The sequence below is a fragment of the Cryptotermes secundus genome, unplaced genomic scaffold (assembly GCF_002891405.2).
Source record: "Cryptotermes secundus unplaced genomic scaffold, Csec_1.0 scaffold508, whole genome shotgun sequence".
Lineage (NCBI taxonomy): Eukaryota > Metazoa > Arthropoda > Insecta > Blattodea > Kalotermitidae > Cryptotermes > Cryptotermes secundus.
Genome location: NW_019733326.1, coordinates 1 through 58,630, shown reverse-complemented (window position 1 = coordinate 58,630; position 58,630 = coordinate 1). Strand labels below are relative to the sequence as shown.

Genomic DNA, 58,630 nt, shown 5'->3' with positions numbered 1-58,630 from the left:
CTGTTTAAAAGAAAATTATGGTGCATTTTTTGACTTTGTTGCCTTAAAGAGTGAACTTTTAGTAATGTTTTCGGACCCAGATATGGCAAAAGATAGTGTGTATGACTTACATCAATATATGTATGCTCTTCAGTTATCATGCGTTTTCCCGCAAATCTTCAAATTATGTGAGCCAGTATTATCAATACCAGTGACAAGTGCTGCGGATGAACGCTCATTTTCAGCTCTGAAGAGATTAAAAAAACTACTTAAGAAATTCGCAGAACCAGGATAGGTTGTCATCCCTGGCTTTGATGAACATTGAAAAATCCTTCCTAAACAAACTGCAGTCCAAACCCAGCTTTCTAGATGAAGTTACTGATCTGTTCGCCAAGAAAAACAGAAGAATCGAGCTGAATTATAAACAATAAAGCAAGCATTAATCATATTCCAGGTTCACAACCCTGTCATTTGATGGTTATAAAATTGTGTTGATAATTAGGTGTTATTTTAATATATTAACTTAAGTATACAATACATATTAAACTATTAGCTGTTTTCTTTTAAATAGAAGATAGAAACTATAGGGTATCTAGAAAAATTTTATATACACATACTATATAAAGTTGCTTCCCTGCTTTTGGTAGTCATGCTACGCCACTGCGTCTCATGCTTCAGATTCATAATTTAGCTTCGGTTTAATGTCTTCATAACAGCCTGTCAGTGTCTAGATTATACAGCGACCAATCATTACCGCAGATAAAAGCTGATTTGGGGTAAAGTGGCCATGCTACTGTGGAAGCACTAGCCCAGTCGCTACCTGCATGGACACTTTTAGTTGTAATCCATAGACTGGACAAAACACATCGTAAGATGAAGCACCGGCTAAACAATTAATGTCAAATCTATACATCTATACCATGGGCCTCCAAGCAGTTTACTACATGTATACAAGTCTAGAATACACCATTATGTCCGTGGAAATATAACAAAATTGCAACAACTGACTTCACGATATAGAATATCACATAAAAAATTTTAACCTTATTTTATTTTTATTTATATTTGTTAACCTTATTTTTGAAACCGCATCATTCTTTGATGTATATCCTGTACCAATTGTTTTTAGGATAATTTAAAATAATGTTTGAAAAGCAGAACATGCTTTCAGTATGATTTATGAGAGAATGAGGCGGTAAAGACTTTACTATGAGGAATAAAGTAACCAGTGTACAAATTTATTATAAAGGCAGTCCGTTGTAAAGTAATACGTGTTATTTCCCAATGCTAAGAAGTATGGTAATCCACCACGTAAGGAAGCACACTAATTTCACATTTATATTTTGTTCATTTAGGAGGGCGCTGAAGTGAATACCTAGCAACAGCTATACTTGTTGAGCAGGAAAGGCAAGTATGGGAATAAACAGTTGGATCTTCCTCAAGGATGGTGTCATGAGGATCGAACCCTTTTCCCTTTGAGTTGTATTGATTTTAGGCATTTCCCTATAATATGTACAACCTAATAACAATAATAATAATGATAATATTAACGGGTAGGCCACATCTGGCACCCTAGTCTTGACTGTAATGTATATAAGTACAAGAAAATGCTAAACTTTTAATAGCGGATTTCCTGACACACACGCATAACAGGTGTTTATTTTCAGGTATAGCACCAGCTGTATTTGCTGACTGAGGGAACAGGTACTTGACTTACATTAACAGAAGGGAGAAATGTTTTCTTTCTCTGAGTAATTAAGCTACTTCCGGTGTTGGGTGTATGCCTTGGGTTCTCCTATTATTTAGGTTAGGAGGGGATGAGGCCGCTTTCAGACAAGACACACGGTGGCTGGACACAGTGTCCAGTGACTGCAAATACATTAGCGCGAATACTAGTGTTCACACAAGCGTCTCAGTGTCCCATGTCTGAGACACTGGGGTGTGGCTGTCTTTCCCCTCCAGTGGCTGAGACACTCACTCGTGGTCCAGCCACTCGAAGTGCACCGAGTTGTATGCTAGCATTCAGACAAGACACACAGTGTCCAGCATCACTGATGAAAATGATGGACAAACATTTTGATACTGATAAATTTATCGAGTTAGTGCGAGCCAGACCTGTTATATGGGATATAAATAGTGATGATTATGCCAGCTTTTCAGAAGAACATAAAGAAAAAACAAGGGAATATAATTCATCATCTTTATTTATAATCTGAAATACAACACAAGTTCCACTGTGAAGTAAAATATCTGTTTGTTGAAAAAGGCAGAGACAATAATAATAATAATAATAATAATAATAATAATAATAATGTGAATGTATTTCCAACTCTAAGTTTTGCAGTTTCGTTTAAATTCTTCCACACTGCCATTCCAAATCGCCATTTCCTACAAAGTGGTTTGCAAATGATTCTCGTACTTGAAGTGCTTGCCACCCTCTGGCATCTGCATGTTCTGATGTATCAAAGAGTCCCCCATATGAGAGGGTGTCGTCAAAATTGTATCCATCTCTCATGCGTACAAAGTTGTACATGCTTTAACAATGTCCTCAGAAAATTCAAATGACAAATCTAATGGGCGGTGGAAAATTCTCCACTTATTTGATAGTATTCCAAATGCACACTCTATGTATCATCTATCAAGGTTTTTGCCTTCATACAGCCACATGACATGTTTAGATAAACCAAATGCCTCATCTGCTACAAAAACATAAGGGATGCTTGGGGATGTGGTTCCTTCTAGAGGGACAGATTGAGGAATATTAAGTGAGTTCAAGTTAATTTGTTCCCAAAATGAGCAATTTGCCTTCATACAGCCACATGACATGTTTAGATAAACCAAATGCCTCATCTGCTACAAAAACATAAGGGATGCTTGGGGATGTGGTTCCTTCTAGAGGGACAGATTGAGGAATATTAAGTGAGTTCGAGTTAATTTGTTCCCAAAATGAGCAATTTGTAAAAATACTTGAATCAGAACACTTTCCATACGAACCAATGTCAACGTAAGTGAAACAGTAATTAGTGTCACACACAGACGTGAGTGCAACAGAAAAACACAACAGTGAGATAACTCACTCAAAACGAAGACAGCACACACACACATACCCAGCAGGCCCAGCAGTATAACACACACAGTCACAGGAGCAAGACACAACACAAAGCACAATACACACACGATAGTGAAAGAGTGCTCCAACAGAAGAGGATAGGCGTGACCCACGTAGTGAGATACGACGTAGGGATGAAAAATCCTGAACAATTTTAATATTTTTAACATTTAACATTTATCAATATATATGATAAATATATATTTTAGTTATTTTAATATCAAGACGACAAGGCATGCAATGAACTAGTTTAGCGTAAATCAAATAAGCACCTGAAGATGGCACTTTTGTGCCGAAACATGTAGTGCGAGTGAGAGGAGGAGATAGATGAGTGTATGCACTGGATGACGGTTGAAATAAATCATGGACTTAAATCAGTGCAACAGGACGCTAAAATATAACATTATAGTGGTCATCATGAGTATGTTAGAATGCCTTTCGGATTAAAATCCGTCCCGGCTACACATCAAAGAATGAAGAACGCCGTGTTAAGGAATTCTATCGGAAACAAGTGTATGATCTATATGGACGATATTCTCGTGATGGGAGAAACATTTAAGGAACATTATGACAAGTTAAGAGAAGAATTCTCTAATTTAAAATAATGGAATATTAAGATTGAGCCCGACAAATGTGAATTTCTTGAAGTTGAACTTAACTATTTAGGTCATGTTATTACAGCAGAAGGAATTAAACCAGACCCTAAAAAGATTTCAAGTGTAATAAATTTTCCTGTTCCAAAGAACACAACAGACATTAAGTCATTTTTAGGCCTTTCGGGGTATTACAGGACATTTACTGACAAGTTTTCAGCCACTGCTAAACCATTAATTGAATTACTTAAGAATGACACCCCATGGTCTTGCCATGAGAAGGAACAAACAAGTTTTGATATATTAAAAGAAAAGTTAACTACTTCTCCTGTACTCCAATACCCAGATTTCACTAAACCATTTCTTCTTACAACTGGCGCGAGCGGTTATGCAATTGGTGCAATACTGAGTCAAGTCAAGGTAGGTCAAGATCTACCAGTGGCCTATGCAAGCCAAACTTTCAACGGTGCTGAATTAAATTACAGCACCATGGAAAAGGAATTACTAGCCATTGTATGGGCAGTAAAACATTTCCAACCTTATCTGATTGGTCGTAAGTTTCAAGTACTCACCGATCATAAGGGTCTGACCTGGATCTTTAGAGTGAAGGGCCCAAGTTCGAGGCTCTTGAGATGGCGTATGCTTTTAGAAGAATATGAATATGAGATTGTTTACAAAACAGGAAAACAGAATGTAAATGCGGATAGCCTCAGTCGTTATCCAGAAGTAAATTTATGTGATGTCCGAGAATCAGAAATGAGTGAAGAAAGAAAACAAAATATAACTCCCGAAATGCATGATTGTCCCATGGGTGGCCATCAAGGTGTGTCAAGGACCCTTGAAAGAATTAAATTATACCTTGAATGGAAAGGTATGGAATACATTAGAGATTATATAAAGAAATGTGTAACTTGTCAGCAAATGAAGTTAGGAAAGATAAAGACAGAACCTTTACAAGTAATGGATATGCAGGAATTCCCATGGAATAAGTTAGCCTTAGACATTGTAGATCCATTAGAAGTAACAAGTGAGAAAAACAAATACATACTGAGTTGCCAAGACAACCTAAGTAAGTATTTGATAGCTGCTCCTCTTCAAATCCAAACAGCTGAAGAAATTGCTGAGAAGCTAGTAAAATTAATTATTTTAGGGCAGTAGATCAGAAACACCTGGAAAGCTTTGAAATGTGGTGTTGGAGAAGGATGGAGATCAGTTGGACCGATTATGTGAGAAATGAAGAAGTGTTATTTAGAGTTAGTGCACAGAGAAATATCCTACATGAAATAAGAAAACGGAAGGCTAATTGGATTGGTCATATTTACGCAATAACTGCCTCCTAAAAGAAGTTATTGAAGGAAAGACAGAGGGGCGGATAGAAGTGCCCAGAAGACGAGGAAGACGTAAGAAGATGTTGGATTACCTTTGGGACAGAAGAGGATATTCTCATTTGAAGGAGAAAGCTCTAGATCGCATTAAGTGGAGGAACTGTTTTGGAAGAGACTGTGGACCTGTCGTCTGACAGATTACTGATGAATGAATATCATACCTTCACCGCGACCCTGCAAGTCGTAGGAGGCGACAAAAAGGGAAGTCTCAAATCTGAGACAGTAAAATATGGTCTCGAGTCCCAAGGGACTCAGACCCGAGAAAGACTGCACTGTCAAGGGCCAGCAGCATATACAAAAGGCAGACCCCACAAAAACAAGACCGTAAATGCCAAACAGTAATAAATATCTGGTCACAAGCCCCACATGGGGCTCGACACCAAGACTTACTGACTGACTGTCAGTCGCAATGTGACTTGGACTTGGACGTACGAAATATATTGTGATGCGTTGCCTTACGTCCATCGCTGCGACAACCGCTACAATCCGAACGGCGTCATCAGTAGCAAAACACGTTACACTGGTTTCAGAAGTGGGATGTCATTATATGAAGAGACAAGCACTTGTTGAACTGTTCTATAATATTTATTACATTTACACAGTAGATGCAGACGAACTTGAGTCTGAAGAATTGAAGAACAACAACAATAATAACGAACTCCTTGAACACTGAACTAGAATTGTAGAACTGTATGTGCAAACTTTCAAGTGTCTGTTCCTGCATCTGTCTAACATCTTTAACTTCTGATGCCTTGTGGCGCTGTCCACAGCCATGACAGTCAACAATCTTATCTTTTGATGGGAAGATGAGCACAGCATTGCACCCATCATCTGGGCAAGTCGCTACCAACACTGGTACCATCTTTGTGCCTGATACTGCAAACATTACTACCAGTATAGACTGAGAATAACAATTGCGATCAAACTCATTCCTACGTTTTACATCACCAAAACCTGCACTAGTTAACACGTTATCATCAGCAAGACTTATCTCATGTTCCTTAGAATCATGTGTTTTAAAATTTTGCAAAACAGTCTTATTTTTGGTCATACGGTGTGAAGCACCAGAGTCTATTACCCATTGTTACTATAGGTTTCCTAAAGGGCTCTTCCAGGGTTGGACTGCAACACTTGATTCACTGATGAATGTTAGAATTTCTTTGTTTTGCATCAGGAAGGCTAAATGTGTAGGCTACCTCTTTACCCTTTAAGTGACGGCCCTTTAAATTCCGGTAATGGCAGCGGGACGGATTTGATTTAAATACCCGCAATTTTAAAGCAATAAAAACTGTAATCATTTCCTAAAATTGCTGTGATTTCTACAATTTTTGTGATAAACGAACCAAATAAACGCTGTTTTTTTCTAGAAAGAATATAGAATCAGATATTGTAATTAACAGACATTATAAAATGTGTAAAAATTTTTAGACTGATTCCAAGTATAAAATTCCCAAATTTGTCATCTGTCTACAAGAATTCATACAGTTCTTGGAACTAAGAATGCTGTATGTAGATGGTTATGTAGACATGTTTAGTCTTGCATGTCTCGAAGCTTATACACATACTTTCTTTCGGTATGCAGAGATGTGGGCGTGTATATCTCCGTTTATAAGAACGTTGATTGTTTATACACAACAAGTTCTCTGTTCTGACCAGGCTCAGTTAGTTTATCACAACTCTCAAGGCCAAGCACAGCCAAGCAGTGTCATACAGCTTCAAAGTTTCGCAGCGAGAACAGTGATATTGTCAGCTCACCATGGCGTCGTCTCGTTTGGAAGATTCAGACATTTTTCAACTCATAAATGACTCTGAATCAGATTGTTTTACCGACAATTCTGAGAGTGGCGTTGAGGAAAGTGATTCAGAAATGGATTTCAACGAAGACCCATCATCTTCGTCGGCAACCTGGGGACCACCACACCAGCGTGGCAAGAGGAGTGTGAATAATTATTCAGGTGGAGCTGTGGGGTTAAATAACAATGAAGCTCCACACGTGAATAAGGATTCCACCCCTTTCTGCGTTTTCATGTTGTATTTCGCAGGGATTATCCGTCTGCTGGTGGAAGAGACGAACAGGTACTACCATCAGCACGTAAACAGCAGAACATGCTGGAGCATGCTGGAAGGGGCCCCCCCTCGCCCTCAACGGCCCAGGGGTCGAACCCCTGCCGTTTCATCGGGGTCATTTCGAATAGAGGAGGCCAAACAACAGCACCGGCCGACTTCCTCTACTTCGAAATTGAGGTGTCGAGTGTGCTCTTCATGTGGGAAACGAAGAACTGTCCAGATAAAGTGCGTGAAGTGTGATGTGGGACTCTGCATTTCCGGGTGTTTCCAAGATTTCCACACGAAGCCAACATTCCGTTAGACGATGCAGGTGGGAAGAGAGACAACTTATAAAGCTGGTGACCAAAAATCATGTAAGTAGAAAAAGAATTTATAACTTAAAATTAGATTTTAAAAAGCCGGCCGCATGCGTGGACTGCGCGACGACATATGGCGTCATTCGTCCCCTTGACTTTATTTTAATGACGCCATATGGCGTCGCTCAGCTCTTAAAGGTTAAGAATGAGGCTGCAACCACTGCAGGTCTGATTGATGATGCTGTCAAAGCTGTGGAAATAACCGCAGGTTCATCCGCAGAACATGCACAAAAAGCTGCTGATGAACACTTCAATACTAAGGATACCTGGAGCAAATTAGCAGCAGAACTAGATACTGTCAAAACCATCTAATCTTCATCTAAGTTTATCTACTTAAACAGGTTCTTTTGTGAAGGTTCAAAAGCGATGACAGCCTTGAAGGTATATGCACGTGCTGACAGAGTTGAAGAGGAGATTCTCTACTATATTTGCCCAGTTTGACACTGTGATGGGAGCCTATAGATCAGCTTCTGACAAGGGAGCATGTCCCATGGCTAGTTATTGTTCAGCCATAACATGATGCCTTGACTTGGCCGCTCAAACTTCCCAAGGGATTGAGAGTGAGTGCACTGTAAAGGTAATCAATGCCTTGTTTGCCCCTAGGACAATGGGAGGCTGGGGCATTCCACACATCTGCAGCTGGCTGACACAGGAGACTCCTGATGAACTGGTTGCCTACATAACTTTAATGTCAACCTTCTATGAGGTTGCAAGGGATTCCCTGGTGAAATCAAAGATTGTGTCAGTTCTTGATAGTACCCTCAATCAAAACCTTTCTGAATTTGACATTGCAGAGTTAATTAACTCTCCTAGGAATGTCTGTGCTCAAGGAGTGTCTAACCCTACAGGAGCCGTGCTTGCAAAGCTCAAAGAAGGGATGATCTCAAGATGTGATAGTGAGATATTTAGAGATGCACTTGTGACCTGTATGATGCCTGCTATCAAGGTTGGCCTTAGTAGGGTAGTAAGGTCGCTCATGGTAGATGCCAATGTTTTGGAATTACTTGGACAATGTCTTCCAGAAGTCTGCATTTCAGCCACAGTTGATCGGGCCTATAAAAATGAGCTAATTGCTCAGCTGTTTCCATTCAGAGTGAGACAGGCTGTCCAAGATAGCGAGAAATGGAGGCAGAACTGCCATAAATCATCTTGTTACCATGGAAGTAAAGCCCAGCCATGATGGGCCATCCCGCTCGACAGCTTTTGAAAAAGCAGAACAACTCCGGAATAAATTCTACGAATTGAATGAGGTCTCAATTGTGAATCATACCTTGCCTGACTAAAATACCTGTCCTGCCTGTCAAGTAACTACTAGCGCAGCCTTTGTGGTGGTCAAGATGCTTGCTCCTAGAAATAGTTGCCCAACTGAGGGAGCCAACTATAGGAACTTTTTGGACTGAATTAACCCACACTGGCGACACCGACAATACAACACAAATAATGGACATCGGTCAAATAGAAGACCTCCTGCAACAGTGCTTAACACAGATGGAGAATTTACAAGGTGAACTACGTACCAGACGAGGACAGGAAGACCAAATGGAAGAAAAACAACACGATGCCGGCATTACAAACAGCCCAGTACCAACAGAGACACCAAGAATTGCCATGTGGCTTCCGCCGTTTTGGGCCGAGAGACCAGCAGTTTGGTTCGCTGAAGCTGAAGCACAGTTCACTTTGGCTGGTATCAGTAGCGAGCAGACCAAGTTCTGCTACCTGATCTCGCAGTTGGACCAACATTACTCCTTGGAAGTAGAGGACATTATCACCTCTCCACCAAAACGTGTCACAATATGTAAATGTATATGTAAATACTGACAATGGACTTACTAATATGGACTATGACTGACAAATGACAGACCTGACCTCTCATCAGAGAGGGCACCACCAAATGGAGAGGACAGTAACTTTCATATAAGGAAAAAAAAAATATATATATATCCAGTCATGAGTCCCAGCCGGGGCTCGACACCAAGACAGACAGACTGACTGACCATCAGTCGCAATGTGACTTGGACTTGGAGAAGTTATTAGTTCGTTTAAACAAAAATTGCATTTCAGTCAAAATTATCCATATCACACTGGCATGTTGTCTGCCTCCTCAGTTTCCAATCCATATTCCTCTGGTACAAATTCTTATCAATCTGCCCCTACTCCAACTCCAACATTCACCCAGAACCATAATCCTCCTATAAATGATGTTATTTTTCAGATGTAAAAACGCAAATGCAGAAAATATTAATTGAGCAATTAATGCAAATGATGGGTTGTTATGTAACATTACTCTTCATATGTAAAAAATCAGGTAAATAAACAGATAAATTTAAAATGATAAAATTTCTGTTTTTCATTCTTATTTGTTCTCTTTCCTTAAAAATTTGTGATTTGTTCTTTGCTTGCTTCACTTCATCAACAATCATACAATGTGAAAAAGGCATTAGAGCTCATTCTGAAGTAATTGTAGAATTTCTTTTCGTCATTTAATAAGTAAGTCGATCGCTAGCTGCAGTACGATAAGGACGTCTTGTAAGTGCACCGCTACTGAGACACATACTGCCAGTGAAATACGACGTAAGCCTCAGCGCTATCAACAAACAGCAAGTACATAATCTACGTAATATACTTAATACATTTAATATAATTATTTATTATAATCCGCCTTAATAAACAAACAACAAATCGAAATAGAAATAAAGGCTAAAATAATAGAGTGCGGCCCAAGGCCAAGCTCCAAATCACATGTACAACACACAGTCAAATACGGACTCGTATGCAGAGCAAAACCCATCAACATCATACATGCATATATCATCACCCTCCTTGACACAACCAGTCACAAATCAACAACATCAAATACAGAGTACCGCAACATACTATAGTCAACAGACGAATACCACACAAATGTTCAATCCAAAGCAATTATCACATGAAGATTATCCACCACTGCCAGGCCACTCGCAAAATGAATGGCATACGATCACCTATAACAGAAAAAGAAACAGAAACAACGAAGAGCATGGAGAAAATCAACATCAAAATAAGAAACAGGTTTATTGGCTAGACAACCCAACAACAACTAATAATAGATATGAAGGACTCTCTGAGGAAGAAATGGAAACAACAGCAGATATCGCAAAAAAGGAGCCAAAACCACCACCCATATTTGTATCAGGCGTAAAAAACATAAAACCATTGATCCAACTGTTAGACGAACTAGCAAAAGATAACTACACTACAAAAACATTACGACATGATCAGGTGAAAATACAACCACTGAAGAGCGACGTGTATAGCACAATTCTCAAAGCTCTAATGGAAAAAAATACGGAATTTCATACATATAAACCTAAGAAAGACAAAACCTTTAGAGTAGTCTTGAAAAACATGCATCCAACAACTGACCTAAAAGAAATAAGCAACAGCTTAGCAGAAAAAGGACATATGGTCATAAACATCTGGAATGTAAAGCAAAGGAATACTAACGTCCAACTACCACTGTTCTTTGTTGACCTCAAGGCACAAGATAATAACAAAGAAATATACAAAGTAAAACTACTAATGAATACGTGCGTGCAATTCGAGGCACCACACATCAAACGAGAAATCCCGCAATGCATGAGGTGCCAGAAGTACGGGCACACAAGAAATTATTGTCATAACAACCCACGTTGTGTTAAATGTGCTAGGAACCATCTAACCAAAGACTGCCCTAGAAAAACAAGAGATGAAGAGGTCATATGCGTCAACTGCAAGGAACATCACCCAGCTAACTATCGAGGATGCATAATACACAAACAAATACAACAAAAAATTTACCCAACACTACGAGAGAGAAAAACGGATACAGACGTCACACAACCGGGCATATCATATGCACAGATCATGAAACCCAAGATCGTACACCCAGTCCAACATGAAGGTCAGACAAAATCAACTACACCACCACAACCAGCTAATGACCTAGCTGAATTAAAACAAATGATGAAAAATCTAATGGATCAAATGGGGACATTAATAAATCTAATAGCAACTCTGGTCAACAAATCCTCACAATAGCTGAAGTACTAAAAATAGGAATCTGGAACGCCAATGGATTGACTCAACACGTACAAGAAATCAAAATATTCCTACTACATAATAACATAGACATAATGCTAATCTCAGAAACACATTTTACAAACAAAAGTTACATAAAAATACCAAATTTTAACATATATCACACAAATCACCCTGATGGGACAGCACACGCAGGCACAGCAGTAATGATCAGAAACAATATCAAGCATTATGAGAAAGAAGGATACAAACAAGAAAATATACAAGCTACTAGCGTAGTCGTACAGGAACATTCAAGCGAAATAACAATCTCCTCGATCTACTGCCCGCCAAAGCATAATAACAAACACAAAGACTTTGAACATTTCTTTAAAACTTTGGGCAACAATTTCCTGGTGGGAGGAGACTTTAATTCAAAAAACGTACAATGGGGTTCCAGACTCACAAACTCAAAAGGAAGAGAATTACTTGCTACCATGAACAGCAACAACTTAAGCTACTTAACAACAGGACAACCCACATACTGGCCAACAGACAGCAGAAAGACTCCGGACATACTAGACTTTTGTGTTACCAAAGGACTTAACACAAAAAAATTCCTAGTGGAATCAAGCCTAGATCTCACGTCTGATCATACCCCAATCATAGTCACCATGTACGCCCAAATACTAGAAAAACCGAAAGAACCTTCCCTACATAGCAAGAATACGAACTGGAATTTGTTTCGGGAAACATTAGATAAAATAGTCACACTGGAGACCCCCCTAAAAACAGAAGCTGACATAGATGACGAAGTAGAAAGATTAACCAAGGCAATCCAACTAGCAGCATGGCAAGCCACACCAGATCGAAATGACAAGGGAATAAAAAAGAACAGCCCAATTATTGTTAAACAAAAAATCGCAGAAAAGAGAAGAGCACGAAAACGATGGCAGACTACCAGAACAGAATCTGACAAGAGCATCTACAATAAAAAAACCAAAGAATTAAGAAAATTACTACAAAAACTAAAAAATGAAGCCATCCAGGAGTACCTAAAGGGATTAACTGCGACAGAAACTACCGATTACTCACTCTATAAAGCAACGAGGAGACTGAAAAGACCTCAGGTGCCAGCACCACCAATAAAAACGGACGAAGGCAACTGGGCAAGAAGCAATCAAGAGAAGGCCGCAACATTCGCCAAACATCTCTCCAAGGTCTTCAAACCTTTCGACACTGAGACCACACAAGAAGAAGAATACGAAATCAACAACTTCCTAGATGCACCCTATCAGATGAATCTACCAATGCGAAACTTCAAATATAAAGAAGTGGAAACGGTCATCAAAAAAGAAATCAACCCCAAAAAAGCTCCTGGATTCGACCTAATCACGGGAAAGATATTGGAAGAATTACCAGAAAAATGCATCCAAAAAATTACACACATATTCAACGCAGTGTTAAGAGTAGAATACTACCCAATACAATGGAAAATATCACAAATAATTATGCTGCCAAAACCTGGGAAAAACACGAAAGAAGTAACATCATACAGACCAATAAGTCTGATACCAGTACTATCCAAGGTACTAGAAAAACTACTACTGAAAAGAATAAAACCAGTGATAGAAGATCAAAACATAATTCCCAAACACCAATTCGGATTTAGAAACAAGCACGCAACTACGGAACAAGTCCATAGACTAGTCAACCAAATAAACAGGGATCTCGAAACAAAACGTTACTGCACAGCGGTGTTCCTTGACATAGAACAGGCCTTTGACAAGGTCTGGCACGCAGGACTATGCTACAAAATGAAACAGAAACTTCCGCATCAAATGTACGCAATTCTGAGATCCTATCTTACACATAGATACTACTTTGTAAAGCAACAGGAGGCATTAACAAACCTATACCCAATATCATCTGGCGTACCCCAAGGTAGCGTTTTAGGACCAGTGCTATACTTGATCTACACATCAGATCTACCAACAACTAGAAAGACAACAACAGCGACGTTTGCAGATGACACAGCTATCCTGGCATCTCATACCAATCCTCTATCCGCATCCAGGAACTTACAAGACCACCTAAATAAAATTCAACACTGGCTGAAAAAGTGGCGTATGAAGGCAAATGAAAATAAGTCTACGAATGTAACGTTCACCATGAAACGCACTACCTGTCCTCCAGTAACGTTAAATCACTCTCAGATACCACAAGCAGAAGATGCCAAATACCTTGGTATACACCTGGATAAACGACTGACATGGAAAAAACACATTCACACCAAAAGAAAACAACTCGGAATAAAATTCCGACAGATGTATTGGATGCTGGGAAGGCAGTCGGAGCTATCGACAGAAAACAAGATCTTACTGTACAAAACCATGCTCAAACCGATATGGACGTACGGGATACCATTATGGGGATCAGCCAGTAACTCAAACATAGAAATTCTCCAACGATTTCAAAGCAAAGCATTACGAATAATAGTTAACGCACCGTGGTATGTGCCGAACACGGTACTACACAAGGACCTAGATGTACCAACAGTCCGAGAGGAAATAATAAAAAAAAACAGCACAAAGTATAAAATCAGACTCCAGGCCCATCCGAACGACTTGGCACAAAAACTGCTCGACGACGAAGGCGAAATCAGGAGGCTAAACAGATTTATACCATCAGATTTACACACCAGATTCGAATAATTCAACAATTAACTGCATATCACTAAGCAGTTAAAATAAGTATTGAGCATGTTCACTGGAACATGCTCACCACGACAAGTTCTCTTTCCTTTTCTATATGTAAATCACAAAATGTACTTAATATCCACACTTAATGGATAGATTGTATAATTATTGGAGTTAAAAAAAAAAAAAAATTAATAAGTCGGGAAATAGATGACTGAATGATCCTAACATAGGTCGTTTCATATTTATAGGATGTACCCAAAATCTACGTCGCTGAAGTCTTCATCTTCTCAACTTTTGAATTAATATTGCACTTAATATGACATCCATCTTCAAAGATACTTCCCAAAAGACTGTCGATGATTTGACTTATTCAGTGTGAAAGCTTTTGACTGGTTTGACTTGACTGATCTAGACGTGACAGGACTGGCTTGGTGTGAAACGGGCCTAATGGAGTCTATGATGGCAGAGGCGACCCATTTGAATTCAGTGGAGCAGCATATCACAGCTGCCATTAAGAGCACCACTGACTTCAAGTGGATTAAGTGTACTGGCTGTTCACTTCACTACCAATGAATAGTAGATAATACTGTGAGAGGTCTCACAAGAATTTACATTCCTTGGTAGTGTAAGTGAACAAACAGACTGATGCCTGAAGGAGCCAGAGGGCCACAGAGAGGAAGCTGAAGATACTGACATATCAGTGAGTCATTAGGAAAGTAGTTCTTCATCTTTGCCTTGTAACATCCTGCCCATACCAGCTCTGGAAATCGGAAGAGAGCAGTAATAGAATTACTGAATGAACATGTGTGCCAAACAGTCACATGAGCATCATTAGATGTTTCATAAGTTGGACAAAGTAACCCAGTGACCAGCAGTTGCAGTGCAGCAACAGAAACTACTGTGCATTCACAGGATAACATCGACATCCACAGTTGGATCATGTACACGTACGTACAAGAAAACTATTCTGAACTTGAGCTACATCTCTTCCCTGCTTTGCGAACATGTTTCCTTCATTGTAGGACTCGTGCTCAATAATTAAGGATAATGCTGACCGTGTACAAACAAAACGGTGTGCATGTTTCGGCTTGAAATCACGTCCGGGTACTGTACCAAATAACCTGCGGTGACTGTGACCTTGGTCAGGCGTGTGGTGGCGCTGTAAGCAGACCAATGACTCACAGGTGTGACTCTGCTGTCCAGTGTATGGTGGCGAGAAGTGTGTAGTTGTTTTCGGACGTGCTAATGGTGACTGTGTCAGAAATGGCTCAAAGAACACACTGGTGATGTAGTGAGGGGCAGGATAACAGGGCGACTAGAGGCTGGCGAAAAACAACAGGGCGTGTCACGGGAGCTCCATGTGCCACAAAGTGTCATCTCAACATTATGGCAACAATTCCACCAGAGAGGAAACGTGTTCCGGCGCTACAGCAGTGGATGTCCACAGTGAATAACACCACAAGAAGACAGGTATCTTCCTATAAGTGCCCGAAGACGCAGACGGAGTACTGCTGGGGGCCTTGCTTGGGACCTTGGCGCAACCACTGGAACAGTTGTTTCCAGACGACTCAATAGACCTGATTTATTTGGCCGGAGGCATGCATTTTGCAATCCACTGACTAATGCCCACAGAGGAGCCCGCAACGCCTGGTGTAGAGAACACAGTACATGGACAATGGAACAGTGGTCCCAGGTTTCCTTCACTGACGAGTCCAAGTACAGTCTCAACAGTGATTCTCGTCTTGTAGTGATCTGGTGTGAACCAGGAACCAGATACCTAACATCCTTGAAAGGAACCAGTATGGAAGTGGTGGTGTTATGGTATGGGGCGGCATTATCATGGGTTCACGTACACCCCTGCATGTCTTCAACAGAGGAACTGTAACAGGTCAGGTGTAGCGGGATGTCATTCTGCAAGACTACGTCCACCTTTTCAGGGGTGCAGTGGGTCCCACGTTCCTACTGAAGGATGACAATGCTTAATCATCACTATAATGCAGGTCAGCACCCATGGCTACCCACAGAGCCATATATGTGTGTGGAAGCATCCTAGCCTCAAACAGGTTACAAAGCTCACCGGCCACTTATCCAGAGTGCTCCACCTGGCAGTATTTCCTGATGGTGAAACAACTATAACTGCTGGTGGGGATGAGACTATTCGTTTCTGGGATGTTTTCAGCAAAGCTCGTTCACAGAAGGTGAGTGCTCAGTTTATTCTGTGGAAAAAATTATTTTCTAATGGATCACATTTTTAACATGACATTTATATTTATAGAAATTTTTAAAAATATTTATTGTGATTTTCAACTTCTGTTTTACGAGAATAGATCCGTCCTGAATGTGTACTCGGGCATCTGATCATGGATTTGCAGATGGGAAGTTGATGTGAAGCTCAAGTTCTCCGGCTCCTTCTATTTCTTGTGCTACAGTATCTTTTGTTTTCTGTGATCACATGTCAGTGGAAATAAAATATGAAATATGTCAAACTGAGGATGAAGTTGTCCACAATGAACTGACTGAAGTAGTTGCTGAATCATGTTTAACTGTGAAGTGTGCAAACTAAGGTTTTGTAAGATCACAGTTTTATGCATTTATTTATTTTTTCATGCCCCCCCCCCCATTCTTGCAAGATACCCTTTGTATCTGATGTAGATACAGTATTTACATTTGAGCATCCAGTGGTTTGTATGAATATTATGTGAAGTATAAATCCACTAGAAGTGTCAGAAAAAATTCACAAGAGATATCTTCCTGGGGTTTGAATTCCTCAGAGAAACACTAGTCAAAATCTTCTCATTAAAGTAAGAACAACTGACATGTTAATAAACAGGATACAAAAGAAATGTCAGCATTCAGTATTACCATTAGAATAACTGGATGATATCAGAGATCACCTTGAAGATTTGCCTCCTAAGCATCTTAGTTTGGTGGGAAAGCCAGACGGAAAGAGACCACTGGGAAAACCAAGGCGTAGGTGGGGGGGACAATATTAAAACTGATCTTAGAAGATAAGATGAGATGGTATTGATTGTACTGATCTGGCTCAGGATAGGGACCAGTGGAGGGCTCATGTGAACACCTTTGTGAACGTTTGGGTTCCATAAAATGCTGGGAGGTTCTTGAGTGGCTGCAGAATTGGCGGCTCCTCCGGACGGGCTCAGCTCCATGAGTAAGTAAGTATGGTTTAGGCTAACAATTTTTGGAAAATAAATATTATTTCTTTGCCAGTAAGATGCACCACAGACAGCAGAAGTGGGCCACTGAGGCATTCTAAAATTTTACCAAAAACTGAATATCACCATCTCTGAGGAAAAGCCAAAATTACAAGACAGAATAATTAGAGATCAGTCATGGGACCATCCAAGTGTTATACAGAAATGTTCTGTAGTAATATTCTGGTGGTTTAAAATGTTGTGTGACCTGTCTCTGCTGACACTGGAAATTCGCTTACTTTGGCAGTGGTATAGTAGTTACTTATTTTCCCCACAAGTATCTTTAAGCTCACTGGAGAGTGAGCTTTTCAGGGAACTTTCTGCTAACCCCTCATGTTTTAACGATGCAATGCAGTGACTGCCATTTAATAACTGTAATGTAATGTTCAGTCCCCATGGTCCCAGGCCCAATAGCTGAATGTTAAATTTCCTGTTTAGTATTCAAATTCATTGTCCCTTGAAACACTTTAAATGGGAGTTTATTGTGTGGCGCATAGCACAAAAGCAGGGAGACCCATTCAAGTCTGGAAAACCATTTTGTAAAAAATTATACAGTTTGTCCATAAAGTCTCTTTGGGGTTTTGAAAAATTGTGGCGGACAAACATATTGAGCTAGCCATATGCGGTTTGCAGCAGATCACAGTGAAAATCTTTTTGCCGCCAAAAGATCGCATAGGCGGCCATCTTTACATTTCTCAGTCAGTTCTTTGTGAAATGGCGACTATACAGGAACGTGCACGTTCTGTAGGATGGCTTTTTGACAGAAGATCAGTCACCCAGACTCAAAGAAATTACCGCACACAGTTCAATAAGCTAGCCCTGAGTGACAAAGCAATAAGAGACTGGGAACGTTTCCTAGAAACTGAGCATGTCCATGATTGCCAGAGAACTGGCAGACCAGGTGTAAGCGATGAACGTGTGGAAAGAATCCGTGAATCGTTTGTACGAAGCTGTACATTACAAATTACTTTACTAATCATAAACAAAAGCAAACTTTCCCAGCTTCAGAAAAAGATGTTATGTGCACACTGTACGAGTACTAAAGGGATGAAGGAATAAACAGGATTGTGTGCAAGTGCCCCTCTATAAAGTGGCCATTGAGTAATTTAAAAAAATTATAGCTTTCACAAACAAAATGCCAAGAAATCATAGGTACTTTCATGACTTTTGAGGTGGACCTGTACACTGTACAGGGACAGGAAAGGAGCTGGCTGCATGAAACAAGAAGAGCTTCTGTCATTTACATTACAAGCCGCAGCCACTACTTTGCTTCAAGATGCAACGACTAGAAACATTCTATCAGCATTTGCTATTACTGGAATCTGTCCATTCAATCGCAAAGCCACTGAAGATTCAGATTATGCCCCTTGTGACATGACAGAACAAACATAAAATTTCAGAGGGGCTGCTGCATTCCATTTCCTGCTATACAGTTCTCTAAAATAGTTGTGGGAATAATTCCATCCAAAAGCAAACCCACGGACATAACTGATGCGATTTCAAGAAACTTCAAGGGTGGAGCTAAAAGGAAATGAAGGTTATCCCCAAAGGCTTCTCTATGAAGACCCCCGTCAATAGTCTACGTTCATCCAGAACTATCAAAGGTGGCAGTAAAGCACTGCTTAGGAAAGTGACACATTTTCACTGGCAGAACATGGCATCTAACTTCAGAATCTCAAACTGAAGAAATTTCTCATGCCATTTGTATCTTCATCACTGTTGGAAGTTAATTTAGAGAAATCTTTAATAAGAAAAAGCGATTCATATTCGTAAGTTCTCAATTTTCAATAATCATCAGAACAGAGTCTTGCCTACCACAGCTTTGGCTTCTAAGAAATTTTTCCTCAACCTTTCCAAACATGATCTCACATACTCTGGGAGAGCAGTCCTTCTGAAAGGTTTGAATTTCTTGGTAACAAATCTACACTCCAACCTGGATACGGCATGTGCTGTGGAATTCATTGTATACAAGCTTCCACACTATGGGCATCGAATTCAGGTGGAGTTCAAACCCATGTTTGGAAGTCTTACAGGCCTAACATGACTAAAAAGGAGATGAAAGTCGTGAAATCTTCGAGGCTTGACAAAGATATTAGGATTCTTCAGGCAGACAGAGGCAACTGCATGGTGGTGTTGAATGAATGCAACTACAAGAAACTCTTGACACTCACACCAGTCATATACAGAGGGGCCCAACAAAAGTATACTCACTTTAAAGTACAAAATATTTGCTTGAATAATTTATCGGTAATCTAAATTTGATACACAAACACAGTGGTGACATATGTTGAACCAGAACAAGTGTTCAAAGCGCCCACAATTAGCGTGTAGACAGTTCTGAGTTCGGCAGACTAATGCAAGAGCAACTGTGGCCAAGGCATCCACTGGGATAGCAGCACAGGTCATCCAAACCAGGCCCTCAGTACAACAGCTTGTCTGTAGACAATATGTTCAGAGTAGCAATTCCACTACAGTAGTGGAGTAGAATCGAAACATGTAAGGTGAATAAAGACTGAAGTGTTGTAAACTTGTATGTCACACTGGACTGAAAATTATCCACTTTGTAATTAATAGTGTGACAGACCAGAATGAGACAAATCACACTACAGTAGATTATGACAGAGCCCTTCGGGGCCGTGTCACAAGGAAAAAAAAAATAGCGGCATAAGAAACCGTGTCTTAAGCCTAACAAAGCAAAATGGCCACTACAGACCACAGGCCCCTCATAGTCCTACCATTTAATGCTAATGACACTGGGAGACAACACTTACATATACAAGCACATGTGGCCCTGCTCTCAGACACACACCTGAAACCCCATGAGATTCATTATTACAAATTATCACATTTAACAGGCTAATTGCTTTCTGGGCAGAAAATGCAGAATTGCTGTTGCAGTCAGAAAAGAAATTCTCCACAACCATGAGGACCTATCTCCCCTTGTTTCAGCAGAAGCTACAGGCATCTGCATGTCGATTTGTAATTGTGAAGTATTAATTGCAGCTGTTCATAAATTTCCCGGTCATGCAGGAGTGATATCGCGGTTCCTTTCGAAATGTTTGAAATAATGTAATTACTACTTTACTGAATTACTTGAAACTTAATGTTATGTATAATACAAAGCAGATCATTAAACTATATCTTAAGCTGGCAATGTGATGTTTCTGTGGAAATTTCGAGATGTCAAGGCGCCAGTCTGTCACCTCCACAACAGCTCTGTACAGCCACAAGTTTTCGAACTCAAAATTTCAAAGCGACATGTTCCAAGCTGAATGCTTTGCTCATGTTGAAAAGGGTTTTTTTAAGTGCCAGTCAACCAAATTTGCATTAAGACAATTATGACGTAGTTGCTCAGTTGAGAGAATTGTATTTCTTTTAAATCGGTGCGTTCTTTTGTTCCTAGTGATGTTTTCCAAAATGCTATAGCATCATCTCCTGGTGAAGTAATGAAAGTGAAGTGCATAATTTAATACTGCAATTAAGTGAAAATTTTATAAGAATCTATTTCAACTGCAAGATCCAGAAGAACGAATTTTTCAACAATACGTGTATGAACTGTGAATTGTGTTGTGTTTAGAGATACTTTGTTAAGTGTTTTGTGGTATTTCCTAGGGGTGAATAAAACAATCTCAGCACCACTTTTGCTGGTAGTTCTGGCTGTAAACACCCTTGAGATTCTCATGCTAGTCCGTCCATACAGATCTCTTTTTACCTGTCGTTAATTACATTTATGACTGGCTCCAACTCATTTAATTAATTTCATTTAACAACAATCCTAAGAATTCTGAAGGGAGAAATGAATGAAACGTGAGAGGTTCGGCTACTATGATGATATCGCCAAGCTCTTAAGCTTTAACATAAATCCTTATTGGCAGGTGACCTGAATGCTAAATACCCAGTATGGAATAGCAGTTTCAAATCCTTGGAACTACTGAACTTATTTGACATGAAACACTTAAAATTCTGGTAGAAATTCTCAACAATGTGCCACTGTCTTGCAGGTATCAGCAAGGGGTCTGAATGTTCAACAGCAGTGCTACTTCCTGCACAGATTGCACGATACTAAAAGTGGAAAATGATTCCAGAAATCTGTGTCAGACAATGCACGAGAAGGAAATTACCATAGTTGTCTACGAAGGTGTTCGATTTTACATATCAAGACCAGGCTCTAATCCCGACATCTTGAATGTTTTAATGTCAGCAGCACCAGAGAGGCTATGTCACATTCAATATTTTGTCTACCTGTCTCCCAGTTTCAGTCACATGCCAGAGATGTCAGCTGATGCAGCAAACCTGCTATGTTCAAAACCGTCTGGCAAAGCTGTCGATATATTTTTAAGAACTGCTGGACAGTCAGACCAAGTCAGAAGGGCCTGCCACAAGCCTTACACAATAGGAGACTTGGAACGAAGAAATGAGAAATACGGGTTAGGGTGAGGGGTGATATGACAATATTAGTTTGGAAAGGCAAATGAGACTCACATATGCTGACTAACACGGACACTCCTCCAACAGAAGGCAATTTCTGTGATGAATACATAACTGCCATAAAGCCTGCAACTGTCGCAGATTACAACACACACATGGGATATGTTGACAAAGCACACAGGATGACAGTCATTCCATCAGTCGTCACCTCAAAATGGACGAACAAACTGTTCTTCCATTTACTGGTTCTGATAATTCATCCTGCTGTCATCCTCTGGTGTGAAACTGTCACATAGACTTCTGTCTAGCCCTTGTGCACAACATGCTGGAATACGCTACATGTCATCACTGCCCCCATCGGGCCTGTAGGTTGACCTCCTGCTCTGTCATCGTCTAGAAGCCAATCGACATCACTGGCCAACCTATTCAGCCAAAAGATGAACTGCAGCATTTGTTCTGCACATGGGAAGATGAGAAGTAACCACACAAAGTGCGAGAAATGTGATGGGGGACTGCAATTTCTCGGGTACTTCGAGGAATACCATACAAAGGCGAAATTCAGTTGCATGACGCTGGGGGGGAGGTTGAAGCCGGTATATACATGAAGCAGATAATCGCCACCCCCCAAACGGTATGTACATTGAATTTTACTATTAAAAATAAATATTTAGGACTGTGCTTATGCTTTTACTAATGGCGTGCGCGTGTGCTTCCATTGGTGGAGTTTAAATGCCTGAATGCACAAATGGGGTATTTTAGCTGCAATGTTCATTCTCTTCAGTGTACAGATCAGTGTATTTCGGATGTTAAATGTTAAGAAGCAATTTCACTTTCCAGTCATATGCAAGAACAACATTCTTAGCCCAAGGTGAGACTATTATTTTTTTTATTGCTAGTGGGGTGGGACTAAGTCCCTTGTACTGCGGCCACTTCTGGCCTATTGTACCAGCCCCAGATGATAGGTCAGGGTGATTGTGGAGCAATTGGTGGAATGAAGATTGGCAGGGGAAACCGAAGTACTCGGAGAAAACCTGCCCCAGCGCCACTTTGTCCACCACAAATCCCACATGATCACACCCAGGATCGAACCCGCAAGGTGAGACTAAGTCAAGACTTTGGAAATATTTCAAGCACTGAGAAGAGAAAAAAAAAAACATCTACTAGAACAACTTTTTCATTCTAATCTCAATTTAAACTTTCTTTTGAAATGTAACTGTGTTCAGGTCATGGTGAACTGCTGAATATGCACGTTAGGAAATGTACTCATAAGAAATGTTTCGTTTAATATCAGAACCTGTAACATGCGAAAAATGTGTCCATTTTCCTTTCACGCCTTTTCAAAACATTTACCCTTTCAATATATACTGTATACAATATGCAGAAACAATATATAAGTCCTCACGTGAAACTGTCTCTGATATATGTGAAAACTGAACCTTCTTCAATATGAAGTTCCATAAAAATCGGTTTAGTGGCTCTATGCTTCTTGCATGTGGATGGACCAGAAAGAAAATATGCATGCTGCACGATTCCAAACATACCTAGAAAAATGGTTAGGAAAGTTATTTGGACTGAAATCCGTGCATGTAAGAGCAATATTAACAATTTCCCAGAGTTCTCCCTCCAAAAGGATAAAGCTGCTGTACTTACCATTAATATCTAGGATTCGTGCTGTCTGGGTAAACAATGTCTGTGGGTGGCAGCCAGAGATGGACATGTACAGTTATATATATATATATATACATGCATGGGGTTTTAAGAATGACAGAGTAACAGCTTACAGCTGTTCAGCAATGGAGTAATATGCAAAAATACAGGTTGAAACGAAATTTGTGCACAAGCTGTCCAGTGCGATTTCTTGTTAGATAATGAGTACAAAGGTTATACAAAATACGTCCTGATAAGCTTAGTTTTCATGATACCTGTTAACAACTGAATTTGTAACCATACTACTTAGAAGTTGTCATGATACACAGCGCGCTATTGGGTGCACTCAAGATGCAGCGCACATTGGGCCAGCCGATATCAAATGATCATGGAATACATACACAATGAATATTGTGCCACGTTCTTAACCCTAGGTACCTGTAATAGTTAAGTTGGTACTGCTTCCTGGTAATATGTGCTATGTTATTTTGGTTGATGTCATCTGGGTGCTAAACGTCTTCCCACAATTGGAGCAGGGTCTCGGTGAGAAAGGAAATGTAACACCTTCGGCACATGTGAACGCAAGTCACTCACAGATTGTATGGGCAACCAGCCAATAAAGATGCCGTAATTGCAGCTGTGGGACAAGAGACACAGCATATAACACAAGAACTGGTATTATCACAACTGAGGGTCCTTGAAGAACTTCATGACCTGTTTCTGGATGTTTCCCCTTCAGATGTAATTCTGCAAATGGCTATATCAACCTACTGCAGATGAGCTCTTTTCATGTAACATTCTGTGGATAGATGAAGCATATTTTATGCACAAGGGCGCATTAAACATCTACAACAGTCATGGGATGATCCTAGAGCCATTAGTGAACGTATCATGTCCACTTCAGCATCAGTATTTGTAATAATTGCGTACCTGCTAACTGACAGGCCGATTCCTTAATGATAGTGATTTGCTGGAAACTGTTCTCTTGGGGCTACTTAAGTTGTGCTTCTAGCTGTAAGGCAGAGTTGTAGTTTCAGCACGATACAGCTCCAGTTTCCCATGAGGAAGATGTCCATATCCAGGAAGGTGGACTGATGTTGAGGGCCAATTGCATTACCTCCCTGTTCACTGGCTGGAACTGATGCATTTTTACCCATGGGGACACCTGAAGGAGCACATTTACAAAGTCCCTCCCAAGACCATGAAAGATCTTATGGCAAGGCTTCAAACATGTATGACCATGGTAAAAGGTAAAGCAATCCTTGTAATAGGATGTGGACACTCACAGGGTTGAGACACTGAAGTTCACCTCGGCCCATTGATGGCAGTAGGATTGCCAGCCTTACACCCTGGCAGCCATTTACCCCCAGGAAGATTCCTAGTACTCATTTCCGTTAGATACTTAGTAGACCCCAAGGCAATAGTGCGGCTGGAAGGACTGGATCAATTGAAAAATCAAATTACCTCACTGGGCTTCCAGCTTGTGGCATAGTGCCTCAACCAGCTACGGTAACGTGTGCCCCCACAGTATGACAATAGTCGATACAAACATGTTAAGGCATGTTCAAAAGAATGTTGCGTGATGCACTGATGTCTGCCCTGAAAGGGACACATGCCACTTCAAGCACCTATCGTAACTACAAGATGTTTATCATTTGATCATTTGATAGCATATGCCATTTGAAGGTGACGTGCATCTTGAACTCTGAATATCACAGGACATTGTACAATACTCTGACGTGTTCCTTTAATGAGGAATCACATTATGGACAGCTTTCGCACAAATTTTGTTTCAGCTTGGAAAAATGCAAGTTCACCAAAAGAATCAGTGCCACCTACAGCCAGTAACCAGAAGTTCTTTCTGCATTGCATGCAATACAGTGGTCATGCTTTTTCTGAGTAATACACAGTTTGTCCCATTTATCCTGATAACTTGAAATAACTTCCATATTTAGTATCAAATAAAATAAATGTTTCACACAAAGGTTATTTGGTGTCGAAGCAGACACCACACTGTATACACTTTGTTTACAACAATTTTTTGGTAGTGAGATGTTTAGGCCATTAGCACCTTTTTAAATGACACTATATATTCCGTTTGACAAACTCAAAACTATTATCACAAAGTACTATTCTGATAATAGAATGCAACAATATGCAACATAAATCAAATATCTGAAATATTGATCTGAATGAATCACTTGGTATATTGAGCAAATAAAAGGATTTACAAAAAGTGCTCTCAGCATTTATTACTGAGTGAGTGTTAAGTTACAATCAGCTGAACGACTGCCTTGAACATTCATGGTAGCATACTAATCAATAACATTGTCACATAATTTCTGGTGTAGTCATATCCTGGTACACAATGCCATTTAGAGTTCTGCACTAAAAACAGAAATCCAGTGGTGTGTAGTCAGGATAATGAGCGGGCCCCATCATTTGCCAATGTAGCTTCATGACAGAAAGAAAAATAACACTTTTGAAAAATGCCTAATTGGTCTACAACTGTAGACTGTGTTCACATTATTCTTAAAAAAGTTGCCACGTGTTTCCTAATTCTTACTGCGCAAAAAATTCCACATGTATTGAAAACTGTGTCTTACAAGGCTGTGAAAATTGTAACTCCTGATTTCAAGAAATCTCAGTGCGCTGTGATAAAATGTGCAGCAGTTATACAGTGCTGCTACTGCTACACATGACGGTTTGATAATTATTGCGAGGCAAGAATTTTGGTTTGTGCATTTTCAGATAATCTGTTACTCTGTGCTGATCACACATTTAAGCTTTCACTATATTTCCATGACAATGCGTGGCTCCAGACATTAGCATATCTAGTAGACATACAAAATGAACTAAAATTTATCATTAAAATGTACATTATTACAACTGGCTCAGCAAGTGAAAAATCTGATCTTTCTTAGACAAAATAGAGTTTTGTGGCCACGTGTTAAAAAAAGTTGAATATTGTTAACTGGCATTCAAACCTGTTGTATGTTTTCAACTGTTACGAAACTTGTTTATGTTCCCTCTCGCACAGCACAAATTTTAAGAGAATGAGGAACTGACATTTTAACAGAGATGGCTTTCAAAGATACATACACTATTGTTCTTGTGATTAACTTTAGACTGGTTTAAAGAAAGAGTTTCTGCAAATCTGAAGTGCAGCTATGAAGAAAGCAGTCTTCTGGGATGTGGCGTCGTGCAGTTATTGTGTTAACCGACGGTTTGGCAGAATGTACTGCCTCCATCTTCAGGGTATAAGAAATCCATGAGCAATGAACCAAGGTGAGCAAGTGGCTGGTCCCTCCAAAACGTTGGTTAACACAATTTCTATACAGCGCCACATCCTAGAAGAAGCTACTTCTATTTCCATCTACATGCCTGTGTCAACCAGTTGTCAAGATATGCAGGCACAAAAATGAAATATCAAAACATAAATATTGCAAAACATTACATGAGGATAAAAACTGTACCTGACTGTATGCCACTTCTGGCCAGCTAGCATATCCACCCATTCCTAAAATATTGGGTAGATTTAACGTTATTCCTAAAATATTGGGTAGATTTAACGTCAACTTCCCAGTTGTAAATTAAAAACATATGTTATAAAAAAATTGTTGTATGTTCCAAAGGTTTTTCGAAAATATTTTATTAACAAAAGGGTGTGCAGCAAAATTTTGAAAACCTATGGAACATACATAAGGCTATGTGTTGGACAGCTGTGGAATCAGGATTTGATTCTGGACAAAAGCAAGAGATTTCTCTCTTCTCCGAAATGTCCAGACTTATTCCGGGGGCCCGCTCAGTCTCCCATTCAGTGGGTAGCAGATGCAGCCAAGGAATGAAGCTAACTGTTCATGAAGTTACAAATGTATGAAGCTGTATGTCCACTGCTTCGTACGTTTTACTTTTAAAACCAAACCTTGTAGTAGGATTTTTCAAAGCTGTCTGATTATGGTAAATTAATGCAAAATGATATCTATATACAGTGAATAAACTCCTTTGTAGATCTGGTATGACCATCTCTTTTTTCTACCTATGAAGCTAAATTTTAGGTATTACTTTTTCAATTCTGTTACCATATGCTTGTGGATTTATAACTACACTGTTACTGTCTATTATTTGGCTAAGTATTATATTTTGGTTTGATTTCTTATTAATTAGGCTACCATACATTGCAGTGCAATTACTATAATGAGCCCAGAGTTCCTACCTAAGACAATAAGACACTGCATGCACCTTGCTCCATCCTCTCAACTGCTCCACCATAGCAATGCTGGCAAATAGTACACTGACACCAACACTCAAAGCAGGGTGTTCATGTTCATTTCATTGCAAACAAAAGACATATGAATAACATCTGGAATGAATTAATAGATAATGACCACTGTACCTACTTACCTACAGCAGAGTTAACAGCAACTCCAAAAGGCATGAAACTGCATCTCCTCTTCCATCCAAGAAGCAATGTATGTAACACAACAAAAATCCCTCAATAGGACCTCTTGTTGAGTAGAAAGCTGCTTTAAAAGTGTTCTCACCCTGATTGTTCTACTGGGTTTCAGTGGGATGTCAAGATGTTGCCATGAAGCCTCTGCTGACACGTGGTGCCCTTACCATGACCTGTTCCGTTGTCAATATTGCAGGTGTACATCATGGTTAGTTGCTGCTCCAGCAGTACTGGCACTCACTCTTAATTATCTGCAAAATTATGGACCACAGAATTCACACAATGCAGTTCACTAACTCCCTGCAACAGAGCCCTCCTTGACATGCTCTACTACAGCAAAAAATTTCCCTGCATTTTATGTTGGTACATCTGCAAATACCCAAGAATGGTCCCTATTCTGGGCTCGATCAATCCTATTTTAAAGTACATTTTAATATTCACTTCTCTATGGACTCATTTCCTACAAGTCTTCCTACTAAGATCATTACATCCATGCATGTCACATCCCCCACATATTTCATCATCCGGATATTTAGTGAAACATCATTTACAACTGTGAATATCATGACATTTTCTTCAAATTCATATTTCTCTCCACAGAAGAGGGCCAGCGATTTCTGCCAATGTCTAGACCTACTCTGGGGTCACTTTGGTCTCCAACCCAGTGGGTGCCGATGGTTCTTTCCCTAGGCATAAATTGGCCTGGATGTGAAGCTTACCACTTATGCCAACCTAGTGCAGAAGATGAGAATGCAGGGAGTTACACCTCCGCTAAGTCATAAGAAGTGCTATCGGAAAGTTCCCAGACTAGGTCAAAAGAGAAATCCTGGCTTCACTTAATTTTGGCTGCCATTTCATTCAAAATAGTCTCCTTGGGAAGTACACAGAGATCACATCATTTTTCCACGTTTCAGAAGCACTGTGGAAGTCATGTTGTGATTGCGCCAAAGTTCTGGTCTTTTTCACTGTACATTTTCTCTCAAGCATCTCAAAAGACAGAGTTGACCATAGTGTTAGTAGGAACAAATTCCCGGTGAACAATCCCCTTCATGTCAAAATAACAATGAGCATGCTCTTTGTTGAACTCTGGATCTGCCGCACGTTTTTGTTCTTGGTGATTGGGGGCTCTTCCACTGCGATGATCACTGCCTTGTTTCTGGATCATAACCGTAAATCCAACTCTCATCACCCTTCATGATCCTAGAGATACAAGCTGCTGTTTGATCATTTGTCAAGAGACGGGCAACAAACTTCGTGGCAATGCTGCGCATGTTCAAATTTTCTGTTAAGATCTCCTGGCAAACTCAATAACTGATCCCAACAATGTCTGCAAGCTCATGGATTGTTTAGCAACAGTCTTCGTGGGTGAGTTCTTGAATTTTACAACCTTTAGAATAAAAGTTCTCCTGTGTCTATCTTGTCTATCAGATTTTAGTATGAATAAGATAATCTCAATCTTAACTTGGATTTTGTATACAAAGTTAAAAACTCTTAAAGAGTACAAATGACATGTTATCCTGAATCTAGCCTGGACTTTAAATTCAGATGGTTTACTACCTAACTATACAAACATCTCGAGGACTCTGCTCTTAACACAAGGAACACACAAACAGTGCCAGATTTCACACTACAAAGTCGCAGGCCAAGACCAAGGGTCAACAACCATCTTCAGGCTACAGGGAACCGGGAGTTCATAAAGATTATTATGAAAGGGACCGTCTAGGATATGGTTCCTTTCTTAAGGAAGGAATAACACTCAAATTACTGACCTTTAATTAATGACTGGTCATCACAGGCCCATATTTTGTTCCTCAGCACATATGCAGAAGCCCCCTACCCCTACGTTAGATACTGGAACTACTCGGAACAATCTCTCATAAACACTTATAAAAAACCATAAGCATGCAGGTGTTTAATCATTGCCACATGACATAATTAATAAACACCAGCCAATGTATCTGGCAGGAGTCAGGATAGGGTAGTCAGTATGGCAACTGGTTACGGGCTGGATAACTGAGAGGTTGGAATTCCGAGTCCTGGTAGGGTCAAGAATTTTCTTTTCTCCACATTCTCCAGACTAGCTCTGGGGCCCACCCAGCCTCCTATCCAATGGGTACCAGGGATAAAGCAGTTGGGGCGTGAACCTGACCACTCACCCCCAAATAGTGCCAAGGTCAAGAAACTGTGGAGCCATACATCCACTGTCCCACATTCCTTCATGACTTAGTGTTTAATTAATTAATTAAGCACAGGGACTATACCTTTACATGTATATGGCAAAGAATGAGCAAAGATATATAACCAAAATGGCAGGAAGAAAAACCTAGTTCCTTATGAAAGAAACAGACTACACCCACAATTTTACAATATAGCTGAAGTTTCTCCACAGGGAAATGGTCACAGCAGTTTACTCAAGTAATTACAGTCACTGAAAGTAGGCAATGGATGCCCTTCAGAAACTATAAAGCAATACCTGGCTATCGTACACGCTGACAACAATACAGAATAAATTTAATATTTTTGGGCATACTTGATTTGGTCTGTGGTATGAGAGCACGTAACAACAAAACATCAAGAAAAAACTTCCCATGTTCAGGAATGCATCAAGTTCTGACAGCAGTCATTATCAAGAGTTCTATCTTTAAGGACATAAAGCTGTGTACTCTGTTGAAGTCAACCAATGTTGAGCTGAGGAGGAAGTGAAGCAAGAAACCAGCACTGAGTAAAGCATTCGGCTTGTGAAAATGTATGGTTACAAAAAAAGGAAGCTTAGAAGCCAACCCATCAGGTCCTATTGGCTCTAAAAACAGCAAGCCAACATGAGAACAGTGACTAGATTTGCCTCTTGACAGGACTGGTTGGCCCATACAGACACACAAGTGAGAGTAGTTGTAGGTGTGTGGGTTGTATACACATGCACAGTGCAGGAAGGCCAGAAATCTTAGGGTTGATGGTTGCCAAAGAGGATAAGGTTAGTGCACTGACGTGGGCAGTTTGCAGGCATATGTAATGTTTCAAGGAGTTGATAGATTTCCATGACTTGGCCTTTCATGGGCCAAACCTTGTCACTGCTCTCCTGTCTCTTGTAGGTTTCCCTGACTAGCTGACAGGGAACTGATGGGTTGGGGTCCAAGGTTCCAGCTGTTTTATATAATCCTACATTTCTGCAAGCCACATGCTCTGCTCTGCTTGCTCTCTGTTTCATGCTGGTTTCTTACTTGGTTTATTCTTCCACACTGAAGATGGAGGCATACATGTTCCTCTGAAACGTTACACTTATGATGGATGGCATGGTGATATATCCCAGATAACAGAACTGTAGATTACAAGCGGTTTTGTATTTTGTGTTCATACAATATTTCCCAACACTGATCTCACAGATAATATGAAGTAATCTCTATTTCTTTGAAAATGCCTCAAATTAAAAAGAAAACTTTAATGTGGCACATAAACACAATCTGAACACTGAACATTCCTTGGGACAGACACTCATTTCTAAAGTGGCAATCACTATGTACTTTGCAAAAAAGAATGATTATATCCTGACCTACATGACGCTCTGAGTAGGACACAATACCATTTCAACTGACCTCTGACTAGCTCTGACTAACAGATGACATACAAAATATTTTGAGAAAATTTCTATGTTGATGATGGGACTCCATATGATATTTTCAAATTGGCTGTTCTAGGGACACTTAATTCACAATAAATTATAAATAGGCATTAACAGTTGATTTCCTCTTATTCCACTACACAACACCTGACTCACCTGTAAAACTGACTGGATGTAATGAAAATGTACACCCATCATGTTCCATCTGGAAGGACTACAGACCTTCAGTAGTTGCAGCTGCTGAATGGCCTGGAGTTCCCATTACAGCTTCCCAAGTTTTTCCAGCATCTTCAAATGCTTCTATAACGTTACACTGTAATGGTATAAAAAGTTTAAGTAGACAATACCTTTCCATGATTCCATTTCAGGAAGAGTGTGAAGCAAACACCTCTCGCCTTGCCCCTCATGCTGTTTAGAGGCGATAGTAATAAATGCCAAAAACATCCATGTGCACTAGTCAAGCACTATTCCATGAAGTCATATTGGAGGTATAGCTCCACCATTCCTGACCTCAGCAGCAACTAGAGGTGAGTGGTCAGCTTCATGCCATGGCCACTGTACCCCCTGGGAAACTGCCAATGGTACCCACTGAATAGGTGGCTGTGTGGGCCCCAGAACCAGTCTCAGAGTTGTGGAGAAGAGAAAAACGTTTCCCTTGTCAGTATCTGAACCCCAATCATCAAGCCCACAGCTCAATGTTATACTGAATGAGATATCCCACCTCCAATACTCAATAATGAGGTGTGCATAATCAGCCGCACACATCCTGAGTGACTGTGAGGCCATAGCTTATTCCAGAATTCATCATTTCGGTCAGTTTTTACTTTTATGATGTCCCCATAAGCAGGGTCCTGAACTTTATTAAAAGTGTAGGATTAATAAAGGGACAATCCAAGGGCTTCAATAGATCATTGAAGGTCGCAGTGCCCCCAGGGAAAGTCCCTGTACCCATTGGACAGCAGCTGGGAGGGTCACAGGACAAGTCTGGACGCTATGGATAAAATATAAATCTCTTACCCCTACCATCAATCGAACTCCGGCTGTCCAGCCCGCAGCTATGGCCGCTCTGGAACAGCTATATTACACGTGCCCGATTCCTCGGAAAGTTGTGAAATTTCAATTCTATCTGCCTAACTAGCTACACCCACAGACACAACATCTTTCTTACTGGCCCATTGTGTGCCGGTAAAATCAATCATATAGAGACAAGTTTTAGAATATAGACGTTATTTCCATGCCTGAAAGTAGATTATAAATCTAAGTTCCACAAAGTTATAAAATCGATATCTCAGGAGGCACGAATGACTCTATGTTACAACGAAACAATTTTTAAATACATACCGTTAACCACACCGCCGAACACCAACCATCTTCTTCTTATTCCTTCTTATCGTTGCACTTCCGTTTCCCCTATAGGTCCAATTTTGAACCGGAATGTACAACGGTTTGCAACATGGTAATTACACGCAACCTAGTGGAATCTCCCATGAAGTAGACTATTCACCCGCGTGATTAAAACTTTCTTCAACAACTTGCCCTTTACATCCAAAAATTTTGGAAAATATTTCGTGTGCTACGCTGTAGTGTATTACTGACTTAAGGCATGATTTGCTTTCTACTTGTATGATCCTTCTGGAAGCCTAAGGCGACGTACGAGTCCGGCTCGGATTAGTTTCCCCCCCACACAGATTAATTTGGCTCACTGGAACCCAAGCCGAGTCGGACTCGTATGTGTATGGGCCCCCTAAGACAGAGACTAACAACCACTTCGGATTTTGATTAGCTAGACTCACCTAATAATCTTTCCAATGTGACAACTGAAAGTTGAAATTTCTTGCGTGTAACACACAAATCCTTACTATTTGTACAGTTAACTGCACCATTTATGAATAATGCGATGAAGCCAGGACTTGCATCGCGTCCACATAACAATCATTGGATTGGCCAAGTACAATACTAAATATTATTCTGTTCCAGTTACAGTATATTTCTTTGTTATTTCAAGGTGCTTTCATCACCAAGTTTCTGTAGTGTCTTAGGGTAGAACAAAAAATTGGAAAGAAGCAGGCTTACCACAATTGAGGTGCTAACCTACTCATAGCATATTACTCATATTATTATTTTATTATCATAGTATTATTTGTTATTTTGTTCACGCCTCCCGTTATTTGGCTCTTTGCGCGTTTTCTCTTCTTCGTTTACATCTGTTTTCTATATAAATACATTTTTCCTTATTTAGTGCTTACCTCTTATCAAGTACTACCATCATATGTGTATATAGGTTGCAAAATATCTCTGAGTCTGAGCAATGTCGTAGAAAGGGAATTATGTTGAAATGAGAGATAGTAGGAACAAGAGGAGACCTGGAGAGCAGTGACTTTCTTTGAGCTTGCACAGCATAAGTGAGCTATTCCCTGCTCCAATTGTTGCTCCATGTCACAACTGAGATGCTATCCATTTCTTTGTCCTGCACATCTGAGCTTGTCTTCTTCAATACTCCACTTTCCACACCTCGTAAACTGATTGTGATAGAGGTGACTGCATTGTAAGAAGTTGCATTTGTCATGTTACGTGTTCTGCAAATTCTTCACGTGCTCATACGTGCCCCCCAGCCTTCTTCAACCAAACTGTGAAATATTTTTTACATCTTGCATATTATGACCAACATTTCATGATGCATGTGACATTCAACTTATGCTCAGATATTTTCTGTTGGGTTTAAGTCAGGGCAATAGGGTGGCAGTGTTTTGGGCCCGTAACTTTCCACTATTTTATTTACTGAGTATAGTGCACTTTATGTGGGTTCTAATGCTTAATGAACTGATGCAATGTAGGTTTCAGCATGTCATCATCCAGTGGGATTCTCTTTTTTGTAACCACTGTTCTATTTTCTTCTTGGTACAGCTGGACATGAAAGGCAAAGTCCTGTGCTTAATTAAATAAGCAGAATTAACCCAAAATCCCTGTGAAAATGGTTATAAGATAGGCAGGAATGAAGCTAGGTAAAGATACAGTAAAGTTGTCCCTCTGTTCAACTACTTAAGCCCTACACCATGAAGGTGTAGGGGGAATGGATGTATAGATAAAAATTCGTGACCTCAGCACCAGTTTGAGGTGAGTGGTCCGCTTCACACCCCGGCTGTTTACACCTGAGGAAAGAGCCCCTGTTATCCATTGGACAGGAGGCTGGGTAGGCCCTAGAGCCATTTTGGATGGTGTGGAGAAGAGAAAATTCTTGACCCTACCAGGACTCGAATTCCAACTACACAGACATCCAGCCTGTAGCCAGTCACTATACCAACTACGCTATCCTGGCTTCCCAGGACAAAGCTAGAGTTTTGGAAATTGAAAGTAACAACAGGTATAGGAAATACAAAGAAATGAGCTCATATGGTATGTGTAATAAATCTGATCAGCCAAACCATTTTGGATATTTCTTCATTATGAACTCCCCTTGTCAGGAATATGATTAGTAACTCACAAGGAAAGTTGGTATAAAATCACAGACTCCTCATGTGTATATGATTTTAGTTTCAGCATTCAATTTTTGTCCCATAGATGAGGATAGCAGTAGATATATATTGTTACAATGTGAAAATCTTTCATGGCTGGACTAAATTTTGCAAGTTGCTCTGCTTGGGACAAGAAATTTCCACTGTTGGGCACATAAAGGTGCCCATGGTGACCATTAAAAGGCTGATGATTTTCCAACCAACATTTGAACAATAGTAAATAAACAATCAAGCAATGAATGCCAGTGTCCCTTTTCATTTTCAATCGATCTCAGATGAGAACTGTCGATAGTAGCATTTGCATTCAAGTGGACTATAGGAGTCCTCCATTTCTGCATGCAGTTAACATGATCTGGAGACATTATCATGCTCTTTTAATTTTGGCCTTTATTTCTACAATCTGAGCAATCCCAACCAGATTATAGCAAAGTTTTTAAGTTGGAAAATAGCTTGCAATAAAAGCAAAATACTGTATTATTTTCAATATAATATACAAGCTAACATCTGGAAACTTTTTCGCCATTACGAAGACTTCTTATAATATAATAGACAACATTAAAATAGTGACCAGTTTCATCGGCAGATAAATAAAATACTTAATGTGAGTTAATCCTTTTTCAGTCAGGTTGACCCTTACTTGCTCACTCTGGCCATAATGCTGGATCATCCAAAACTAAAGCAATACTACTGCTCAATGCTTGCTGCTGATCAGTATTAAATTTAGGATGTAAATCAACAGCAGATGAAACTGATGACTCCGAAGACTTGAGACAATAGGTCAGACTGGTCAAATTTTCTGCTGCAGTTTCAAGCAAATGGTCTTGGACAGACAGGTGTAGCACCCACACTTTCTTCCACATCTTTTCCAGGTTGTGCTGAGGCAGCAAGAAAGCTTGTCAACTGTTTAATTTTCTTAATCTCAGAGGCAAGGGTCTTCTTTTTTATAGGGGGGTCTTTTTATAATTTGTGATACCCATTTTTTCCCTCTATGTTTATTATTATCCTTCATTAAACCTAAAAAAATATATTTTGAAAGGCAGAGATTAATGAAACAAAGCAAAAGGGGAAAAAAAGTTTAGTGTCAAAAACTTGGTTACATCAAAAGTTACATGCATAGAAGTGAAACAAAAATTATGTCCAAATGTTATCCTAAAATGTTTTCCTACTTCAATCTCTGTTGTATCAGAAGGCACATTTTTGTGAGTGATTCAGGCCCTGAAGCAAAATCTTAGGTTGCCTATGTTTAAAACAGCCACTGCTTGTGGCACTATGCTACAAGCCGGAAGGTCGCGGGTTCAAGTCCTGATGAGGTAATTGGACTTTTTCAATTGAACTAATACTTCCAGCCGCACTATGGGCCCTGGGGTTCACTCAGCCTCTAACAGAAATGAGTACCAGGAATTAATTAAATAATTTTCCTGGGGAGTAAAGCATGGCCCAGGCCTAAGGACACCAGGTGTATACAGTATCCCATGCGAGTGCGGGAAGGTCTATATTGGGCAGACAGGCCGCTCCGTGGACATGAGGTTGAAGGAGCATCAGTGGCACATCCGTCTCGAACAACCGAACAAGTCGGCCGTAGCTCAACACAGCATCGATCTGGGACACCGAATTCAGCTTCAGAATACCTCCATCCTCACCACCAAGACCCGCTATATGGATCGCATTATTAGGGAGGCTATTGAGATTGAACTGCATCCAGGAAATATGAACAGAGAGGGGGGGGGGGTTTGTCTCAGCAAGTCTTGGAAACCTCTCATCTGTTCTCTTAAAAAACCCCCACCGGGATATGACGCCAGATCCAGGCCACACAGGCCATGACCAACCAACATAACAACCCCCACCCCTCAGCTCACGGGTGGTGCCCAGCCTTCAACCCCGCCATTCTCTCCCCTACACAAAAACCCTGCTTGTCCCAGCTCTCTTCCCCTACCCCTCCCGCACTACTGCTTTCACTTGTATACTTGCCCTTCCCCCTTCTCCCTCGCTGCTCTCACATAGCTGTGTATTTTTCCACAGCCTGTTTTTACCGGTTCTCACAGTCTCTTTGCTTGCAGATTTCTTATATATTTTTTCTTCTACCCTGAAGATGGAGGCGATACGTTCCTCCGAAACGTCGGTTAACACCACATATACACGGTGCCAAATCCCAGAAGACTGCTTTCTTCAGGGGTGGCCTTACTTTTTTTTTTTTCCACTGGCTAGCAGCATTTGCAGGCGAGTAGCGCAACAGCTTGGGAAGGCACAGAACTTACCATAATTGACACTTTATCTATACATACACTGTTTGAACAATAACAATACCTCATTAATTCTTTCTCTTTTTTCCTAGTTAGTACTCAGGAGGGTGTTTGGGGCATTTGCAAACTATGACTTGTGTCTCAAGAGTGTACCTACTTGCTGAATTTGGAAAAACAGTGTGGCACTATGAGAATACAAGGATAAAGGCTGTTGCTAAGTTACCAATGTTGCTACTCTATTAAAACTGGACTAGATGGTTATGCCAAATCATATCCCACACACCTCCTTACTAGCATAACTAGTTTCTTGGGCAATGAAAACTGTAAAAATATTGTAAAATACTTCCCTCCTAATGGAATCATAGCCTTTCTTGAAGTCTACAAATAGCTGATGTACTGTCTCATTGTACTTCCATTTTTTCTCCAATATCTGACAAATGCAAAATATCTAATCAGTAGTTGATGTTACATTGCAACCCAAACTGATGATCCTTAATAATTTCATCTATACAAGGACTTAACCTTGAGAGGATATTAGATACAATTTTGTATGAAATTGATAGCAGTGATATCCCACAATAATTACTGGTCATTTTTACAGCCCTTCTTGTGAATTTGTGCAAGACTAGACTCCTCCCAAAGATCAGGCAATTGTTTTGTATTCCTAATAGAATTAGTAATATTTCACCTACTGCTTAAATCAGTTCTGCCGGGATTTGATCACTACCTGGCAATTTATACCTTTTCAACTTTGCGACAGCAATTTCAACATTGAAAGGATTAGGCTCAGGTACTAATGGCTTAGCTGTCTGTATTTCTATCTGCCTCATCTCACTGAACCTATCTGCATTCAATAACAGAGAAGTAGGTTTTCCACCATTCAAAATGTTATGGGAATCTGCAAGCTGCACACCATTCTCATCCTTCATTAAATTACTTCTAACTTGGTAACCCCTCTTAAAGTAATTTATTCCTCTATATAGTTAGTTAGTTATTTAGAGAGGGTGGGTTTCCCCATGCACCGCAACCAGTTTAATCTACTGTGCTTCCCTCTATGATATTCTACCAGTCTCTTTACCCTACCGATAAATGGTGCGTACCAGCAGTCCTGCCGAGCAAGCGAGTTCGGCCACTTGCTTAGCAGTGTCTATAATGCTTCCCCCATCTATCAGAGGCCTTAGAGACTAATGTTGGGCGGGAAACGTCCTGGAATTTGGCTGTGATCCCCTTTGGGGATATGAGGTTCTTTTACGTGCCGTAAAGTTATGACACGGGACACACAGCTTAAAGTCCCTCCCGGGGGACTTGTTCCCTGAATTTTTCCGCCCTTAAAAATTTGACGACCTCCCCTGGGTATTTGAACCCGCGTACCACGAGTCATGAGGTGAGAACGTTACCTCTAGACTACGGAGGCCGCTTATTCTTCTATATAAGTATGTTCTTTTTCTTACTGTTCATTGCAAGCTCATCAATTTTATGTTTCAGATATTCCTTCTTTTTATTCACGAAATGCCTGCTGGTTTCATGTCTTATATTGTTCACATCTTCTTGTTATAATTCTGTAAAGAGATTCATGACACTGTCATCCAATTGGCAACATCAGCTTCAGACCATGACTTCACTGATTGCCAATCATAAATACATATAAAGAATGCATATGGGTTTGCAGAGTACGTGAGCTTCTCGAGTCAGGTAAGACTGCAGTGACTGGCCATTATAATACAAACAGGAGAAATTAAAACTGTCATTCATGCGTCAATTATACTTGTACTAATACAGTGACCATGTGAAACTAAATCCATACCTATATTTCGCATATTACACCCACTTTTTGTTACAACAAAACATACTTTAATGCTATGTAATGCTACAAATTACCCACAGAAGGTCTTTACTGCTAGAAAGCAATGAAATGTGTTTACTTGTACACTAAAATATTCTAATTTTCTACAGCTGGACTGCAGAATGTATGAGGGTAAGTCAATAAGTAAGTTACAAATGGATATAGAACTTTAACAAATAAAGAGTACTGATTCAAAAAATGCTCTTATATCTCAACATAATTTCCCTGTCCACTGAGGCACTTGTCCCATCATTTCACAAGCCCCTGAAAACCAGCAGTATAAAATTCTTTGGGCTGCTGTCAGAACCAGGTGTGTTCACATGGAATGGGATTCCTCATAATGCATGACAGGTTAGGTTTTCACAAAGTCTGTACATGATGGGTGCCACGCATGCTGACTCCACAACATAAAATGCAAAGAATGGTGTGGCATTACAGCAACTCAATCGCTACCATGATGGACAAGATATGCTAGTCTGAAATGTCATAGGTAATGAGCCTTGGGTTCAATATTACCAGCTCAAGACAAAGCATGCATCAATGCAGTGGAAACAATTTGCGTAGCACGCCAAAAAAAAGTTCAAGGTGTCACCATCCTCCAGGAAAGTGATGCTCACAGTCTCCTGGGATCACGAAGGCATACTGCTCACAGCATTCCAGCCTCAAGTCAAACTGTAAATGCAGACTCCTACTGTAACATCCTCAGGAAACTTTGTAAGGCCATTCAACGGAAGCGACCAGGACTCCTCACCAAAGGGGTGTTGCTCTTGCATGACAACGCGCGTCCCCATACTGCCAACAAGGCAAATGAGACGATGTAAAATATCAAGTGGGAAGTCCTCGAGCATCCTCTGTAATAGCCCTGACCTTGCTTCAAGCGACTTCCATTTGTTCGGCCATCTTAAACTTCATCTTTCGGCTGAACATTTTCCCACAATGAGGCTGTAGAAAGGGAAGTCACGGCCTGCTTCTGACAGAAGCGCAAAGAATTTTATGCTCTTTGTTCTCAGGAGCTTGTGAGGGAGATTATGTTGAGAACTAAAGCATTTTTCAAATCAGTACTCTTATTTGTTTAAGTTCAATATCCATTTGTAACTTACCCTCATACAAAACAAGAAAAAGAAATGTCCAGATCAACATGTGTCTGGAAACATTTTAATTTGAGTTACAGCTTAAAGAACACTGTGCAGAAACCAGAAGCACTTCAACATTAATATCTGGGCAGGGATTGTTGGTAATTGGTAGGCCCGCATGTTTTGCCGCATTGGCTTACAGACAACCACTACCGAGTTCTCTTCTTGCATGATCTGCCAAAGCTACTGGAAGATATACCACTGGCAGTCAAAGCACAAATATGGAACATGTATGTGTGCACTCCAGAACGTTTTATAACTCTTTATTTGTTTAAGTTCTATATCCAGTTGTAACTTACTTATGGACTTACCTGTGTATATCATCATGGATCTTCCATTAGATATATCTAAAATATTCCGACCATCACTTAAAAATCATGAAATGAAAGATCTAGTAAATATGTGATCTTTCCTTTTTATTAATAATCTTTCTTTTTTTATAACCCTAAGAATGAATGAATCAATCAACAAAGTCATAAATTAATAATTAAGTCATAATATGTTGGTTAAACAATGAGTCTGGCTTAAATAAAACACTTTTAATTGAAATTACTTCAGTGAACTATGTGGAGGAAATAACCTGTTACTGCATCATCAAGCTTATTCAGCAGAACCACAATTACATTTAGGTGCTACGGGGGGTAAAGCACACTGCCTGCTCTTGGGCAGTAAGCAAACGCAGAGGCTAACCATAACTTAAAATATTTATTGTTTGCACAGTATATAGTTACTACAAAACTTAGACCTTATTGTTACCTTCAGTGTGCTGTCTGGGTATGTGTGTCCACCTCTCAGGGCGCTAAGTACTTTCTTCTCTGTTTGTTGTCTATCTCTTAACTTTCCTAGCCTCTTAGTTCTCTCTGCCAGCAAGAGCACTCAGACTACCTGCCTGTCATTTATGCCTGCATTCCACCAATGATTATCATCCAATCATAAAAGCAAAGTATCATTTTTCCAGTTGATGAAAACAAATACACCACATAATTTGGGATTTCAGATATATGCCCCTTTGTTGCAGGAATGGCCAATCGTAGTAATGCTTAACATCTTGATTCACCACTCATCCAACAAAAAGGTTCCTTAACAGGCATAAGAACTAATCAAAGTCTCCTTGACACAGAATGCAAGGATGGATTTTCTGCCACTATTGCAGTTCCCACATTGCCTCATGCACATTGCTCTCTGATGGTGGAAGCAACCTTCAATACGAAGAATACTATCTTCTGTGATGTAATGCTGTCTAGTCCATTAAAAGTCAACCACCATTACAATGGAACGTATAACCTCCATCTTGCGGGCAGAAGAATAAGCCCCGCAAGAAACCAGCATGAGAGCAGGTGAGAAGAAACATGGTTGACATTGATTTTCACTGGACTACACAGTGTTATATCCAACAAGATAGTACTCTTCATAACCACTGCTGTGAGAACCTCAAATCCTACAACCTTGAATAAGATCACTGTAGGCTGAGTCTTTTAAGTCAACACCAGTCTGCCAAGGGTGCAAGAGTGTTAAGCTGAGAATGTACAAATAATACAATGTAGCCCAAAATAAAAGTAACTGCCTGGACAGAATACATACACACAATCCCCCAACTCTCAATGTATCCTCCAGAACAACACAGATCTTTTGAGCACTCATTGACTTAGAGAGACCCACCCTGGCAAATCCTCACACCACCACAGTGTTCAAAACTGAAACTGTGTGGCTGTCAAGGATAACAGCCAGCATTAAGGTTCCCACATCACGCATGCTGCACTCATCCATGGTACCCTCAGCCTGTACTCCAGGCTGTCATATTCTGTGTTCTCAGGTCTCACTGCTATTCAGATGGTACCGTAAATAATATTTTCCAGGCTTACGGGATCTTACACCACGCCAGAGGCCATGTAGGGCATCACACATACAAGAACATTCATTTGGGTTTCTCTAAGGAAATGTGTTACTCTCAAACATGTGAAGTAACTGGAAAAAGGGCCCTAACATTGAAATGTAATGCGTTGCTTATAAAAATGCATGCAGTAGCATAGTTGATTGAGGTGCTGCTACAAGCTGGAAGGTCATGGGTTCGAATCCAGATGGCACTAGATTTTTCAATTGACCTAACCCTTCCAGTTGCACTATGGCCCTGGGGTCGACTCAGCCTCTAACAGAAATGAGTATCAGGAATCTTCCTGGGGGGTAAGGGGTAGCCAGCACGTAACGCTCACAACCTCACCACCATCTGTGAGCCAACCATCTAGAAAATGTGGGAACCTTGACATCTCACAACCCTATGGGCCTTCATGGCCTGTTAAAGGGATAGCTTTTACAAAAATAAAAACAAACCAAGACTACTACCTGCTTGTTTCAGGGAAAGCACTCTTACCCAGGTGAACACACTATCCATAACAGTAATGCAACTAGCATATTCTAAAGCATTGTGACAATGGTGTATAACATTTAGACTTAATGGGTTTTTGGATTCAGGTTCATTGATTGTGGTAACCTCTTCCTAACAAATCCAACAGAGCAGGTGCATCCCCCACACCCCTAGGAGAAACAGATCCAGTTTTCCAAAACTATGTGTTCTCTAGTGTTTTTAGAAATACTGGGCAATGAGCAGAGTCCAAAAACCCAGTAACTCTGAGTAATGCAAGAGTTTTAAATGGTATCATCCTTCAATTGTCAAACATGTAACTCCTCAAATACAATCATACTGTCAACATCAAATTAACTAGCAATTATATGTACAAAATGACTCTAAATTACTGTCGGGGTTTCCATGGCCTATAATTTTCAAAATGGAAAAAACAAAATAAAACTGCTTACAGAATATGAAAGTGTAACTCAAAGTTTTATTTGGCAAAGCTGTATTTGCCCCATTGATGTCTGGGAGAATATATGTCATCCCTCAAAATGGCGACTCTTCAAGAGAAAGCAATGTGCATACTTAGGTTTCGCCATGGAAACCCTGACACTAATTCAGAATCACCATGCAGAACTGAACATAAAGTCATAACTCACACAATTCTACATATTAAACAGTTTTAAATGTCTCTTCAACTTCTTCATCTGCACTTGCAGCCTCCCCATGCCTAACCACAACTCTGATATTTGGTTACTTATTAAATTTATATAAGAATGCTTTGTTGGCCTTGAATTGTTGAAACTGTGAGCCAACGGAGTTGGATGATTCAGGTTTAAAGCCTTCAAAAATCTCTCTAGCTCTGTCACAAATAGATACAGTTCACATTTCTCTTCCATGACTCCATATCATAAGAAGTCGCTCAATTTAAACAATCATTCCCCTATCTCTAAAACTTTAGGTTGAGACATACTTCACACTGCTTACTTCAAATCTGTCCTTCTGCCGAACTATTGTAGAAATGAGATGAACTAAGCGATATTGAAGAACAAGACCACTCATTTCTAAAACCCCTTTCAGTCTCAACTATTTCCTACTTGATCTGAATGCTAATGTTTTTCCATACATTCTTCATATTCAGATTGGGGCTCAATGTCATTGATCATATTTAGCTTTTATGCAAGAATAAAAGAAGTCCTAATTGTTGAAGAGAGCTGTTTCCTCAAGCAACACACACTAAACACAGAACAGCAAGTCGGCTGAGCTCCTAACGCTCTTAAAGGGTGTCATCAATGACTGGCTTAGGCCTGCTAATTCCTCTTAAAGAGTTCTATCAAGTGCCAAAATTGTTGTGTGCATGATATTGTAAACATAACATCAATAAAAACTATAACGCTTATGGGAAGCAGATCATTAACTGAAATATCATTATGGCATCTATGGCACTGTAAACTAACGATCACTGTAGGATACTGAAGCTTGTTTCTTCTGTTAGTCTCTCTGCTTTGTTCAGTGCGGTGTGTCCTAAAGTTGCACTCTTGAGAGCTACAGTGGGCAGTGTGAACGTCACCACTGCTGTTAACAGGAGTCCCAAATATCTGTGGGTCCTGCGTGTCTCTTCCAGCAAGCTGCACATGCACTGCTTTAGTCCTCACCATGTTGAACGTCGAGCATCGGCTTGTGCAATCAACCTGGTTCTGAACTTCCTCCCTTTACATTTATCAGTGCCTGAAACATATGCAATAATACAGTGAAAAACAAAAATAATAAACAATGGACACTATTACCTGAACTTCATCCATTCAAACATTTCACTTTCCTTGAATATCCTGAAGAGTAACAAACCTACAGAACAAATGAAAGAATGGCTGACTGACCAACTCACTCATTCATTCTTCTATGCTGAAACTCCTTTAAGTAAAAATTTTCATCAGCTTCAGTAGGAAAGGAGCAGTAACTTAATAAACAGGATTCTTCTTTATTAAAGAAGGTACCAATATCAGGGGCAACTATACTCATATCTTATAGCTCATATCAGACGTAGATGTTAGCAGATTTTCCTAATAAATGATTGTTGTGGAATGATAATAAATCCAACTGGTATTTATAATAGTTAGTTAGTTAGTTATTGGATATGGTGGGTTTCCCCATGCACCTAGACCAATATAGGCCCATTGTGCTTCCCTCTATGATATTCTACCAGTCTCTGTACCCTACCGATATTGGTGTGTACCATCAGTCCCGACTCAGCCAGCGAGTTCGGCCTCTACTGGCTTAGTGGTATCTATAGTGCTTCCCCCATCTATCAGAGGCGTTAGAGACTACTGTTGGGCGGGAAATGTCCTTGAATTTGGCTCAGTGACCTCCTTTGGAGATATGAGGTTCTTTTATGTGCCGTAAAGTTACGACATGGGACCCACGGCTTAAAGTCCCTCTCGGAGGACTTGTTCCCTGAATTTTTCTGCCCTTAAAAATTCCACGACTTCCGCCAGGTTTGAACCCGCGTACCACGAGTCATGAGGTGGGAACGTTACCTCTAGACTACGGAGGCCGCTGGTATTTGTAATAAGGTTGCCTGTTCCTGAAATAGTCACAATCAAGGCCCTTACTTGTAAATCACTGCTTTGATATCATCATGTTGACCTTCCTGGTTCTGGAATGCTAGATATCCAGAAATTGCTACTTGGTGGTCCATACAAAACTGGTAAGCACTTCATCCCCATGACACGTGTCTCCCAGAGTTTCATCATTTGGGCCCATGGAAACAGATGCCGAATGATGTTGCCTGGATGCTGGAACAAGAAAAAATCAGCGGGGCACAAAGTTGGTGCCTCGCAAATACATCTGTTTATCACTGTGATCTAACAAAATGCTATTTTCTCTCCTCATTTAGTGACTTTAGGGAAGCTATGCAAAAATCAAGCACGGTGTAGTGATCTGGATGGTTACAGGAACCAAAATTCCACATTTTGTGCAATCCTTATATGTAAACTTTCAGAGTTCTGTATGATTGAGGCAGAGATTTATAGTTACATAGCATTTCAATGAGCAAAGATTTTTGAGGCTCCCTTTTAGGATTATCACATTTTCTCAGAAACTTCATGTATATGTCAGTCACACGGACAGTACACCTACATGGTTGTATATCAGGGGTGTTGCGATAGAGGACACAGTGCCATCCTCTTTTGTGTGTGCGGCCCTTATATACCCAGCCCTTGATGCCAAATGGGGACATCTTCCATAAATTCCATTGAAGGAAGTCTCTATGTTAGTCTGCTCTTTGAAATAGGCTTAGATATACCAACTGTGCTCTGCTGTGGTCTACATAACCAGCCTGTAACTTGTCTACTTATATGATATGAATACATTTCTATATCATCTGGCGGAAGTATTCTCGTGAGATTTCACTATTCAGAGATGCTCATTGTGTTCCTGAATACTGATCATGGACAGCTAGATTTTGTAACGTGACAGAAGAAATTACAATGCTACAGCATGGCTATATCTGAAGTCCTCCAGCAAATCTGGAGGATACCAACCTCTGGACTGAGATATACAACATGTCTTCAGGGCAACTTCACCTTTACTTTACATACACATCTAAGGCAGTATTGATATGTAAAGTAAAAAAAAAAAAGGCATAGTTGTCCTTGTGCTTAACTAATTAAGCACTATGCCATGAAAGTGTATGGGGGAGTGACTGTATACATCCACATTTTCTTGACCTCGGCACTACTTGGAGGTGAGCAGTCAGCTTCATGAACCCCATTCTGATTACAGGACCAGATAGGGCTGTCCACATTGCGCTTCCATTCCTAGGCTGATGCTGAGAAAGGGGACGATGGCTGTGAAGGTAATACTGTATCAATAAGTACAATATTTTAAAGAAACAGACTAATATTGTGTTTGACATTCATAGAACTGCATCTAGCTTCTTGAGTTCATTTCACAGAAATAACACAGAGGCAGATTATAAATGCTGAGAGCCTACACCTGTAAGAGGTGAACTCTTGACAAACCTGATATTGATGAAAAGAATAAGAGTGAGCTCATGATGGTTCATATGTGATGATGTTCAATGGAAACAACATTCCATTCACTAACAATTCACCACATTTCAGTCATGATCCAGGCTTTAACCCAGGGCTGACTACCATCGTTTCTGAGACATGGTCAGCCACTGCTCAAGCCATTGTTGTATATGTTGAACACGGGTACATGATGTACATTAAAACCATCTAGCTGAGTTGTCTCTACAATTGTTAGAAGCTACCCCGCATTGACTCCCAAGGGGACCGCTTGCCCTAGCCAACCTGTCCTGCTGCTGGAATGCAACATTGATCCCAGGTGCGGAATACAACACCATGTCTCCAAGACATTTAACTTGGCACAATGCTTGGCATCAATGGACAGCAGCCTCAGGTACCAGATCTAACTCAAAAAGTTAGCAGATGTAATCACAGCGCCCAAGCCACACACAAACAATGCAGAATTTCAAGAGTTGCAGGAACTCATGGCCGAGTACATGGATCTTTGCAAGAGACAACGAAGATTATGGAAGGACAAACAAAGTGTATCACCACATAGATACAGGAGATGCCCAACGAATTAGACAGTCATCGAGGAGAGTACCCCTAGCAAAACAAGGGGAAATAAAAGAAATGCTTGACAACATGCAACAACAGGGGGTTATAGAAGAATTGGACAGCCCTTGGTCATCCCCAGTCACTTTGGTCAGGACGAATGGGAACTCTTTTTTTCTGTGTGGATTACAGGAAGCTGAACGACATCACAAGGAAAGATTGCTTTCAACTACCCCAGATCGATGACACACTCAACATGCCAGCTGGGGCCAAATGGTTTTCCACTCTCAATCTAAAGAGTGATTATTGGCAAGCCAATGTACACCCAGCCGAATTTGTCCACACCTTAAAATCCCTCCGATTAAACCCTTATGATATAATGGTTAGCTTCGTTGTGGTGTCGCTTTTCACCAAGGTGCCAATCAAGGACACTATGGATCTGCTAGGAGGAAACTTCGCAGAAGATGTCTTGAGACTCTTTCGCCATGTCCTAACCACATCCTACTTCAGCTTCGATGGCCAGTTCCGCGAACAGACTGACGGTGTAGCCATGGTCTCTCCACTATCTCCGGTCATCGCTAACTTCTACATGAAGGACTTTGAGGAGAGGGCGCTTGACTTGGCTCCACACAAGCCCCTATGGTGGTTTCACTATGGGGATCTGGCCCCACGGACCTGACAAGCTGAGGGATTTCCTGAAGCACCTAAACAGTATCCACCAATGCATTCAGTTCACCATGGAAACCGAAAGTGAAGGCCATCTTCCCTTCCTCGACACAGATATTTACAGGAGACCCAATGGCTCTCTAGGCCACAGAGTGTACCGTAAACCCATACACACCAACCTCTATCTCAATGCCAGGTCCCATCATCACCCTTCCAGTTAACAGGCAGCTCTTTCCACACTGATACACAGGGCCAGAGCTCTGTGCGATCAAGACAGCCTGAGTGGGGAGTTGGAGTTCCTGAAGGACATCTTCAGACGGAATGGTTATAACGACCGGCAGATCCACGGGGCCCTCAACCGCCATCGCAACTACCGCAGACACTGTCACCTTCTTGCCCTTTGTCGGGACTATATTCAACAGGATTAGCAGAGTACTGTCCCGACACAACATCAAATCAGCTGGCCTGCCTCCTAAGAAAATATCTAATTTCCTCCGACCTGTCAAGGATCACCTGGGACTGAGGACACCGGGAATTTACAGAATCCCCTGCGAGTGCAGCAAGGTCTACATTGGGCAAACAGGCGTTCTGTGGACACCAGGTTGAAAGAACATTAACGGCATTTACGCATAGAACATCCGGACAAGTCAGCCATAGCTGAACACAGCATCGAACCAGACCACCATATCCAATTTCACAAAACCGCCATACTCGCCTGTAAGAGCCGTAACCTGGATCGCATCATTATGGAGGCAATTGAGATCGAGCTCCATCCGAACAACATGAACAAGGAAACAGGGTTTTCTCTCAATAAGTCATGGAAACCTCTCATCTCTTCCCTCAAGAGAACTCCACACAGCAACCCAAGTTCTTCACGTCACTGACCGCCAGTAGCCTGTTCCCAGCCAACCGGTTCTTCTTGTTTACCCGCTACCTCCGTGCCATTGACCACCAAGTTGCCTGGATTCACTGGCCGGCCCCCCCCCCCCGGACCATATATGGCCTTAATCGCTGTTCACTGTTCCCATTGGTCCCCTCTCCCCGACACCCCTTCTGCTTCCTATATAAACTAGCGCTCTTCACACCCGAATCATGGGGGTTAGTTGGCCATGCGGTGTTGGACAGTTTGATTGTCTGTTTGACTGATTATTGCTGCGAATTAGTGTGAGATTCGGCGAGTCCTAGGTCTGCGACGTGAGTGTCTGCGACAGGGGCTATTGGAGTTGTGGATTCAACAAATTGGATCGTGTGTGTGCAGTTGGTTGCTGTGAGAGACTTGACTTGACGTGACTTGACTTGACTTGACTTGACTCGACTTGAGATTGTCTGCGACCATCAAAGGAGTCTGTGGCTGGCGTATCGGTGGTGGGGCCGTCCCGTCTATAGCAGGCGAAATGACGGAGCCTACACTCTGTGAAGAGCGCTGGAGGGCTATCGTGGCTTCCTACGAGAGGAATCACGAAAGCCTGAAAAGTAACAACCCGGGCTGCGAAGAGGACATTGACCTCCTTGGCCAGGGCTTACGAACAATAGGGCGGCTGATTCATGCCTCGCCCTCCATTAACGGAAACGGCGCGGTATGGACCCAGCTATTAAGTAAGTCTGAGGACGAGAGGTCGGTTCTCTGTAGGCACCTCGACGGCAAGGCCCTGCTCACAGGCCTGCTCCGTCTCTATGCTACCACCCATAGGGAATTGCGAGAGTCGCTACTGCCCGAACCATCTGAATCTATCGAGGAATTTCGCGAGCAAAGGAGGCGTAAGCGAAATCCCTCGGAAGAACAGACCAAAAAACTCAAGCCGTCACCAAGCCCGAGAGACCCTAGAGTAAAGTCCCAGGCTGAAGTGACGACTAAAAACTTCTATGCGCCACTAAGGACATCGGCAATGGACGTCGCGGAGGAGACATCCGACAAGCCAGGAGAGGGGCAGCCATCGGCAAACAAGTCAGGTAGGCCGCCTCCCATTGTACTCACCTCTGCAACAAACCTGATACAATTGCAGAGGAAAATCAAAGGGATAGTCTCGGGCGATTTTGAGTTCCGCAACACCAGGAGCGGAACCAGAATCGTCATGAAGGAGATGGCTGACTTCCTTCTGACCAGAAAGTTCCTGGAGGCCAGTAAACTCCCGCACTTTACCTTCTTCCCCAAGGCTGAGAAGCCGATCAAAGCGGTTATCCGCCACCTCCCTCCCAACACCCCTGCGGAGGACATCTCCGAAGGTCTAACGACCCTTGGGTTTGACGTCGTGAGCGTCAAGCAAATGACGTCGACCCGTGGGTCGCCTTCGGAGGAGAGGACAGTCCGGAACCTCCCCCTCTTCCTCATCACCCTTTCCCGGTCGGACAAATCTCAGGAGATCTTCCGGCTGACCAACCTCTGCCACATTGCCATCAGGGTAGAGGCGTACAGAGGGCAGAATGGGCTCACCCAGTGTCACAACTGCCAGCAGTTCGGCCACGTCTGGGCGAACTGCAAACAACCCCCACGTTGTTTGTGGTGCGGAGGTGGCCACCTGCACAAGGAGTGCCCAGAAAAGGGGAACTCTGCGTCCACCCCGGTATGTTGCAACTGCCGATTGGCAGAGGGAGAAAAGCCACATCCCGCCAATTATCGGGGTTGCAAACATGCCAGGGAGGAGCAACAGAAAAGGAAGGCTCGGAGAACGCCCACAACTACCGCCGGGAGGGTGTTCTCGTCAACCACGGTCACACCAGGTGTCTCCTTCGCGGCGGCACTCAGAGGCGCTACAGCAGAACAGCAGCAGCGCCCCCAGGAAAGCCGGGTCCCAGTGGCTCCACCCACAACAAGGAGGCAGACCGCACCGGCCCCTGCACTGCAGAAAGAAACAGGTCAGTCAATCCAGGCTCCTCACGCCAGCAATCCATCTCTCGACAATATGTTGAGAGTAGTGACTATAGTGCAGCAAATTATGACAGAGGTCAGTGGTGCAGTAACGGAAGATGAAAAAGTATTGGCCATCACTAAAATTGTACTCAAACTCATGAAGCAAGATGGCCACTAGAGTTCATAGGCCCCTCAAAGTCATAGCATTTAATGCGAATGGCATTGGGAGGCAGCGCTATGAGCTCAGTAAACAGCTGCAAGACTTACACGTAGATGTGGCCCTGTTTTCAGAGACACATCTGAAACCTCATGAGAGGTTCTTTATTCCAAATTACCACTTTTACAGAACCGACCGCCAATCGGGCAGAAAAGGCGGAACTGCCGTTGCAGTTAGAAAAGGCATTCCCCACAACCATGTAGACCTGCCACCCCTTGTTTCAGTAGAAGCGACAGGGGTCTGCATACCAATTGGTAACAGCCAAGTACTACTTGCAGCTGTTTATAAATCTCCAGGCAGAGCCTGGAGTGATGCTGACATCACTGAGCTCTTAAGCTTTAGACGTAAGTCAATCTTGGCAGGTGATCTGAATTCTAAGAACCCATTCTGGAATAGCAGAGTCTCAAACCCCTCAGGCTTGAAACTCATTGATTTATTTAATAGGAGTGACTTCGAAATTTCAGCGCCACAGTGCCCCACTCACTATTCCCCTGCGGGTAATGGTGACGTGTTGGACATTGTGGTTCACCAAAATATCAGAGTGTCAGATGTCATCGTCTCTGATATTTTGGATTCAGATCACCTACCAATAGCATTCCACATACTGGATCACGTTAAGATTAGGAATCTTTCGGAACCTATTGAGAAAATTACAGATTGGGAGCGGTTTCAAAGTCTCGCCTCTGAGTTAATATCACCTCAACTAGAAATTAAGTCTGGGGTAGAAGCCGATAAAGCGGCACGCGAATTTGCAGCCTCTATTGCTTCGGCATATAGGTTGTCGACAAGTAAAGTTACACTTTCGGACATAAACAACGATCTACCTGGCCTAGATCGTTTGATAAAGTATAAGCAGAGGCAAAGAAAATTATGGCAAGAAACCAGGGATCCAGCATGTAAAACGGCAGTCAATTGGGTCACCAAAGCAATCAGGCGAATGACCCGAAAAAAGGCACTTGAACGGTGGGAAACAAAATTAGGTAACGCTGAAGTCACACCTCAGGCTATATGGCCCATTGCGAAGTCCCTCCTTCAGAGAGACGGACCAAGGGCACCAACTGCTATTCATGGTTCTTCTGGTCTTAAATTTCATCCTTCAGAAAAAGCCAACGAAATTGCTAACTATTTAGAAATTCAGTTCACGCCACATGACCTGTGCAGCGAAAACCATGAACGGCGGGTGGAGGCTAGAGCTCAAGCTCTGCTAGACACCGTTGACGACAGCCCCCCTCAAAAGATCAGACCATGTGACGTTCAGAAATTAATAAAATCCCTGAAATTAAAAAAGGCCTGTGGAATTGACGGCATCCCAAATGAATGCCTCAGGCACCTTCCAAGACGACCATTGGTTCACCTAACGCATTTATTCAATCATTGCTTTCGGCTCTCGCATTTTCCAAATACTTGGAAGGAAGCAAAAATAATAGCTTTACCAAAACCCGGTAAAGACCCGAAATTTCCTCAAAATTTACGTCCAATCAGCCTCCTGTCCACGACAGGAAAACTATTCGAAAAAGTAATTTTGAAATTCCTCAAGAAACACATTGAGGACAGAGGCCTGCTCAACGCAAGCCAGTTTGGTTTTCGTGCACGTCACAGCACGACTCTGCAATGTATGAGGCTGGCGGACCACGTGACCCTTAACTTCAACAATAAAATGTCTACGGCTGCAGTGTTCTTGGACATCGAAAAAGCCTTTGATACCACATGGCACTCAGGCTTGCTGTATAAGTTATCAAAATTGGAATTTTCACACAACTTAACCAAACTTATTGGGTCTTTCCTTTCTAATCGTAAATTCAGGGTCTCGGTAGAAGGCGAAATGTCAACGCCAAGGGAAATGCAAGCAGGGGTGCCACAAGGTTCTGTCCTTTCCCCTACTCTTTTTAATTTGTACATAAATGATGCCCCCCAAACTCAAGGAGTTCACCTGGCCCTCTTTGCGGATGACACCTGTCTATATGCGACAGATCGCAAAGAGGGTTTTATTGTTAGAAAACTCCAGCGCGGTCTCAACTCAATGGAGACCTGGTGTGAGCGCTGGAATATAAAAATTAATGAGGACAAGACTCAGGGGATCTACTTCTCTCGTAGTCGTCGACCGCCTGAGTCTTGTCTTACTCTAAATGGAAGAAATATTCCATTTGTAAATAGCGCAAAATATCTAGGTGTAATCTTCGATAAAAGAGTGACATGGAGATTACACATAGAAATGATCGAAGCCAAGGCCTTCAGAACATTCATCAGAGTATATTCCCTATTCAAAACTGAGCGACTGAGCGCTAACATTAAACTGACCCTCCACAAAGCTCTCATTAGATCCGTAATGACTTATGCTAGTCCCGCCTGGGAGTTTGCGGCAGACACCCATCTAGTGAAATTGCAGCGCCTGCAAAACAAGGTTCTCCGCACCATTGGCAATTTTCCAAGGCGCACACCGATCCGCGAACTGCACATGGCATTCAAAATCCCATACGTATATGACTTTATAACAAAATTATGCAGGCAACAAGCAGAAGTCATACAAAATCATGATAATGAGAATGTTCGTAATATTGGTCAAGGCGAAGCCCGACATAGAAAGTATAAGAGGCTTAAACTTGGCGGCGGTCAGGCATACGACCGTTCAAGTGACTAAACTGCCGTAGTGGCGAATACTAGTAATGGGGCATAATCTGCTGTACTGAGCCTGGACTGACAGAGGCCTTGTACATATTGTTATAAAAAAAAAAAATATATATATATATATCAAATTGTATATGTGTAAATACAGACAATGGACTGTTAACTGCAGACTGACTAACAAATGACAGACCCGACCTCTCGTCAGAGAGGGCGCCCCCCAATGGACAGGACAGTAACTTTCATTCAAAAAAGAAATATCTGGTCATGAGCCCCAGCTGGGGCTCGACACCAAGACATACAGACTGACTGACCGTCAGTTGTAACTGAAACTTGACTTGACTTGACTTGACCCGAATCATTGCATCTACTGCTCTCCGTATTCGCATCGCGATTCACCTGCCCTGAAGATGGAGGCGATACGTTCCTCCGAAACGTCGGTTAAAACCAAGAATACACGGCGCCAGATGCCAGAAGACGACTTTCTTCATATGAAATATATCGTTTTCTCTTTTTCAGATGACGAGGCTAAATGTACTGAAATTAAGAAATAATCACGGAGATGCTCTACGACAACAGCGACGTATGAGAAGAAGTGGAGTTGCTGCTGCAGATATCAAACCGTGGCAGTTCCAAGCTCAAATGGAATTTTTATCACGTTACATGGTCAATGAAAACCGTGATACAAATTTCGCCGACGATGATGACAGTTCAGAACCTCCTAATGAAGATCAACACGTAGACCCTGAAGCCCAACATTGTGTTGTGCCCAGGATTTTGGAAACTTGATTTTGATGTTTAAATTATAATATTAAGGTTTAGTAGATATGAATTTATGGGTGAGTTAGAATGATGAAACGAACTACGGAAATCAAGCTGGCTCATGTATCCTGTTAATCATGATTATTCATTTCCGTTAGTCAGCCACTTCCCATCATGTGGGACAAAGTATGAGGCAGTCAGGAAAGACCAAATATAGGCAAGTTTTAAGAACCATAGGGAATGTAGCCAATGGGAATCGCCGATTCCCAATGCGTCCATGAGGACGGAAGCACGCCCACGGATCCAGATGGTATAAGAACCCTGGGACCAGGGGCGGGGAGCGCTAAGACTGGACGATTGTCGCCAGACGCCAGAGAGTACGCTTTTCGAGCCCGAGGGGCACGACGTCGCGGAATCGCGAGGGGCATCTCTGACCCAGGAACCGGCGAGAGATGGGATCTAGTTGTTACCCACGAAAGGGGGCACGTGAGTACTTGCCAATGGTCGGTCACCCGACGACGTGACGGGTCACTAGAGAGAAGTGACAGGTCACTCGTCTTGAAGTTGTTATCTTGTAATAGGGTAGGCTAAGTTAGGGAGCATCAGTTGGAAGTAGAGAGAATTAAGGAGAAGGCCAGCAGGGACAATGTAAGCTACATGTTGTAGGTGAAGTGAGACTAGAAGGACGGAGGCTATCACCACTCCGGATCGCTCGATGTATTCCAGACTATAGGACCTTCATTGAACTATGTAATCACTAGACTTATTTCGCTTTAGATATTGTTACTTTTGCTTGTGCACAGGAGGACGAGGAAGGGGATAGGACACGCTACAAGAACGGGAGCCACAAGGCATCCATTTTACTTGCTTTTGTTGTAATCAACACATTTAGAATATATACACATTTTTGCTTTAGGGATGTATTGTAAAATTGCATGTATGTAAAACCTGTACTACCTTCCCTTGTGAGTCCCGGGGTTGGAGAGAGATACCTACTGGTGCCCCAAGGGGGGAGTAGGCCACGACCCCCTGCGGCACAACAAAACTGGTGGCAGCTGCGGGATAAACTGTAATTCTGCTCGAATTGCGGGACTTACGCCGACAGGTGAGAAGAGTGCATGTAGGTGACTCTCGCCACCCAGGGACGTTAGTGTATTAAGGAGAAACTTGTGGATAACAAATTTAAGTTGGGAAAGGGCGTGGTCACAACGGTTATTGTTTAGTCGAGCATTGACGATGGCTCAGAGAGGACTGGAAGCCCTTCAGGCTCAGGTGGAGGCATTAAGAGCGGAGTTGGAAACCCTTAAGGTAGCAGAGGAGCAGCGAGATTACGTTAGAGGTAGCGATTCTCCCCAAGGGCGAAGAAGGAGTCGCGGACTACCCAAGCAGAAGAAGGCTGGTAGGTGTTTTCGATGTAGGAAGATTGGACATTATGCGCGTGACTGTCGCCAGGACCCTGACCTCGACTTTTCCGGCTGGTGGTTCGGGGAAGATCATCGACGTCCTAGGGGAACTGGTTCTTCAAGGGAATCGCGCCCAGCCCCAGGAGCTAGGAGTAGGGAATGTCCTAAGGGGTTAGGTCCCGGAGCAGGGGTGAAACCAAGGGTCCCATCAGGTGAGGTCCACCCCTTGGTTCTGCAATGCTACCACTGTTACGAGCTTTGGCACCGGGATCGGGACGGCCCGGAGGAGGCCCAATCCGCTCGAGAGTCGAGCGAGAGAGAAAGGAGTCCGGAAGGGACAGCGGCCACGACCCCCTGCGGCACAACAATTGTGAAGGTGCTCCTATTTACGAGATAAATGATGAAGGTTCGGACTTACCAAACACTGCCGACGTTGAAGAGGATGAATCACGTAATTCATCTGCAAACGAGTCTGCTGAATCTCCTGTATCACCAACGCCACAATCAAAGAAGGTGAAAAAAGTTGACAACTTACACATGTAAGCTCTCCTGCTTCAACAAGCTCTTCAGGGCAACCTCCTTCCTATTTCTGTGGAGAGACGGTGGCTTCTCGTGAAAACTTAGAATCTTCCAACGTACTCTCTTTCATTAACCATTTCTCAGAATAAAAATTTCTATGCGTTTTTGCCATGTATATTATCAGATTCTTATTACATTGTAATGTATATTAAGAGTTCTTAAAAAAACATAAAATAAAAAACTTACCTCAAAAATACTGCCAGTTTTTCTTCAGTTCCAATTGGAGTTTGAGCATTGCATCCCTCGGAGTAAATAATAGGTTGAATCATGCTATGAACTCCTCTCGATTCACACGGAAATAGTTCACAAATCGTTCATTGGAGAATTCTCTTGTCAGTGCAAAATCCCCGTTGAGTTCCTCTTTTTTTCATGTACTCACCGTTCCACAGCTTTACCTTCCTCGACTTCCGATAGAGTAATAGTAATGTTTCTAACTCGCTGTCCGAATCAGACTCAGAGCTCAAATCAAGGTATTCCGCAAACATGTTTTTGAGTTTCGATTTGGTTACACGCACAAACTACCCCTGCCTTCGTCAAACTGCTGAACAAAACTGCTTTCCAAAATACGTCGACAACTGTGCCACACAGTTATTTTTTCCGTGCTGCCCTGCCCTTCCCCTATTGCGCCAGGCAGCTCAATGTGCGCCTTAGCTAGCATCGTATCGTAACGCGCCAGTGTGCACTCCGCCTGCACTGTGCTGCAACATATCCTGGAAAATGGCAGTATTTTATCAATCTACTTTTCTTAAAGGATACAGTAGTCCCAAGTGATACTGAGGGAAATACAGTGAAACCTCGATCTATTATCGTTCCCGGATCCATCGTTCAATTTCTGTGGTCCCTGAACAAATTATATTTAATCTATGGAAATAAAACCCGCATGGATCGTTCTTCGATTTATCGTTTTCTCGCATCTACTGGTGGGAATTCTTGGTCCCCATGAATGTTAATCCCTCATTGATCGTTTTTAAGAAAGTGCAACACCACACAAATGTTAGTAAGCATTGGTAGTAGTAAAAGCGGTTGATGTTTTTGAAACGTGGCGTAGCAAGTTGCAGTACCGTCAACATGTGTGGTATGTGGCCTTGAGCGCGTGTTACCTGCAAAACAACGAGCGTGATATGTTAGTGTGAAAGTTCGCGATTTCGCTTGGTTGAGTATACAGTCCATCACGTGTTCGATCCTCGACGTGCTTCGTATTATTGTTAGCGTCATCAACAATTTTCTCCCACATGGCGTTTCCTGCGAAAAAAGTTCGGACTTTAGAAGAACGACTGCGCATTATAGAGGAGGTGGAAAAAACCCCATCAGAGAAGAGGACTGACATAGCCAAGCGACTAGGCCTGCCACCATCAACCCTAAATTCGATTATCGCAAAGATAAGGCAGATCAGAGAGCTGGCTGATAAGTGTGGTACGTCAGCCAAGAAGAGGAATATGGGCAAGGAGTCTACCTACAGCAAGCTGGAAAATGTCCTCTTTGCCTGGTACCAGCAGGCCCGAGCATCAGGCATACCAACAACCCCTGCTTTGGTTTAGAACCTCAAGTGTTGCCAACATTCACGAAATCCAACATAACGAAAGAAACTATAACAATGTCATTTTCCAAGGATTACATAAATTTTATGATATTTAACCCATGAAATATAATTCGCAATGGACTTAAATAAAAAAAACGTAAATTATCCACTCCGGGTAAATAATAAACGGAGGAACAAAATTTGGGTGAAAAAACGGAAGAATCCGGGGAAAATGGGGTATCTGGGAACCCTACCCAGTCCACAATCCAGAACTGTTTTGTGAAGTGTAGCTATGTGAATAATCGAGAAGGGCCAGACGTGACAGAGGTGGACAGAAGTGGTGAGGATGACGTCACGGAAGCCGAAGACTGGGTTCGGCTGGGGACAAGCACCACCGGCGTGGACTTTGACGCCTACGTAAGGCGGAGCGGTGCGGGTAACTCTGGAACAGTCTAGTTTGTTTTGTGGAAGCGATTGAACGCGGCAACATGGACGTAGAACTGCTCATAACAGAAGTATTTGCCAGACCACCGATTTGGCAAACAAAACACAAGCATCATCGCAACAGAGGTGTAATTGAGAAGATGGGAGAAATAGCAAAAGCATTAGATTCAACAAGTGTATTTACATTTAACAGCTTCCTAACCTAAAATAACACAAAATCTTACCTAATTTTAACTTAACGTAGCTTTGTATTTGTATATTGTATAGGTAGAAACATAATTCAAGTCCACATACTGAAGGCAAATATTTCTGTTCTAGTTAATTTTAGCT

The 58,630-nt window shown here is 41.6% G+C and overlaps 1 protein-coding gene and 1 long non-coding RNA gene across 4 annotated transcripts; one reads left to right on the top strand and one right to left on the bottom strand.

The window, feature by feature from the left end:
• Positions 1-22,944: 22,944 nt before the first annotated feature.
• LOC111867982 lies at positions 22,945-33,005 on the bottom strand. 3 transcript variants are annotated; one of them, XR_004513391.1, is made up of 5 exons: positions 32,924-33,005; positions 31,739-31,895; positions 27,918-28,217; positions 23,952-24,150; positions 22,945-23,407 (listed from the first exon to the last, which is right to left on the bottom strand). It is a non-coding gene; the product is annotated as an uncharacterized LOC111867982 (long non-coding RNA). The 3 variants fall into 3 exon arrangements; XR_002843434.2 differs by lacking the exon at positions 23,952-24,150; XR_004513392.1 differs by lacking the exons at positions 23,952-24,150; positions 32,924-33,005 and adding an exon at positions 32,606-32,703.
• Positions 33,006-55,591: 22,586 nt separating this feature from the next.
• LOC111867992 lies at positions 55,592-56,301 on the top strand. The gene is made up of 2 exons (XM_023858302.1): positions 55,592-55,970; positions 56,165-56,301. The coding sequence occupies exons 1-2, from the start codon at positions 55,592-55,594 to the stop codon at positions 56,299-56,301; spliced, it is 516 nt and encodes a 171-aa protein (XP_023714070.1).
• The last annotated feature ends 2,329 nt before the right edge of the window (positions 56,302-58,630 follow it).

Bases quoted from the DNA above. Each gene is read 5' to 3' on its own strand.
- LOC111867992 (XM_023858302.1), top strand. From the start codon at position 55,592: ATGGCTCAGAGAGGACTGGAAGCCCTTCAGGCTCAGGTGGAGGCATTA. The intron at 55,971-56,164 runs GTGAGGTCCACC...TAAATGATGAAG, and splicing joins GAAACCAAGGGTCCCATCAG to GTTCGGACTTACCAAACACT.